Here is a 72,089-nt window from a genome sequence, read left to right on the forward strand (position 1 = left end):
GTCTCTGGGCTGGAGAGATGGCTTAGCGTTTAAGCACTTGCCTGTGAAGCCTGAGGACCCCGGTTTGAGGCTCAATTCCCCAGGACCCACGTTAGCCAGATGCACAAGGAGGCACACGCATCTGGAATTCATCTGCAGTGGCTGGAAGCCCAGGTGTGCCCATTCTCTCTCTCTGCCTCTTTCTCTGTCTGCCACTCTCAAATAATAAGTAAATAAAATAAACCAAAAAAATTAAAAAAAAACTAGTCTCTGTACATATGTATTTATATCTAGTATATAATATATATGATAGAGGCAGCTACTTATTCAAATTGTCTTCCCTTTATTCCCGGGGAAACAGCTGTTTCACTAGAATTTATTTCCCACTGTTTCTATTTTTTTTTAAATTGATGCATGTATTCATTTATTTGAGAGAGAGGAGAAGGAGGCTGTGTGAGAGAGAGAGAGAGAGAGAGAGAAAGAGAGAGAAAGCAAAGGAGAGGGTGAGAATGGGCACACCAGAGCCTGTAGCTACTGCAAACAAACTCCAGATGCATGTGCATCTGGCTTACATAGGCACTGGGGAATCAATCCTGGGTCCTTAGGCTTCTCAGGCAAGCACCTTAACTGCTAAGCTATCTCTCCAGGCCTCCCACTGTTTCTTTGAATTGGGTAAAGCACTGTGATGAAGTTTACACCTATAGAATGTGACTAGAAGTGACATGTCACTTCCAGGGCTGAACCATAGATTTTGTAGTTGCCCTCCCCGCTCCCCATGCCCTATTGCTCCTTGCTGCTGGCAGGAATTCATATGTAGAGTCTTGTTTTGACCAGGTGGGTAAGGACAGCATCCTAGAATAGGGGTACAACACAGTTAAGGGAACTTGGACCCCTGAATGTCCAAGTGTAGTGGAGCTGTCCTGGCCACTTGGGTTGCTCACCTTTGAACTGATATGCGATGGAGATAAACTCCTTTGTTTTTGAAGCCAATCATCCAGAGTTCAATCAGACAGAATATAGCTCAGCTGGTCAAGTGCTTGTCTCACATGTACAAGGTCCTTGTTTCAACTTGCAGTACAAGAAGGAAGGAAGGGAGGGAGGGAGGGAGGGAGGGAGGGAAGGAAAGATAGAAAGGAAAAGGAAAGGAAGGCAAAAGTACCAGGAAGTATTATGAGGGACTTTTTAAAAAAGATTTCCTTTTTCTTTCTTTCTTTTTTTAATTATTTATTTATTTATTTGAGAGCGACAGACAGAGAGAAAGACAGATAGAGGGAGAGAGAGAGAATGGGCGCGCCAGGGCCTCCAGCCTCTGCAAACGAACTCCAGACGCATGCGCCCCCTTATGCATCTGGCTAACGTGGGACCTGGGGAACCGAGCCTCGAACCGGGGTCCTTAGGCTTCACAGGCAAGCACTTAACCACTAAGCCATCTCTCCAGCCCTCCTTTTTCTTTTTATTTATTTATTAGAGTCAGTGAGAGAGAGAGGGAGCGAAAGAGAGAGAGAGAGAATGGGTGCGCCAGGGCTTCCAGCCACTGCAAACGAACTCCAAACGTATGCGCCCCCTTGTGCATCTGGCTAATGTGGGTCCTGGGGAATCGAGCCTGGGTCCTCTGGCTTCTCAGGCAAGAGCCTTAACTGCTAAGCCATCCCTCCAGCCCGGCTTTTTTTTTTTTTTTTAAACAGATTAAACGGTTGTGGGAGCTGATGAAGGAGTCTGTAGGTGGCTGTTGTCTGTGTCACTGCTTGGAGTTTGAAGGCTGTGGGGTGGGAAGAGAAGCTGGGGAACACAGCGGGGCAGATCAAGAGTAAGACGAAACGCTTGATGGCACTTTTAGCTGCTTCTGCTCTAAGTGGCATGAGTTCTGCCGAGGCTGGCATCCTTGGTCACCGACTTGGGCCACTCAGCTCAGGAGTCCATGAAGCAAGCAGTGGTTCCAGGAGAAGGCGGGCATGTACAGGTGTGGCTGCTGCCTCATGACCATGGGCTAAGCCCCGAAACCAGCGATGGCTACTTTCCAGATTCCACAAGACTTTCTCTTGGGACCTACCTGAAGTGGAAACAGAGAGGGAAGGAAATTCTGGGCAATAAAATTCAGTCTAGCCAAGCTGGCACATTAAAAAGCCACAGGAGTCACCACCTTCATTGTGTGCTATGTAGTTCTCCTGTAGCACACAAGATCTCCATAGGAAAACCACAGTGAGTCACGTTTGTAACTGGCACGATGCCGCCGTCACACAGACCACCAAAACCACACTACAGTCTGCAGATGAGCATAGACCCTTTGTGTGTGTGAGTGTGTGTGTGTGTGTGTGGGGGGTGATGTTAATTTCCCTAGCTGATTCACAATCCCCTTCTGATAACCTATAACTTAAATATTGGCATATAAAGTTATTTACCATATAATGTATTTTAGGCTAGGTGATGTCAGGAAAAAGATACTATTTTGTTAGTACAAAACAAACACATAAAAACAAAATGGGGGACTGGAGGGCTGGTTTAGTGGCTAAGGCATTTGCCTGCAAAGCCAAAGGACCCAGGTTCGATTCCCCAAGACCTACATTAGCCAGATGCACAAGGGGGCGCACACATCTGGAGTTGGTTAGCAGTGGCTGGAGGCCCTGGCTCACCCACTCACTTTCTCTCTCTTTCTCCCTCTTTCTGTCTGTAAAATAAATAAAAATAAAATATATTAAAAAAACAAAACAAAACAGGAGGAAATGCTCAGACTATTACAACCCTCACTATGCCATGGTTGCATGATCATTGTGGTATTTATCATTTCCTTCTTCCAGAAAATATCCCAGCGTCTCTTTGCCTTAAGTCAACATAGTAGACGATCGTGGTTCTTTTTATGGGGTGATGACCCAAGTGATCATTTCTGAAAGGTGCTGAGTTACTAACAGTCCTACCTGAATTGGGTTGCTGTGTTTTTCCATTGATTTTAAACCTAGGATATAGGAGAAGCAAGAATGTCCCTCAAAGGATCTCTTGCATTCCACGTGCGATTCCTCAGCCCCACCATGTAGTGGTTCCTTTTCGCTATGATTGTCCAGACCAATCTCCCCAGTCAGCATGTGACCCCTGCCTTTGGTTCTCAGTTCAGGGGTGTGAGGAGCACAGTGTTTGGGGGAGTCTCACTTCTAAGTCGGTGTTCATAGACTCATTGTTGTATTTCCTGGTGGAAATATTTTCCACTTTGAGTTCCTTTGGAAACCAAAACTCCTATAGCAGCAGTGCCTCCAAGTCATGGGAAAAAAATAAAATGAAGAAAATGCTGCTAGTGAATCAGTAGGGGTGACAGGCAACAGCGAGAGAGCTACTGCCATTTACCATCCTTCATTCCCTGACCTGTGCATCCTACCTGTGGGAGACAAACCACCACTGTCTATTGGACATTGACTTAGTGCATGGAAGTATCTTTTCTTTTATTTCCTTTTTTTTTTTTCTTTTGGTTTTTCGAGGTAGGGTTTCACTCTGATCCAGGCTGACCTGGAATTCACTATGGAATCTCAGGGTGGCCCTGAACTCACAGTGATCCTCCTACCTTTGCCTCCCAAGTGCTGAGATTAAAGACATGCACTGCCACGCCCAGCTCTTTTCTTCGTCTTTTTTTAATTTTTAAAAAGTATTTTATTTTTATTTATTTACTTGACAGAGGGAAAGGGAGTGGGCAGAGAGAGAGAGAGAGGGTGCATCAGAGCTTCCAACCGCTGCAAACAAACTCCAGATGCATGAGCTACCTTGCACATCTGGTTTATGTGGGTCCTGGGGGAGGAATTGAACCAAGGTCCTTTGGCTTTGTAGTCAAGTGTCTTAACCGCTAAGCCATATCTCCAGCCCACAGGTATCTTGAGAACCATTGCACCCAGCTTCACGGGGTATTGTCACCTAGCTTTCACAATAACTGAATTTTCAAAAGGTTGTTCCACGATCCTATCAAGTCAGGCATGTTATGATGACGGTAGAACATGGTCAGACCCACGAATCCCACAAGCGTGGGTCCATGGCTACAGCTGCTGTTGCTGTGAAATGAATTCTTTGGTCAGAAACAAGTCGGTGTGGAATAGCACAATAGTGGATGCTGCATTCCCACAGTACAGAGATAGTCACTTGGCAACATTATAAGAAGGAAGGGTCCAAGTGCCCATTCCAAATAATAACCAAGTGCTGCCCCTTCCATTACAGAAATAGTCCCACGTAATCAACTTGTCAACAAGTAGCTGGCTGATATTTCTGGGAACAGTGCCATATTAGGAGTTCACAGGCTGTGGTTACAGTCAGCTCAGCCTTGATGAGTGGAAGTCCAGTATGGAACCCATGCATAACCTCCATCCTGGTCTCCAGGGCCACTTTCTTCATGACCTCATTAGGTGATGATCAAGAGTGGGTATCCAAGGAGGATGACTGAATGCAGAGGGGGGGGGGGTCGTACTCACTGGAGACCACCCTCACATGAATATTCATGTGGAAGGTAACTATCTTCACCCTCTGCGCTCATTCACAGACACGTGTCCACATGCCTTTCCTCAGAGCACCTCGTCATCATCATCCATCTTTGGTCAAGTTCCTCCCAAGAACCAGATCACTGAGCCAAACTGTTGTTGACAAAGCGTGAGGCCATGTAGATCACACCTGTGGCCGTTTCTCCTTCTGTCTGAGACAGGTGAACATCTGACGTAGGAGAACGAATTCGAGCTCTTTCCCAGAAGCTTTTAGTATACTTCTGGGAATGCTTGGGAAACAACAACAACAACAAAAGTTTGCAACTTACTCTTGGTTTAGAGACACAGATCCTTGAATGCTACGCCACTTCCACATCCACTCGCACGGCCTTCTCGCTCTTCCACCTGGTAGGCAGGTACTTGGTCAATATCTTGCAGTAAACAAAAGCCTTGGCCCTTGACCACGACACTGCTGAGACGGGGAGAATAGCAAAGGCAAGCCCAGTCCACGCATCTGCTCAGCAGCTGAGGTTGCAAAACACAGGGGCACTTACTGTCACACTGCCAAGGAGGATGTACCGAGGACCTTCTACGCGTCCCCTTATTTTACTAGCCCGTGGTAACTTTTTATACTGAACGCTGGGCTAAGTTGATTTTAAAGGACATACGACATTGATTATGTGACATTAACTTTATTTCTTGTCTGAGCTGAGCACATGTGTGTATCCGGGCCTGGGGAGTCATAACCATTGCTTATGGAAGTGCTCAAAGGGGAGAAAAGGAATTTATTGTTTCCTACTAATTATATATCTAGATCGCCGAGACAATCTGTTCTTAAGCTCTGGGAGGCTAAGGCCTATTTCTGACGTTGGGCTTGTTCAACACTCTTAAGCTTTCCTCTGTGTTTGGCACATGATAGAGCTTTGCAAATCATTGTTGAGAGAACGAATGAGTTGTTCAGCAAGATCATGTCAAACACTAGTAACTTTCTGACATGCCTCAAGGAGATGACCAGACGACGTAGCACACAGTGAAAAAGCCCTGGGCCAGGGCCAAGACAGCCCCCACTGCCTGCTTGTGGGACCTTCAGCAAGGCCCACGTTTTTCTAGGCCTTGACTTCTGCTCTGAGGAGATCTGGGAGGTGAATGGCAGCCACAGGAGGTCTGCAGAGCACAGAAGTGTTTTCTTCAGACTGCCCAGTGCCCAGAAAAAAATGAAAAAAAAAAAAAAAAAGACAAAACAAAACTTTATTTGGGGCTAGGAGCATAGTTCAGTTGGTAGAGAGCTTGTTTAGCACAAATGAAGTTCTGGGTTTGACCCTCAGTGCTACATAAAGGTGAAGGATTTGGTGGCGCAAGCCTGTAGTCCCAGCACTTGGAAGGTGGAGGCAGGAGGATCAGAACTTCAGGCTATTCTTGGCTATATAGCCAGACTGAGGTCAGCCTGAGAGACATGAACATCTCTCTCAAAATGAAAAGTAAGCCAAACTAAAACAAAACAAACCCTTTGGATTTGCATGCCTTTCAGTGCGTATCATCTCGGGTTAGCACCCCTTCCTAATGCCTTTGGGAGTTTTTACTCCCTGCATGGCCCCTAGAGCCACTTGAGTTTGTAATTTCCAAACAGGACAGTGTCTAGTGCGGGCATCCCCTGTATTCACACAAGTGGAGTATACATGCCATGAAGGCAGGAGTTCGGGCCTGTTTATCAGTACTGGTACCCAGTCTCGGATGGTGCCTGGAACGCCTGATGAATGAATTAACAAATGAATGAAAAGGATGCACTACTACCAACACAGGCCCTTACGGAGAGAGGAGTGAAGGACTATGTCAGGAGATACACCTATGCTTCTAATTTGGATAAGTTTTTTTGTTTCTTTCCTTTTTTCAAGGTAGAGTCTCGCTCTAGCCCAGGCTGACCTGGAATTCACTATGTAGTCTCAGGATGGCCTCGAACTCATGGAGATCTTCCTACCTTTGCCTCCCAACTGCTGGGATTAAAGGCATGTGCATAGGAAGATCACAGGTCTTCTCTAACCCTTTAAGATTCTCCTAGGAGAAAAAAAAATGCCTAGGAGGAAAACCTCTATCATCAGCTCATACAGGTTTGCTTAAATATTAACTTGCAGGTCAGGATCCTTTCCTAAGCAAAACTGACCACCTTAGGCAGTCAGCGATAGTGTGGACACTGTTAGGTGCCCTGTTTCATAGCTTCTTCCATTTCCTGGCCAGGCCAGTGTGGCCTACTGCTGGATCCGGTTGAAGAACTTCCTGTAAGCTTCCTATGTGTTAATATTTTCTTTACTTTTCTTTTTAATATTATTTTTTTTGGTTTTTCGAGGTAGGGTCTCACTCTAGCCCAGGCTGACCTGGAATTCACTATGGAGTCTCAGGGTGGCCTTGAACTCACAGCGATCCTCCTACCTCTGCCTCCCAAGTGCTGGGATTAAAGGCGTGCGCCACCACGCCCAGCTCTCTTTTTTCCTTTCTGAGAGTACAACCCCACAGTATTGCTATTAACACCCAATAAAATTTTTTTTTTTTCCTGGTAGCTGTTAAACTTTAACATCCGATTACACTACATGTCAGCAGAATATCCCACATAGGCCTCTCTTTGCTAAGTATGAGTGAGCTCCCTCGTGTATAACTGTGGGGAGAGTGGAAGACTGTACGTTTTTACAGCCACCTTGGGAGAAATTGCTAAAACCACACTCTGAGCATGTCAGAAACATCAGAATATCTCTCAGACAAGGGAAGAGGATCAAGTGAGACCTGAGGGGGGAGTCCCTTAACATGGTAAGTTGGAAATGAATGTGGAATTAACCAACATGGATATTCTCTTCTTAGATTTTTCTTACTCCAATGATTTGTTGTGCAAATCCTCGTTTTGTGAATTAAAACTGTAACTGACTATGTGAGTTGGAGTAAAAGTCAGCAGTAGAAAGCAGGAAGCTAGAAAGGTCCCATGAGAGAGTGGGGAGGAGAGGAAAGGATATAGAAGATATGTAAGTCAAAGGTCAGAAGACTGAGAGTGAAATGGTCTAGGTGGGGTCATGGGAGGGGATGGCGAGAGGCGTGGGTGGGTGGAGGGCTAATCAAAATTCAAGATGTTACGGACATCTTTATGGAAGCCTATTCTTCACTAGATAATGTGTGTGTGTGTGTGTGTGTGTGTGTGTGTGTGACAGTCTGGGCAGAAGTACCCTGTGGAGGTGGATAAGAAGCCATAGATTATTACAAGAAAATTTCAGTGCCAAAGGTGGGATACTGTTGCCCTCAGGTTCACATTGCTGATAGAAATCACCCAACCAAGAGCAGCTTGTGGGGAAAAAAGGTTTATTTTGGCTTATAGGCTTGAGGAGAAGCTCCACAATGACAGGGGAAAACAATGGCATGAGCAGAGGGTGGACATCACCCCCTGTCCCACATAAAGTGGACAACAGGAACAGGAGAGTGTGCCAACCACTGGCATGGGGACACTGGCTATAACACCCATAAGCCCACTCCCAACAATATACTGCCTCCAGGAGGCTTCAAATTGCCATCAGCTGGGGAACCTAACATCCAGAACACCTAAGTTTATGGGGGATACCTGAATCAAACCACCATAGATACCTTCCAGAAAGTTATTGGTCAGAGAAGCCCCTGATGCCCCCAAACATTCCAAGCTATTGCTAAGGCTCTCGGTTGCCCATCAGAACTAGGCAGTAAGGCCCCATTGCTAAAGGCTCCATATGCTTGGGCATCGGGTTATTGAGAAACCAAGCTGGCGCTGAGCTGGGAGCCTTCTCTCTGTTGACTAGCTGTCAGGATGCTGGAAAGAGCTGTGCGAACTGTTGGGGCAACAAAGCCATCAATGTCTTTAACCAGCAGTGGACCCTGCAAGCTTTACAGGTATACAGCAAGGACAAATGTACCAAATGGTGCAGTGGTGGCATGTCTGCTATGGGGGAAACAAACTGGTTTCTGATCGGACTTGAGGCCCGATCTACAAGAGGCAATTCCTGCCTGGTTTGAAAACCTATTCAAAAGCTTACAGCTTGGGCTGGAGAGATGGTTTAGCGGTTAAGCGCTTGCCTGTGAAGCCTAAGGACCCCGGTTCGAGGCTCGGTTCCCCAGGTCCCACGTTAGCCAGATGCACAAGGGGGCGCACGCATCTGGAGTTCGTTTGCAGAGGCTGGAAGCCCTGGCGCACCCATTCTCTCTCCCTCTATCTGTCTTTCTCTCTGTGTCTGTCGCTCTCACTCTCAAATAAAAAAATAAAAAAATAAAAAAAAAGCTTACAGCTTAAGTCCAAGTGGGGAAACTACTATGGTTGTCTGGCTAAATAGATATGTTATGCCACCAAACTGCCCTCTAAATACTTATGTTTATGCCCATATATTAATGCTACTTTTACTTTTAGTTATAGAAACTTTTCTTTTCAGATGACAGCAACCACTGGGGAGACTGAAAACTTAACAAAAAGCTGAGACAAAAAGACAGTGGTGTGTTCAGCACTGTGAGACATCTTTATCATACCCTCCAAGGCTCAGGGGCCATTGAAGAAGAGATGGCAGAAAGAATGTTAAGAACCAAAAAGAAAGAAGTGCATTGCTCTGCAGTCTTTCAGACACAAAGAGGCTATGGTATTCATGACCTCATAGTGGCTGAAGCTAAGTACACAAGACCTGCGTAATAGGAGGGAAAAATAATGACATCAAAAATAAAAGCAAAGCCAGGTGTGGTGGTGCACGCCTTTAATCCCAGCACTTGGGAGGCAAAGGTAGGAGGATCACCATGAGTTCGAGGCCATCCTGAGACTACAGAGTGAATTCCAGGTCAGTCTGAGCTAGAGTGAAACCCTACCTCAAAAAACCAAAAAAATCTAAATAAATAAATAAATAAATAAATACAAGACTAGTTAGAAAGAGGAAGGATTTTGGTGGGGGAAAAGGGAAGGTAGTGGGAGGGGATTATGCTAATAAGGTTTCACTAGAAAGGTCCCAGCCAAGGTTTCTGTTTTTATTTATTTATTTATTTATTTATTTGAGAGTGACAGAGAAAGAGGCAGATAGAGAGAGAATGGGTGCATCAGGGCCTCCAGCCACTGCACATGAACTCCGGATGCATGTGCCCCTTGTGCATCTGGCTAACGTGGGTCCTGGGGAATTGAGCCTCGAACTGGGGTCCTTAGGCTTCATAGGCAAGTGCTTCACCGCTAAGCCATCTCTCCAGCCCCGAGGTTTCTGTTTTTGATTTTGCTTGGCACTCGTAGGCCAGCAAATCCAGGTGCTTTTACTCTGCACTGCCTGCCCATGCGGGTACAAAGTTCCAGAAGTCATAGGAAGATAAACAGGCAGGAGAATATGGATCCACAGGGTCATAGGTTTCCCCTTTGCCAGCTAGACTGAGCTGGCACAGAGCCATGCCATGCTCTCAGAGAGGGTGAGCCCCTGCACAAATGCAAGTTGGAGTTGATTTCTGCATCTCTGGCTGACATTTCATATTGATCATCTCATCACCTGATTCAAAACACATATGTGAAGATTCATCGAACAGACAGGGGTAATTAGCTAGATTTGTAATGTGAACAGACGTGATCACGTCAAAGGTCATCACATAGTGACCTTGAGAAGGACAATGAGAGAAAATAGACACTGGTTTATAATAATGATCTTGTCATGAGGGGCTTGAACAATCCAGCCTGCCACACGGGAAGAATGGAAGCCTAGAAGTATTTTCTTTTCGGTTAGTTCATGGTTTAGCTGTTAAGGCACTTGCCTGCAAAGCCAAAGGACCCAGATTTGATTCCCCAGAACCCACATAGGCCAGATGCACAAGGTGACCTATACATCTGGAGTTCATTTGCAGTGGCTAGGGTCCCTGATGTGTCCATTGTTTTTTTTTTTAATTATTTATTTATTTATTTGAGAGCAACAGACACAGAGAGAAAGACAGATAGAGGGAGGGAGAGAATGGGCGCGCCAGGGCTTCCAGCCTCTGCAAACGAACTCCAGACGCGTGCGCCCCCTTGTGCATCTGGCTAACGTGGGACCTGGGGAACCGAGCCTTGAACCGGGGTCCTTAGGCTTCACAGGCAAGCGCTTAACCAGTAAGCCATCTCTCCAGCCCACGTGTCCATTCTTTCTCTCTCTCAAATAAAGAAATAATTTTTAAAAATATTTTATTTTTATTTATTTATTTGACAGACAAAGGAGAGAGAGAGAATGGGTGCACCAGGGCCTCTAGCCACTGCAAATGAACTCCAGACGCGTGCGTCCCCTTGTGCATCTGGCTAACGTGGGTCCTGGGGAATTGAACCTGGGTCCTTTGGCTTTGCAAGCAAACACCTTAATGGCTAAGTCAACCAGCCCTAATAATTTTTTTTAATGTGAAAACATTGCTCCTCATTGGTGTAGTCATCTTCATTACCCCCCAAATCAACACAAGTCATTCATGCCTGATCACATTAGTAAGGATTTTGTGCGGGCTATCTCCTTATTACCCTCCATAGAGGCTGAGGGCTGCAGCTCCCAACTCCACTGGTCTTAATTGGCCTCACTTTATGTCAAGCAACTTTACAGTGACGAGGATAAGAATTTAAGCATGAGGTCATCAAGCCTTTTATTTTTTTTTAATTTTTTGTTTATTTTTGTTTATTTATTTGAAAGAGACACAGACAGAGAGAGAATGGGTGCGCCAGGGTCTCCAGCACTGCAAACGAACTCCAGATACGTGCGCCCCCTTGTGCATCTGGCTAACGTGGGTCCTGGGGGGAAATTGAGCCTCAAACCAGGGTCCTTAGGCTTCACAGGCAAGCACTTAACCGCTAAGCCATCTCTCCAGCCCTCATCAAGCCTTTTAGAAAGCAGTGCCTATTGAACTGTGTAACCTTTCAAGCAATCTCCCTGCATGCGCCTAGCTGGGGCTCAGGCATGAGGCAATGTCTTCCTGGTGTTTTCCCTTCTCGTCAAAACGTGTGTGTGCCCACAAGATAACAGTTGTATAAGGCTCACGTGAAAGACAGAAGTCTTTACTATCTGCCTCTTCCTCTCTCAGAAAGCAAATTCATCCAACTTTCCCAAATGATTATCTTGGTGTTTACATCCTGCTATGGTTTGGATGTGGTGTGTGTGCACATGTACCATGCCCCCGCCCCAAGGGTTTGTGTGTTGGGAGCTTGGTCCTCAGTGTGGTGGTGCTGAGAGATGATGGGGAGTCTTTATGAGGCAGAGTCTAGTGAGAAGTAATTAGCTCATCGAGGTCACTGCCTTAGGAAGGAATAGATGGAGTTTTAGTGGCGACCTTGTCAGTTCCTGAGAGGGGGTTATTGTTAAAGAGTGAGCCTAATCCCAGTCAGTCTCTGTCTCACCATGTGATCTCTCTCTGTCCTCTGAGCACCTGTCACAAAGACATCTGTCTTGATGTGCCACAACCAGGGAAGCCTTTGCCAAGGCAGCTACCATACTGTCTAGATTCCAAAATGATGAGCTATATAAATTTCTTTTCTTTATAAAGTATTCAGCATTTTGTTACAGCAATGGAAAATGGGCTAATGCAGATCCATGTCTCTAAATCTCATCTCTTATTGCTACATTTTAAAAATATATTTATTTTTTTATTTGAGAGTGACAGAGAAAGAGGGAGAGAGAGAGAGAGAATGGGTGCGCCAGGACCTCCAGCCACTGCAAATGGGCTCCAGATGCATGTGCCCTCTTGTGCATCTGGCTAACATGGGTTCTGGGGAATCCAGCCTGAAACCGGGGTCCTTAGGCTTCACAGGCAAGTGCTTAACCGCTAAGCCATCGCTCCAGCCCTCTTATCGCTACTTCTTGAATTTATATCTTTAAACATGATCTGTTGACATCTTACTATGAAGATACAAATTAATGCTTTTTCTCAGTCATTCTCACCCACATTCCCATGTCTTATCTCCATCTGACACTGCACATCCCAGCGTTGACACACTTTCAGTTAGATGGATTTACAGGTTCCAATTTAACTTACATGTTCCATTTAAAAGCCAGATGTGGTGGCACATGCTTTTAATCCCAGCACTTGAGAGGCAGAGCTAGGAGAATCACGGAGAGTTTGAGACTACATAGTGAATTTTCCAGGTCAGCCTGAGCTGGAGTAAGACACTACCTCAAAAAGCCAAAAAAAAAAAAAAAAAAAAAAAAAGCTATTAGCAACTGCATGTAGTTCATTTTGCCACTTTTCCCTCATCTCTATAATTTACTGTTTTCCCTGGCATGAACTGTCTTACTTTCTTAGCTTGGTTTTCCATACAGATTGTCCTTGACTTATCATGATACCATGATGTGACTTATTCAGTTTTGACTTTACAATGATGCAAAAGCGATATGCATTTGGTAGAAACCAGACTTTGCACTTTGAATTTTGAGCTGTTTCATATTGGTGATCTGTAGTGAGATGTTTTCTTACAATGGTCAGCAGAGGCAGCAAGCTGCCCCCCCTCCCCATGAGCCACATGATCATGAGAATAAACAGCCCATTCTCTGTGGTGTACTGTATTGCCAAGCTATGGTGTTTGATAGGTTCGATGCATTTTCAACTTATAACAGTTTTAGTTTCTTTCTAAAAATTTAATTAATTTTAATGAGGTGATTGGCATACAACTATAAGTTTAAAAACATCTGTATGTCACCAAATCAGTCTTAAATTCACTATGGAAATACATGGAAATTTCTCTGACCATGCTCAAACTCATCGGAAGTCACTCTGAGAACCTCCCGAGCCCCTCTATTCTGGGTTGTTTGATCTTCAGGCTGATTACATGTCTGCTCCTAGGATTTCTCTTCATTACCATTTGAGAGTCACTTGAGTTTCTCTTTTATGACAAATTCTCTCTCCTGAGTTCGTGGATCTCCCATTTTCCTTTCTTGACTTGGTCTCGGTGATATGCATCTTTCTCTAGCTTTCTGAGACAGGCTATATGGTTGTAAGGGTTTTGAAAATGGCATTATGAAAATGTCCTTAGTCTAGCCCTCCACTTGGTTACCATTGAAGCTGGGGATGGAATTGTTTTTGAGACTAATTTTCCCCTGGGTTTGAAAGCCATTTCTTCCTGGGTTTCATGCCTTCAGTGTTGCTGTTGAGAAGGGTCTTGGTACCTAGTCCTCTCTTTGTACCAAAGTGTTAAAACCTTACAATGATAAACCTAGATGTGGATTTATTTATTTTTATTTTTATTTATTTTTTAATTTTTAAAAAATTATTTATTTATTTGAGCGTGACAGACAGAAAGAGGCAGATAGAGACAGAGATTGGGTGTGCCAGGGCCTCCAGCCACTGCAAATGAACTCCAGATGCGTGCGCCCCCTGTGCATCTGGCTAATGTGGGTCCTGGGGACTTGAGCCTCGAACCGGGGTCCTTAGGCTTCACAGACAAGCGCTTAACCACTAAGCCATCTCTCCAGCCCTTTTGTTTATTTGTAAGAGAGAGAGGGGCAGATCTCTGTGTGTGTGTGTGTGAGAGAGAGACAGAGAGAGAGAGAATGGGCACACAAGGGTCTCCAGCCACTGCAAATGAACTCCAGATGCATGTACCACTTTCTGTATCTGGCTTATGTGGGTCCTGGGGAATCGAACCATGGTCCTTTGCCTTTGCAGGCAAATGCCTTAACCACTAAGCCATTTCTTCAGGCCCCAGATTTACTTTTTGGTCCATTGTGATCACTAGATGCTGTTCTGATGGGGCCCTTCAACTGTGTTGAGTTCAATCATCTACCCTAGGGCTGGAGAGAGAGCTTAGTAGGTAAGTACATCTCATGCCAGAAATGAGGACCTGAGGAGTTGATGCAGGTTTTTGCATAAACAGTGTATGGTATGTCTGTGCACATGCCCAGGCCCTGTGTGCAGAAGCACAGAAGGACACTGAGTGTCCCCCATTGCTCGTCTGCCTCATTTCCTTGAGACAGAATCTCACTGAACCTGGACTTGCCATTTTCCCTTTAGATTGGCTGACACGCAATCCCCAGTGGTCCTATTTCTGCTCTCTCAGCACTGGGTTACAGGCATGCACGGCCATGACTGGCTTTTACATGGGTGCTGGAGGTTGAACTCGGGTCTTGGTGCTTGTGCAGCAATTGCTTTTAGCCAGAGCCATCCTTCTAGGCCTGGTTGATATAATTTTTTTTTTTTTCCAGGTAGGGCCTCACTCTAGCCCAGGCTGGCCTGGAATTCACTATGGAGTCTCAGGGTGGCCTCAAACTCATGGTGATCCTCCTACCTCTGCCTCCTGAGTGCTGGGATTAAAGGCGTGCCATGCCCGGCTGATGTAATTTTTAAAGAAAAAAAATAGAACTAATGTACTCTTGGGTCCACCCACCACAAACTCAAGGGTCTTGGGAAGATCTTGGCCTCTCACTTCACCCTTTGCGCCTGCAGTTGATGCTGGGTAATAAGTAAGAGGCTACAGAGGGCAGGGGAGACCCTACATTGGGAGTGTAAAGCAAGGCCCTGAAGCTCTGCGACATCCACCCTCTCTCCTGCTCGCTGGCTCAGCCTTGAACTTGTCCCCTCCGAGCTGCTCCATTTGACTTCTTTCCCTGGTCTCCTTTATAACACAGGAACACTAGGGAGATACACTCCATCAGCCTAGAAACTGCCCAGCCTGCAGGGACAATGGCTAGAATTCTGCCAGGTCACTTTTCTTAGCCAAGAGGAGAATGAATACATCCCTGCAAGCAGGCAGTCTAATCTGCCTCTCATTTCCGTCACTCGTGTGGAAGGAGCAAAAGGAAAAAGAGAAGAAGAATTTACTTTTTTTGTTTGTTTGTTTGTTTTTCGAGGTGGGTCTCACTCTGGCCCTGGCTGACCTGGAACTCACTATGCAGTCTCAGGGTGGCCTCGAACTCATGATGACCCTCCGACCTCTGCCTCCTGAGTGCTGGGATTAAAGGTGTGTGCACCATGCCTGCAAATTTATATATACATATATATCACTCCCAGTAGGGCCAATTATTAGTAGCAGAATTTATATGAAAGGGATTCCAAGTCTCTACATGCTCCCTACATCCAAACACCCTTCCCTCTCCCACTTCACTGTTTTAATATTTTTTTTCAAGGGATTGTTTATATGTAAGGCAAATGGGATCTGAATAGATATAAGATAAAACACAATAACAGGCTGGAGAGATGGCTCAGTGGTTAAGATGCTTGCCTACAAAGCCTAAGGACCTGCGTTCAATTCCCCAGTACCCATGTAAACACCAGATGGACAGAGAGGCCCATGCATCTGGAGTTCCTTTGCAGCCGCTGGGGGCCCCCACAAGCCCATTCTCTCTACTGGTTTCTCTTTTCTCTCTGCTTGCAAATACATAAAATTAAAAAAAAAGAAAAAGAAAACATGAGGGCTGGAGAGATGGCTTAGCGGTTAAGTGCTTACCTGTGAAGCCTAAGGACCCCGGTTCGAGGCTCGGTTCCCCAGGTCCCACGTTAGCCAGATGCACAAGGGGGCGCACGCGTCTGGAGTTCGTTTGCAGAGGCTGGAAGCCCTGGCGCGCCCATTCTCTCTCTCTCCTTCTATCGGACTTTCTCTCTGTGTCTGTCGCTCTCAAATAAATAAAAATTTAAAAAAAAAAAAGAAAACATGATACTCTGAAGAGTATGCTTGTGGGAAAGGAGTAAGGGTAACCCTTAGTTTGGTGGGCACAGGACACATGTCCCAATTAATTGAGTATAGGTAGGTATATCTCAGGATTGTCTGTCTGCTCTCTCTCTTTCTCTCTCACAGGCTGATGACCAGAATTAATCTCAGGGTGGTCTCAAACTCATGGCAATCCTCCTGCCTCTGTCTCCCAAGTGCTTGGAGGCATGTGTTATCACACCTGGCTTACCTGTCTGCTTTTATTTTTTTTTTGGGTTTTTTGAGGTAGGGTCTCACTCTAGCTCAGGCTGACCTGGAATTCACTATGTAGTCTCAGGGTGGCCTCAAACTCACGGCGATCCTCCTATCTCTGCTCCTGGAGTGGCAGGATTAAAGGCGTGTGCCACCACCACCATGCCTGGCTTCACCTAGCTGCTTGGTTTCTTAAGCTCCTAGCCCCAGGCATTTATCAATTTGTTGTATCCCAGGAAGATCTCTGGCTACTAGGTTTGGGACTCAGAGTGAAGTTTGCTGGGCTTATTATTTAGATGATTCACACATTCCCAGTTTGGGTCATGAAGTGCTGGTGAGGGCACCCACCAAAGGGTGCTTCCCTTCTTTTAAACCTCAGGCCAGCTTTTTGCTACTTTGAATCCAGAATTCTATTATTACTCAGTCTACTGCAGAACTCCAGGAATTAAAAAGATTTCTTTGGAGGTGCTGCGGAGCTGTTCAGGTCTGAATGCCAGTAAACCTGTTCTTTAAAAAAAAAAAAAAAAAAAAAAAAAAAATATATATATATATATATATATATATATATATATATGTAATTTGTTTATGAGAGAGCGGGGGGAATGGGTGTAAAACTAAGCCCTCCAGGCACTGCAAATAAACTCCAGACACATGCGCCCCCTTGTGTTCCTGGCTTACATGCGTCCTGGGGAATCAAACCTGGGTCCTTTGGCTTTGCAGGCAAAACCATCTCTCCAGCCCTAAATCTGTTCTTATTTCAACTTCCCAGACATGTGTTCCAGCGCCCATCCCACTCTTGGGGTGAGCTTCCTTCAGAGCCAGCCCTGTTTTCTGCAAGTGTGTCTTTATACGTCATCTCTAGTAATACTTTGCAGGCAACTGCCTTTCTGTATGAGACCAGCTACCAGAAATGCAGAAAACCACACAGGCCACAAACAAAAAGACACTCGAGGTATTGTTTGGAGAACACATGTAAGATGTTAGAAACCACAACATCCCACACCTGTAGCAACATTGACTGCAGATGGGTATGTCTGTGCTCTCGAGCCCATTTTAGACTTGAATGTGAATTGCTTCTAAGAAACAAACCCAGGCTGCCTTTGAGCCAAGATTACTGCTGCAGATGGCTGACGTCTGCTCCTGCAAAGGCCCCGTTGATGACCACCTGATTGCTTCTGGAGCAGATGAGGCTTGTCTGCAAGGATTGCCCCACCTCAAGCCAAGGTCGCAGCTTGGGCCCGGGAGATTCTGTGTGCTCTCTCAAAGTAAATAGGAAACCAAAGCAAGCAATAGGGCTTATTCTAGTAGAGGCAGGCCTCAGCCCCTCACTCGTGATGGTGGTTTGCTGCCTCTATATCGGTTCTGAGAGGAATGCGTTGGCTCTGTTGGCTTTAACTCCCTCTCAATTATGGGTTCTGAAAAATCGACCTGGGGCCCAATGAAGGAGCCAGAGCTTGGCTGGGCAACAGGAAATTTTCCATTGACGAGATGCTTGAGCACCTTATCAAACAGATTTTATCTTTATTAGTTTCCTATTTAAACCAGAGCTATAAACACCATAACCATTAACAGTTTCACTGTTCAGAATATATGAATGTTCTCAAAATTGATGGCTATCTGCAATTCTGGGCCAGATCCAAGACCATTAACTCTTGTGTTATGAGAACCAGGGAAGGCAGGGAGGCCGGGAGCTGCGGGAGTGTTGTATAACACGGACTGCCCCTCAAAGGAAGTTTTTTCAGTTGGGGACTTAGCAGGTCATTTCTTTCTTTTTTTAAAAAATTTTTATTAGCATTTTCCATGATTATAAAAAAAAATCCCATGTTAATTCCTTCCCTCCCCCCCCACACTTTCTCCTTTGAAATTCCATTCTCCATCATATTACCTCCCCATCACAATCATTGTACTTACATATATACAATATCAACCTATTAAGTACCCTCCTCCCTTCCTTTCTCTTCCCTTTATGTCTCCTTTTTAACTTACTGGCCTCTGTTACTAAGTATTTTCATTCTCACGCAGAAGCCCAGTTATCTGTAGCTAGGATCCACATATGAGAGAGAACATGTGGCGCTTGGCTTTCTGGGCCTGGGTTAAGGAGGTCATTTCTTATTCACCTTTTCTTTAGGCTAATTTTTTTTTCTTTGAGTGAGGGTCTCATGTATCCCAGACTGGCTGAGAACATACTATATAGTTAAGGAAGACCTTGAACGTCTGATCCTCCTGCGTTTACCTTCCAAGTGCCGGGGTTACGGGCGTGCGTCGCCACATCTGCTTTAAGCAGTGCTGGGAGGCAACCCCAGGGCTCTATGCATGCTGGGCAAGCACTCTACCAATAAAGTTCTATCACCAGCTCCGTTTTTTATTCTATTTTATCCATTCTCTGTCTGTTTAAGCGTAGGCAGGAGGCACGAGACCCTGAATGCTGTCCAGTTAGTCTGGGCCCTAACAGTACCTTGAGCAGGTCTCTGGGACTACCGGTCTTCTGCAATGGCACTTTCCCTAATATTTTCATAGGGCTTTGGTGAGGCGCACATATGTTCTCCTTTGACATGCACAATGTGACAAATAAATCAAGGGTGTCTTTTTGCCTTGAAAGTTAAAGGGAAGCTTATTCAATTATCCAGTCTATTAAGTTATATACTGCTGTGTAACAATTCACCCTCAAACTGAGCTTAAAACAATAAACATTCATTACCACACCATTTCTGTGGGTCAGGAATTCAGGAGTGACCTAACTGGGTGGCTCGAGCTCAGGCGCTGCCGAGGCTGTGACTGGCTGGGGTTCTGACTGGGCCTGGGCGATTCTCTCCCATGCACCCTGGAAAGAGGTTTCAGTTTCTTGACCTATGGGCCTGACCCTGGTGCTTCTTTGATACAAAGGACATGAAGCCGGGCTTCCCCTAAAAGTGAGGGACTCAGAGGAAAGCAAGCAGAAATTGCTGTTGCTTATGCAGGTCTGCCATGGATAACAGGGTGGAATACCAAAGTGCAAAATCCAAAAAGAGTGACTCATTGGAGAAATCTTAATGGTTGGTTACCACAGCTACGTCTAAACTGTTTGACAAGTAACTTGATGAGGTAGAGAAGTGGCTATTAAGTGCATGTTTAACCTCAGCATGTTTCCGAATACTTTCCCATGTCCCATCCACACAGGTTGGTATTTATCACCTGTCCAAACTGTCTGACAAGAACTGGGTACAGAATTGCCATTATAGACATACATCATCTTCTGCATCAAGAAGTGAAGGGTCTAAAACTGGTTCAATCCACCTACTAATTTGAGCCTATATTTCTTTTTTTTTTTTTTTCCTTTCCTTATTTTCTTTGGGTGAGGCAAGGTAAGGTCTCACTGTAACCCAGGCTGACCTGGAATTCACTATCTAGTCTCAGGGTGGCCTCAAACTCATGGAGATCCTCCTACCTCTGCCTCCCAGAGTGCTGGGATTAAAGGCGTGCCCCACCACGGCTGGCTTGAGCCTGTATTTCTTTTTTTTTTTTTTTTTAAATTTATTTTGTTCATTTTTCAGTTATTTATTTGAGAACAACAGACACAGAGAGAAAGGCAGATAGATAGATAGATAGAGAGAGAGAGAGAGAGAGAGAGAGAGAGATTGCAAACGAACTCCAGACGCGTGCGCCCCCTTGTGCATCTGGCTAGCGTGGGACCTGGGGAACCGAGCCTCGAACTGGGGTCCTTAGGCTTCACAGGCAAGCGCTTAGCCGCTAAGCCATCTCTCCAGCCCAAGCCCGTATTTCTTGAAAGAGGGAAATGATGTAGTTACTTCACAGGCTTATTGTTGTTATTTGTCAGGAACTGCTATCATTCTCAACATATAAGAAAGTGCTTTAACCACTGACACATCCCCCAGCCCACGCTCGCCGTGTAAGTCAGCTTTCACGATACAGCTCACTTGAGAAGTGCACACAAGTGTGTGGAACCTGCATCCTGCTGCTCACATAACAAGACGCCTGAATGCCTTCAGGCCACTCTCAGGTTTGACAAACATAGCGGTTCAGTGACATCATCCGGTGCCTAGGCTCTTTTCATCTCATCTGTCACTCCTGTTACTCTCCCCTTGTGGTCATCAGACAGCTGGAACAACTTTGAGCATTATATTCTCACATTCACTAGACCACAGGCTGAAAGAGTGAGTTTCTCCTTCACTATACTCCTTTATAAAGTTAAAAAAAAAAATCTTCCCATATTCTAGTACATTTTCTCTTAGATTTAACTGAGTTAAATGTCCATCTTCTTTCCTTCCTTCCTTTCTCCTTTCTTTTTTAAATGTTTATTTTTATTTATTTATTTGAGAGAGAGAAGGAAGGAGGCAGAGAAAGAGAATGGGTACACCAGGGTATCCAGCCTCTGTAAATGAACTCCAGACCCTTGGGACACCTTCTGCATCTGGCTTACATGGGTCCCGGGGATCCTTTGACTTTGCAGGCAAGTGTCTTAATTGCTAAGTCATCTCTCCAGCCCCTCTTTCTTTCTTTCTTCCTTTTTTTTTTCAAGGTAGGGTCTCAACTCTAGCTCAGGCTGACCTGGAATTCACTCTGTAGTCTCAGGGTGGCCTTGAACTCTCAGTGATCCTCCTATCTCTGCCTCCTGAGTGCTGGGATTAAAGGCGTGCACCAGCACACCCGGCTTTTTCTTTCTTTCTTATTGGTTTTTCAAGGTAGGGTCTCACTCTAGCCCAGGCTGACCTGGAATTCACTATATAGTCCCAAGAAGAAGAAAGAAAGAGGGGCTGGAGAGATGGGGGCCTGGAATACATGGTGATCCTCCTACCTCCGCCTCCTGAGTGCCGGGGTTAAAGGCATGCGCCACCATGCCTGGCTCATTTCCTTTTTAAGAATATTCATTTATTTATTTTCAAGGAGAGAGAAAGGGGGGTGCACCAGGGCCTCTAGCCATAATCATTCACCAGATGCATACACCACTTTGTGCATCTGGCTTTATGTGGGTACTAGGGAATTAAACCTGGGTCTTTAGGCATTGCAGGCAAGCATCTGAACTGCTGAGCCATATCTCCAGCCCTACATGTCCATTTCTAAGCCAATCATTGGCAAGGAGTAGGTAATTACAAGTTATTGGCTCAGATCAATCAAAGGTATTCCTTATGGTTAGGGAAAGTCTTGACTTCTGGAAACATATGTAATGACTGGGAAATTGACTATGAAAAAAGAATGGCAATGCTGCTGGATAAACCAAGTGCATGTTACAGGGCAATGAAGGAATAATTTAGTTGGGTACGGAATTCTAAACTTACATAAATTATGACGGCATTGTTCTATCTACCAGGGCTTCCTGCCACTGAAAATCAACAGCAGATATTTGTATCACTTTTGCGTCTGTCATACATGGGTGCCTTAGGAATTGAACCCTGGGCCAGCTGACCCTTCACGAAAGTGCCTTTAACCACTGAGTCATTTCCCTAGCTCCTGCTTGCCATCTTTTTGTCTTTTTGTTATTCTCTTAAGTATTTCTTCAATTTCATCTGTCTTACTGAATTTATTTGTGCTACATTTTTTCTTCTTTCTTTATTTATTTTTTAATTTTTGTGCTATATTTTTAATTTCCAAAAATCCTTTCTTGTCCTCACAATATTTCTTGTCTTAACACAACTTTTCTTAGTTTGTGAATACCAAAGTTTTTCTCATCTCCCTAAAGATTTCATTTTGATATTTCTCTATTTCTTCCCAGATATGTTTTTTTTGTCCAGATGGATGTCATTTGTTAAAGTTTTTTTTTTCTTAAAATATCTGGTGATTCTTTTTCATTTTCTCATATTTAAGTGACAGATGCACTGCTGCCTACTTTACTACCAACGGTAAAAGTGTGCCATTGGACCAGAAACGAATGCAAAGCCCTCCTTTCGTGGCTCTGTAAGCAGGTGAAACCAAGAACAATCATTGCCAACTTTAATGAAGAACTTATTCGTTTATCGACCCCTCATAGCTCTGTGATATAAGTGTTATTATTGTCCCCATCTTGTAGGTGGGGAACTGAGGTTCACGATGTTACATAACCTAACCAGGAACAAACATATAGCCAGAGTGGAATGTGAACCATTAGCCACATGTTGCACTGCCTCTCAGTAGATGCAACTTGTCCTTGGTATTAACCCTAATTTGTTCTCTCTCTCTCTTTCTTTGCCTCTCTTTTCCTGGGCTCCCCCTTCAACATAACTTAGAAAGAAGCAGGAGGGCTGAAGAAATGGCTTAGCGGTTAAGGCACTTGCCCGCAATGCCAAAGGACCCAGGTTCGATTCCCCAGGACCCATGTAAGCCAGATGCACAAGAGGGCGCATGTGTGCATGCATCTGGAGTTCATTTGCTGCAGGTCTTGGTGTGCCCATTCTCTGTCTCTATCTGCCTCTTTCTCTCTCTCAAATAAGTAAGTTAAAAAATAAATATTAAAAAAAAATATATGGGCTGGAGAGATGTCAAGGCATTTGCCTGCAAAGCCAAAGGACCCAGGTTCAATTCCCCAGGACCCACATTAGCCAGATGCACAAGGGGGCACACGGGTCTGGAGTTCATTTTCAGTGGCTGGAGGCCCCGGCACGCCCATTCTCTCTCTCCACCCCCCATTCTCTGTCAAATAAATAAAAAATAATTAGAAAGAAGTAGGAATTAATGATAAAAGGAAGTACCTCTAAACACTCTTCTAGTTACTAGCATTTTAGAGGGGATTGTGTTGACTCAAAAGAGCTATGGAATCCACATGGGTAGCATTCTTTGATTTGCTACTATGCTGTGACAAAACAGTTTTGGTCATTGTCCCCAAGTAGTTTAAATTATAGAGATTGTTCACCTAATGCTATATACATTTTTGGATCTTGAAAGTTTCTTAAGAGTACGTGTGAACAGTGAGGTCCCTAGGCTGTAGTACTATTGGGAAATGGTAGCGATTTTAGGAGATGGAGATTAGAAGAAGGAAGTTAGATCACTGGGGGTATCCTTGAAGGGGCTAATAGGACCCTGGCCCATTCCGGTTTTTCTCCTTCCCTCCTAGGTACTCTGAAGTGAGCAATTTCCTTCACCACGTGCTCCTACCATGATGTATTTCCTTGCGACACGTCCTAAAAACATAGAGCCCACTACATCATTCCCTTTTAAAAAAATGTTTAGCTTGGTATTTTATCATAGTGACGAAACACTAACACCTAGTGAGACAGATATAATTCGCTATGGTCTACTTGTATGCATTCTTTGAGATAACCAACTGCTTAAAGGAACTGACGCCTTGAACCCATAAAGACAATTTGACCTTGCAGGTACACTGAGATTCCAGAGGAAGGGATGGGCAGAGAGGGCAGTTGTGTCTAGGAGGGTGAGAAGGGCCCATTGGTTTGAGGAAGGTTGTGTGCACGTGGAAGTTGATGAGGAAGCACAGCTTAATGAGAGGTGACTTAGTGCTGCCCTTTCTTAGGTCATACAGGGACAGCGGGCCTGGAGCCAGCCCTCTAGTTCTGAAAATTCCTCCTAGCAAGAGCAAGAGACCACGGTGCAGAGTCCTAACGCCAGCTCTTCCTCGTTCCTAACCTTCTGGGTTATCAGTGGCAAAAAGCTGCAAGGAAAACGGGGGCTTTTCAGAGCATGGTTTTTACTTTTGAGTATTTTTTGTCTAAGTGCTTTCTTTTCCTCCGGTTGAAACTCTAGAAGGGATAATATAAATCAACATATTAAGCTTATCAGCTTGAAGGTTACTCATTTTTCTTGGGCCAAATTCCCCATGTTTAAAAAAAAAAAAAAATAGGACAGCAAAGCCCTTAGCACGGGGAGCCAGTCTCCCAGACAGAAGTAGGAGCCAGGAGGTGGACTTTTTATTCAAAACACACACCAAATCCCATTTCAACTTATCTTTGGCTTTCAAACCTGGCACCGGATTGTAAATGTCTTCTCTGAGTTTTGGGCTTCCAGATCCTTGCCTCTGCTCCCCTGGTACATATATATCCATTGTGGGGCCGAGGGAGAGGAGGGGGGGGTTCCTCTGAATCGGGGGTGGGGGGAACCTATTCCCAGGAATACAAACTTGAGCCTTAAATCCGGAGAGCCCAGGGCAAGGCCTGGCGCCACGAAGACACCGAAGGTATGCCAAACGCTCTGCCCAGCAAGTTGTAGGGCAAGATCTCGCACGCCCACAGGTTTCCCAGAGCCAGGACTGTTCCCTAGGGTGACAACTCACCAGGGCCATGGGGATGGGGTCCCTGGCCTTCCGAGCAGGCCCGGGCGGGGTGGGGTGGGGGGCTCATTTTCCACTCGGCTGCTTCGACGCCCGAGCTATAAACCCAACTTGACGTGGGCTCATTAATTTGGCAGCGGCTGGAAGGCTGGGCCAGGGGCGGCGTAGCCAGGAGGCCTTTGTGAGCCCGGGGTCAGGTCAGAGGGCAACAGCAACACGGCTGAACCCTGCACGCGGCTCCCGGGCGCGGTGCAGCGTGTGGGCAGGGAGCCTCCGGAGGGGTGATGGGGGGGCACCGTCCCGGCTCCCGTCGCCTCGGCTTCAGCGCGCGCTTCCGGCGTCCGGAACGCCGGGGCCCGGGGCCACGAGCCTCGGGCGGACCCAGAGCCCGCGTGCACCGCGCCCGCCGCGTTTCCTGCCGCGCGCCCCCCCCCCTCCCCAGCCACCGCGGCCCACGTCCCCGCCGCCTTCGCCGTTCCGTCCCGCCCCAGCCTCCCCGCAGGCCCCGCGCCGTCCCGAGCCGCCGTGATCCCGGTTCCTCGTTCCCACGGGCCCGGGCCGGCGGGCGGGACGGGATCGCGCGCGGGGCGCCGGCTTGTCCCTGGCGCCTTCGCTCGGGTTTGGATCCCGAAGCCCCCGGGTTGTTGACCCTTCGGTGGGGCGGGGGGGTGCTGGTGGTGGTTCTTTTTTTTTTTTTTTTTTTTTCCGCTTTGCACCAGGGCCTCTAACCACTGCAAACGACCTGCAGACCCATGCACCACCTGGTGCAGCTGGCTCACGTGGGGCGTGGGGACTCGAACCTGGGTCTTAACCGCTGAGCCATCATCTCTCCAATTCCTGCTTGCTTTATTTTTATTTTAACAAGTGGCTTCAGCACAGATTGTTAGCAAGTTTCGCAAAAAAAAAAAAAAAAAAAAAAGCGGCCTCCTTCGGTGCCTTTAAGGTGACTTTTGTGACATTTAGCAGCAAAGAAAACCATTTCCTCCCGCCGTTCCCGAGCTAACCGCGCGTAATTGGCCCAGGAGTCTGTTGTATTTGGGGAAGCTGTTTGCGACCTCCCGTCTGTTTTGATCCCGCGGTTGCAAGGAGTCTTGTGTTTACCCTTCCTGCCTGGGGGGGGGGGGGGCGGCTGCGATCTCGGGGTGACCCCGAACTGGTCCCCTGAACTAACGCTTTAGGAGACCTTGACGTGGCTCTGCGGGGTCGGGTCCCTACCCAAGGAATTCAGATCTCGGGTTTATCCTGTTTGTAAACCAGTTGGTCTCCGGGACGAAGGCCAGAGTCGCCGAGGTGCGGGTCGGGGCTTCCCCGGGGGTCACCGAGGGCAAAGCCTCCGAGGCGGTCTTGCCATCTGCAAGGCTGGCCGCGTGACGACGGGCCCAGCCCACCCGGCATTTGCACCCCTTTGCCCCCCACGAGTGATCTGATCGCGGCCACTGTGGCCCCGGTTCCCCCACGTGTGCATGTTCCAGGGACAGGGGTGCGATCTCAGTAACCGCGTGTGGTGGACGTTGGCGTGTTTTGGGGGACCCGAACCTGGTGGCTTCCGTGTGTGTGTGTGTGGGGGGGGGGGTGTCATCCCGTGATCTCTGGGGTCCCAGGAACTTCGTCACTCCTGCAAGGGACGTGTCTTCAGTCGCGAGGCTGACAGCACCAAAGAAAGTGCCCATGGTGGTGCTGGGGTCATTTTATTTTATTTTATTTTTGTCCCCAGGCTAGGCAGACCAAGGACTGTGACAAGGTTGCAAGGGAGGCTTCTTGCGCCCTGGGCGGTCCGCGGGTTGGGTAATCGGAGAAATTGCCCTGGCTGAGAGGCCTGTAATCAGCCCCTGGCATGTGTGCAAATGCTGATTATGCGGGTGTTATTTCATCCATTGGCGGTGACGAAGCTAGGGTTGTGGCCGGCTGGCCTCTCACTGCCGCGCTTCTCGACCCTGAGCCCGAGGTGTGGCACGGTAACAGGGGACTTCCCTACCTAGCTGGCTTTATTATTTAATTTATTATTCCCATGGGTGGTGGTGGTGGGGGGGGACAGCAAACAAGGTGGATCCGAAGCTCTTGATAACCCTCGCCCGTGGCTTTTTGTTCCAGGCTTCATTGTCCCTGGGTCATAGCAGAAGTGAGCCACTTTCTCTGCGCCCCATGCTAAGGTACTCTTTCCGGTTTCAGGAATCCATAGATTATTTACACGTGGCACCAAGGGATGAAAATGCAAAGGCAGTCATGTCGCTTGTCCCTTGTTCATTTAAACCCCCGTGCTAAAACGTGGAGACATTTTTCTGCAGAAGGCTGTAACATCAGTGCCTTCAGCAGAGGAAGGGCCGCCTCTAACTCCATTAAGACCAGTGCCTGCCTCTTGGTGCCTGCAGGCAAAGATCTAGGAGAACCTGGCTTTGAGTGATTTTTAAAACCAACATATTCAGAGCATAAAAGTGAAAACTCTTAAGTTACCCCACCTTTCAATGTGTAAAAAGCAAAGTTATACATTAAATCATGCTCTCTCTCCCCTAATGGAATAGGAATTAAGTTTTTCTAAGACAATCTTACTATATGGCATCCACTTGCCTCAGCTTCCTGTCTGCTGGAATTACAAGCATGTGCCACCATGCCACGTGAGGAATTTAGATCATGAACTTCAACACAGGTCTAAATTAAAAAGGACTATCATTGGGGTGGAGAGATGGTTTAGCGGTTAAGCACTTGCCTGTGAAACCTAAGGACACCGGTTTGAGGCTCGATTCCCCAGGACCCACTTTAGCCAGATGCACAAGGGGGCCCACGCTTCTGGAGTTCGTTTGCAGTGGCTGGAAACCCTGGCACGCCCATTCTGTCTCTCTGTCGCTCTCAAATAAATAAATAAAAACTTTTTTTAAAAAGGGACTATCTTCTTTTTTTCAAATTTTTTGAGCATTTCAAGTTGTGGCATTTTTCACACGGCCTCCCTTGAGCACATCCTGATGATTCAGTTGATTACATGTTCTAGAAGCTAGTTTCAATCTGGGAGTAAGAATGAGCAGGTTAAGAGTTGACTTTCAGGCTGGAGAGATGGCTTAGTGGTTAAGACACTTGCCTGCATAGCCTAAGGACCTAGGTTCGATTCCCCAGGACACACATAAGCCAGATGCACAAAGTGGTGCATGTGTCTGGAGTTTGTTTGCCGTGGCTGGAGGCCCTGGTGCATTCTCCCCCGCCTCCTGCTTCTTTCTCTCTATCAAATAAATAAATTAAATTAAATATTTAAAAAAAAAGAGTTGACTCATTGTCAGCATAGTCACAAAGCTTGAAAAAAGACAGCAGCTTTATCTCAGAGTTCGTGCTCACGTAACTTTGCCACTCATCCAAAAATGGATTGAGTTGAGTCTGTTTCTTAGCAGAGGCTGACGTTGCCTTGCTAAAAGTCAATCTAACGTTGGCTTCCTTTGGTCCTTCCTCATGTAGTACAGATCAAAATCCGCTCCAATGAGCCCCCTTAGTGTTTGAGAAACCGCGGTTTTCCCACACCTCGCTTCCTTCCAGCGGTGGAGGTATGTCTCCCGCTCTTTAAGGACCCTCCAAGTTGCTTGGGGAGAAAAAGACGTTACTCGAGATACTGGTCAGAGCTGGCAGGACCTCCTCCTATTGCGATGGGAACAGAGTGAGGACGCTGCAGGCTTCCTAGGAGCTTAGACAACACATGGATAACGGCACTGAGCCCAGGGATCCTTTCTGATCAACCCGCTGGTTTTCAGGCCAGGCAGAGGAGAGACTAGAGGAGACTGGGAAGACAGCCTTCCTCTTGGATCCGCTCAGCTCCATGCTTCTTTTCCCACCTGCGCTCTTGCAATAAATAGGCAGCAGAGAACAACCGGCTGGTAGATCTGCAGCTCCTGGGACAAGTGTGTGCCAGATCCACTGTCTGAACTGTCCCCTACCTATGGCGAGGTTAGGGAGCCCCATTTTCTTATCTGTTGACTCAGAGCTACTTGCCTTGCAGTTTACATCAGCAGGATGCCCACGTGTAATCTCTGGAAAATAAATTAAATGGATTATGAGCTAAAACATCATGCGACTTTTTTTCCCCCTCTGCTAGGATTTGAACAGCTGCTCTAGGACAGACACAGCCCAAACGACTGTCACCACCACATGATAAATCTAAAGGGCTTAATTGTCCAGGAGCAATTTGTAGAGAGTGCTTACAGTTTTGTATGTGATTAGCAAAAATGACCCCGGGGTGGGGTGGGTTACCCACAATGCATTTCTAATAAATTCTGAGAGCATTTTTACCTGGTTGGTGTTGGAAAGCAAATCTTTTTTTTTTTTTTTTTTTTTTTTTTTGCCTGCTTGAGGAAGGAAAAAGGTTGATTCCATACTTTAAGAAGTCTGGCAGAGTGGCGAACACATTGGGACACATTTGCAGTTTTGATTTTAGTTCCCCTCCCCCCACCATGTACTTTCTGTCTGGCTTGATTTCTCAGACCACACACACAGAGAACTGAGTGTCCCATAAGTGCTCTTCATCTTATCAGTTCTATAGTTGGCAGAATGCTTGATCTTTGAACACCTCCTCAAAGCGTGTTGCTGTAGGATCTTGTAATAATGTGGATTGGACTGGCTTCCTGGCTCACCTGGCCTGGCTGCTTTTTGTCATTTAAAATATAGCTCCTTTTGGGCTGGAGAGAAGGCTTAGCAGTTAAGCGCTTGCCTGTGAAGCCTAAGGACCCTGGTTCAAGGCTCTATTCCCCAGGACCCACGTTAACCAGATGCACAAGGGGGCTCACATGTCTGGAGTTCGTTTGCAGTGGCTGGAGGCCCTGGCACGCCCATTATCTCTCTCTCTCTCTCTGCCTCTTTCTCTCTCTGTTGCTCTCAAATAAATATAAAATAAACAAAAAATATTAATAAAATACAGCTTCTTTTAAGTTCAGTTGGCCTGAAACATGCTTCTTCCTATCTTGCCCAAGATTATAGGGACTGGAAGGTTGGTTTAGCTGTTAGGGTGCTTATCTGTGAAGCCTAAGAACTCATGTTTGGATTTCAGGTCCCACGTAACCAGACGCACAGTGATGCACAGCTTGCAATGTTGTACATGCACACAAGGGGGCGCGTGACTGGAGTTTGTTTGCAGTGGCTGAAGGCCCAGCATGTCCATTCCCTCTCTCTCTCTCTCTCTCTCTCTCTCTTTCTCTCTCTCTCTCTCTCGCTTGCTCTCTCTCTCTCTCTGCCTCTTTGTCTCTCTCCAAATAAACTTTTTAAAAATTTTAAAAAAATAATAGAGAAGGATCTCAGGCTCTGTGTGCTCAGTAAGAACAGGCCAAGGCCAAAGTCCACATCCTTGTTTGGTAGCCCAGAAGCGCCCAGAGAGGCCTGACACTTCCATATTTCCCTCCCATACTCCCCTTTCCCATCTGAAGATCAAAAATCACCCGCTCCTAAAATACCTGAGACAAAATATACAATTTAAAACTTTGTCAACTTTTCAACCTGTAAACAGTAGAATTTTTACCCATGAATGAAGTTCATTTGTGGGTTTTGTTTTTGAGACATGGTCTTACTAGGTAGTCCAGGCTGGCTTTGAATTTGATTTCTTCCTGCCTCACCCTCCCAAGTGCTAGGATTACAGACTTGTGCCACCATGCCTAGCTTCCATGAATGAAATTCTTAAGCATTTAATTGGTTGGTATTTCTTCCCTGTATGTATTTATTGGTTGTGTGGAAAGCTGCCCATCGCGTACAATGGTTAGCAGTTTCTCCCTTTTAGAAAACTTCTTTTATGAGTTTTCGAGGCTAACCAGGGACCTAGGATTGAATTTATATGTGACCTGTGAAACACCCAACTCAAGAAATCATGCTCTTCATAGACTAGATGGGTTAGGGGGAGAGGGAGGAAGAGAGGCTGAGGGGGGATTCAGCGTCTGATGTATAGTGTGCCTCGGCAGAGTGTAGCCTTTATATCTAATGAATGGCCATGTTACTTTTCCTCCTGGGTGGTGGCAATTGTGATGAAATGCTCACTATCTGACACATGCTTTCAGTTTATTTATTTATTATTTTAATTTTATTTATTTATTTATTTGAGAGCGACAGACACAGAGAGAAAGACAGATAGAGGGAGAGAGAGAGAATGGGCGCGCCAGGGCTTCCAGCCTCTGCAAACGAACTCCAGACGCGTGCGCCCCCTTGTGCATCTGGCTAATGTAGGACCTGGGGAACCGAGCCTCGAACCGGGGTCCTTAGGCTTCACAGGCAAGCGCTTAACCACTAAGCCATCTCTCCAGCCCTATTTTAATTTTTTTATATATAGAGGGAGTTGGTGTGCCTGAGCCTCAGCCACTGCAACCCAACTCCAGACGCTTGTGCCACCTCGTGGGCATGTGCAACCTTGTGCTTACCTCACCTTTGTGCGTCTGGCTTACATGGGATCTAGAGAGTTGGACAAGAGTTCTCAGGCTTTGCAGGCAAGCCATCTCTCCAGCCCTATTTATTTATTTATTTATTTATTTATTTTTTTAATGAGAGAAAGAGAGAATTGGTGCACCAGGGCCTCCTGCCACTGCAATTGAACTCCAGATGCTTGCACCACCTTGTGTGCGTGTGTGACCTTGCATGCTTGTGTTACCTTGTGTGTCTGGTTTATGTGGGATCTGGAGACTCAAATGTGGGTCAGGCTTTGCAGGCAAGTGCCTTAACAGCTAATCCATTTCTCTAGCCCTGTTTTTTTTTGTTTTTGTTTTTTTTTTTGGAGGTAGGTTCTCATTCTAGTGCAGGCTGACCTGGAATTATTCACTATATAGTTTCAGGGTGTCCTTGAACTCATGGTGATCCTACTACCTCTGCCTCCCGAGTCCTGGGATTAAAGGCATGCACCACCATGCCTGACTTTTTTTTTTTTTTTTTAAATATAGGGTTTCACAATGTAGCCCAAGCTGGCCTTGAACTTGAGATCCTTCTGCCTCAGTTTTCTGAGTGCTGTGGTTATAGCCAAGGTGTCAGCATGCCTGACTACAAATTTGATGTTATTATTTTTGCTTTAAATATCTCTTTCCCTCTATCTCACTAAGTGCCCACCCTGCTGATTGCAAGGAGACAAATTCACAGATTCCTAGCTGTGCCTTCTTCAACTTTAGGATCTTTTTAAGGACTGTCTGGGAGAAAAATCGTTGATTCTCATTGGCTTCCCAGAAGCCATTGCATCCCACACTTCTGCTGTCCCTTTGGATAAAGTCTTAGCTTTCCCCTTCAGCTTTTCTTCTCTGTCCTCTTCTTGTCACTGAGTGTGGCCGTGGGTTCTGAACCCCGTGGGTCCTCAGGAGGGTTTGCCCGGAGTCCTAGATGGAGAGGTAGGAGAATGGAATCCAAGAACAAGTTTTGGTTTCCAATTTTCATAAATCAGAAGGAAATGAAAAATTGAATATACGAAGGATTAAGTTCCATTTTGGTTTGTAATCTGTTCAGTAACTCAATTCTTAAGGATCCTATTGATCCAGAATAGTTTCACCATTATTTTAAGAGGTGGGAAAGCAAGTACTTTCCCTTAACATTATAGCACAGTTTCTTGTAAAAAACTCCTTTCCTTGGAGAATATACTTGAATTCAGCAGAAACAGGAGTTACCCTTAAACAGCCCTCCTTCATTAGTGTGAGATTCAGACAAGGGCTGTGGCATTCCTTCCCAGTTGGGCAGAGCAGAGTGAGCCGGATGTACCATTACAGGCTGACTCTGAAGCTCCTAATTGTGACGCCTCTAATTCTACCTCCACGTCACTGTGCTATTGACATTTATTAGCCGAGAGTGTGGCTGCCAACGCCGGTTTAGAATAGATTGTGGTAAAAACAGATTTCCTCTTTACACATTCTAATCAGTGCAGAAGGACTGTTTTTATTGAAACCGTACCTCTCAGCTCAAGGCTCTCCATGCACGCAAACACACATGTACAGAGTTTAAATTGTATTTATGGTTGGTAAATGTTCTAATTACAGGGCTGCGTGTGTTCGGAGAGGAAAATTCAATCAGTGAGCATGGGAGGTCAGGACGCCCTTCCGCTCTGGTTTGGGCTCCTTATGGTTTTAGGTTTTGAGAAATCAATGCCGTGAAATGGTGGGTGACAAGCCGGGCAGACATTTGTCTCCTGGCTGATTTACAATGTTATCTACAGATTGTTTTTTTTTATTCCTTGATGAGGTGAATTTTAATTCTTTACTGCCTTGCTTCTCTTAACACATCACAGAGCAATTTCTAACAAGCAGCTGGATAATGTCCCGAGCCCTGTTTTCCATATTAGAATGCATGAAATGCTGAGGTAAAGTTGGATGTGATTGACCATGTGTCTCAACGCCCAGGTCCGTAGTGCGGTCATGAAGATGACAATGGGTAGATGGCCGTCACTAGATGCCCAAGCTTCTTGGGGACTCACTGAGCAGAAGTTTTTCATGTTCTTCCAGCACCACTAAAGAATGAGTCTTGGGGCTGGAGAGATGGCTTAGCAGTTAAGTCATTTGCCCGAGAAGCCTGAGGACCCAGGTTCTATTCCCCAGTACCACGTAAGCCACATGCACAAGGTGGCTCGTGCGTCTCGAGTTCGTTTGCAGTGGCTGGAGGCCCTGGCATGCCCATTCTCTTTCTCTATCTGCCTATTTCTCTCTCTCTCTCTCTCAAATAAATAAAATATTTTTAAAAAGAATGAGCGTTGAACTAGGGAAATAGCCCCATTGGTAAAGTAAGTGCTTGTCTTGCAAACATGAGGACCTGAGTTGGATCTGCAGAGCACACGTAAGAAAGTCAGACATGGTGGTGTGTTCTTGTCACACGAGCACCAGAGAGGTAAATTAGATGCATCTCTGGGGCTTGCTGGTGAGCCAATCTAGTTTGTTTGGAAAGTCCCAGGCCAGTGAGAGACCCTATCTTAGCAATGACACCTGACGTTCGCCTTTGGTCTCCACATGAATGCTCACCCAAGTGTGGGTGCACACCCACATGCGCTTCTGTGCACACACAAGCACACACGTGTACACAGGAATGTCTAAGGGGTGCTGAAGAGTTTTACAAGTGGCTGCTGCTATTACTATAAAGTTAAATTCCAGGAGGATCATAATTTGCAAACAACGGGCAAAACGTGTAGGACATAATCCACCCAGGTCATCCCCTACCGAGTAATTTTACTGCCGCCCACAAAAATTCCTTCCCCGTGCAAGCTCGAGTTGGCAGCGCACCGAGGGAAGTTTTCATGTTACCCACACTGTCAGGTGATTCGGTTTATCTTCCATGCAGATTGGGTGATGTCGACCTGGCACCCTAAACTGAATAATCTCTTTGCTGACAGCTGAAAGTAGAGGCATCTGTGCCCATCCAATGGGGTGTCTTGGGTCGGCTCCAGATGTTGAGTTGATTAATTCTGGAGTCGGCGCTGCCAGCAGCCAGGCCACGTGAGTCAGCAGATTCCCGGGAAGCTTCCCTCCGGGTTGTGGCATCAGTGGGTAGAGACATGTTTACAGATGCTGGACAGGTGCCAGTTTCTTCCTATCAGCTCGGTGGAACACCCAGCAAATCGTCCAGGATGCAAACTTCCAAGAATACAACTGGTTCACCATTTTTCATGTTCCCTAGCCCAGAGGTTGTCTCCTTAAATTAACAAGATTTCTGCACTAAGAAGTGCAAACCAGAGGGGCAGCCGATGGAAAAAGTCTCATGCAATGTTAGGGTAAAGCATCAGGAAGAAGACAAAAAAAGAGCAGGATGATAAAACAGCCTTTTTTGGTGGGGGGGTAGAGTCTCTAGGTTGACCTGGAATTCACTATGTCGTCTCAGGGTGGCCTTGAACTCACGGCGATCCTCCTATCTCTGCCTCCCGCGTGCTGGGATGAAACACGTGTGCCACCACACCCAGCTACAGTACTTAAAAGAAATATTTTGTTTTATTTTATTGTTTAATTAGGAAAGAGAGAGGCAGATAGAGAAAGAGAGAATGGGCATGCCAGGCCTCTAGCCACTGCAAATGAACTCTAGATGCTTGTGCCTCCTTGTGCATCTGACTTACATGGGTCCTGGGGAATCAAACCTGTGTCCTTAGGCTTCACAGGCAAGTGCCTTAACTGCTAAGCAATCTCTCCAGCCCTCTATGATACTTTTGATTGCCCAAAGCCCCATCATTTATTCCTCTGCTCATCATCATTCCACGTCCCTGTGAAAAAGGTTGAAAAAAAGACATGATCACATAAGAGATCCAGAGTGTGTGCACTGATTGATATAAAAAGCCATTGTTGGGTTTCTCTTTTCCATCCTCATGGGGCATTATGGGATGGATCAAAGGTCACATGGTTTAGTCAGGAGCAGAGCCAGCACAAGAGCTACAGACTCATCTAGCCCCTTGGCTCACTTTCTGGGTTGAAGTTTTTCAAGTGTGCTCCTTAGACAAGTAACACCAGTGTCACCCCAAACCCGCCAGGTCAGTATTTTGAGGATGAGGTGCTTCACTTGGTTTTAATAAGCCTTCTAGTGATTCTCAAGTTCTAGAACCACTGGCCTAGACCAATATTCCTGTTTTAAGTACCCTGGACCCCAGGGTCCAGTGGACATAATGATAAAGTCCATAACGTATCTTCAGCAGTTCATGAAACTTAGTAGGAGTGGGCTGGAGAGATGGCTTAGCGGTTAAGGCATTTGCCTGTAAACCAAAGGATCCGGGCTGGAGAGATGGCTTAGCAGTTAAGCGCTTGCCTGTGAAGCCTAAGGACCCCGGTTCGAGGCTCGGTTCCCCAGGTCCCACGTTAGCCAGATGCACAAGGGGGCGCACGTGTCTGGAGTTCGTTTGCAGAGGCTGGAAGCCCTGGCGCGCCCATTCTCTCTCTCCCTCTATCTGTCTTTCTCTCTGTGTCTGTCGCTCTCAAATAAATTTTAAAAAAAATTTAAAAAAAAAACCCAAAGGATCCGGGTTCGACTCTCCAGGACCCACATAAGCCATAAGCCAAGGGGGTACATGCATCTGGAGTTCGTGTGCAGTGGTTGGAGGCCCTGGAGTATCCATTCGCAATCTCTCAGATAAATAAGTAAATAAAATATATCTTTAAAAAAACTTAGTAGGAGTCATCATGTAAACATTATTTTTGGAAAGTTATGCTTTTACTATGTATGGCTAGTGCATGAAAAATTTTGGGGAAAAAGCAATTAATCAATGCTGTCTAGCATAATTTTGTTATCTGTTGGTTACTAATGTGCTCTATGCTACTATAGGAAAGCCGACAGTGAGGACATGCCTGCTGTCAGGATAATTACAGGCTTTTAAGTGCTCATTTCAATACCATAGCATAAGTAATGAAAGGAAGATTTAAGCAATGCTATGATAGAAAACAATCTTCTAAAATAGCTGGGGGTGGGGGGGCTGGTGGAGAAATCCCACTGTTGCTTAAAGGCTTTGTGGTTGAGTTTGGGTGAGAGGATGGGGAGGGGAGGGATGGGAGATAATACATGCTTCTCCCTCCTTCTTCTCTCACAGTCAGGTCGAGGGCCAGCAAGCAGGGGTCTGGGTTCTGGGTTTGTCTCCCTCTTGGGACCTGTGTCTTTCTCTTGGACAATGGCATTCTGATCATGAGAAGGACCTATACAGCATTCGAAACCAGCTCATTGAGGCTCTACGTTGGAGAGGAGAGCATTAAAGACCTTCATCGTACATTTTGGTAGACTTGACTCTTTTTTTTTTTTTACACAGGTCCTCCTGTGTAGTCCAGGCTGGCCTGAGACTCATGGTCCTCCTCCTTCTGCTACCTCATCTCTTTATACACCGGGCAGGTACTTTACTTATTTATTTATTTATTTATTTATTTTAATTTACTTATCTGAGAGAGAGAGAGAGAGAGATTGAGGGAGAGAAAGAGGCAGACAGAGAGAATGGGTGTGTCAGGGCCTTCCGCCAATGCAGATGAACTCCAGATGTATGCGTAACCGTGCGCATCGGGTTTACGTGGATCGTGGGGAATCAAACCTGTGTCCTTTGACTTCGTAGGCAAATGTCTTAACTGCTAAGCCATCCCTCCAGGCCGAGGGCAATTACTCTAAAAGGTACTTCCCTGCTTAACGGAGAACTTGAACTCAAGAGACACGTGCACTTGGAAAACATTTCAGTTTTTACTCCAAGACCATTTCTTTAGAAAACGCGTAAGCTTAGCTTCCAACTAATTTCACAGATCCGTGTCTTGTTCAAAACAATCGGTGATTATGCGGTTTGTATTTCAGATGAGTGAGGTAAATCTCTCTCTGTCAAATTCTTGGCTTTGTCAAGTTCAAGCCTGTGTGGATGGTGGGCCTACCTCTGTGCATTTGCAGTAACTTCATTTCCCTTCTGCCCACAGCTCTGCTTGGCAATGTGTGTGCACCAAAGATACCCTGGGTAGATGGAACGCGATGATGGGCTGGGCAGGCAGAGCTGGGAATACAAGGGAGTTGCCTATGGAGTAATCGCCTGTTACACTGAGAACGTTAGTAACCAGTTAGGTGTGTGTGTGTGGGGGGGGGGCGCTTCTGGTTCTAAATGAGGTGTTAGTGTTTGTGAGGGTGATAACCTTGTCCCATTGAATTATGATGAGAAAACAACCCGGTTGCCTGCAGAGCCAAACACAAACCTCAGAACTGCTTAACTCATCCGTCAAACAAATTGTATTTTAGGAAATGCAGGACAGAGAAAAATGCACAAAAGAAAAGGAGATTTATTTATTTGTACAAAAGTAGAATGACAGGCGTTTGAGTGGATCCAAATAGAGTGTAGGGAGTAAAAAAAAAAAAAATGTGATTCATTGCCAGCTATTAAATCTTGTTTATCCTTTTTTAAACTAACCAGAAACACATTTTGGAAAAACCCAAGTTAACAGTTTAAGCACTGGAAGTCTCTTGTGGGCACTGCCTTGGCTCCATGCCTACCGAGGGGAAGAAGGCAGGAGTGAAAGGAGCTAGCTTGGCTTTCCAAGGCCAAGAAGGGGTGAACCTCCAGTCCCGCTTCGAAGTCCAGTTCAGCGCTCTGTGGAAAGTCCTTCCGGTTCCTTGAAAAGGGGCACACACCTGAGAACTTCAGCAGTGGGGATCAAGTTCATAAGATTTTGAAGGACACAAAAGGTTTCAAGCAGGGCATGGTGGCACACGCCTTTAGAGGTGGGAGGATCGCTGTGAGTTTGGGGTGAGGAGAGGCCAGCCTGGGACTGCAGAGTGAGGTCCAGGTCAGCTAGAGTGAGGCCCAGCCTTGAAAAACAAACAAAAAATTTCTCCACAAGCTGTAAGAGATGTGTCCTTCTGGAAGTACCATTCCCTAATAGGCACCATCTCCAAGATTCAAAAAAAAATATTGTATTTATTTATTTGAGAGACAGAGAGAATGGGCACACCAGGGCCTTCAGCTGCTGCAAAGGAATTCCACACGCATGTGCCACCTTGTGCATCTGGCTTACGTGGGATCTGGGGAATTGAACGTTGGTCTTTAGGCTTCTCAGGCAAGTGCCTTAACTGCTAAGCCTTCTGTCCAGCCCCATCTCCCAGATTTTGAGCTGATTTGACTATGCTAGCTCCAGACATAGCTATGAGACACAAGTTGTTCAGAGCACTTGACAAAGTATCTGAAAATTTGGCTGAAGTCCCACTACTGTGGAAGAAATCTCTGCACACAGCAGGGTGCTAAGGTGACTCCTGCACAAGTTCCCCCTGGACAGGACCCAGGAGGGAGCACCCTTTTTAAAATATATATATATTATTTATTTATTTGTGAGAGAGAAAGAGGGAGGGAGGGAGAGAGAAAGAGAGAGAGAGAATGGGTGTGCCAGGGCCTCCAGTCACTGCAAATGAACTCCAGATGCATGTGTCCCCTTGTGCATCTGGCTTATGTGGGTCCTGGGGAATTGAACTGGGATCCTTTGGCTTTGCAGGCAAACACCTTAACTGCTAAGCCATCTGGGAACACCCTTTTCTAAGAAATTTCCACTGCGCCTCAGCACCCTCTCAGATTGAGGGCATTAGTCCAAATATTTGCATTATTAGTGCCCTGAGAATTAGAGGTGAATGGGCTCCGTTATAGACTGTAAGAATTAACCCGATTTAACAATGTTTTTTTTTTTTTTTAACAACTGTAAAACGTACTCATTTTTAAAAAATTATTTATTTATTTATTTGAGAGCGACAGACACAGAGAGAAAGACAGATAGAGGGAGAGAGAGAGAATGGGCGCGCCAGGGCTTCCAGCCTCTGCAAACGAACTCCAGACACGTGTACCCCCTTGTGCATCTGGCTAACGTGGGACCTGGGGAACCGAGCCTCGAACCGGGGTCCTTAGGCTTCACAGGCAAGCAGTTAACCGCTAAGCCATCTCTCCAGCCCAAACGTACGCATTTTTGAAAGAAGTGTGCACAGGTAACTTTTCTATAGCAGAGGCCTCTCTCAACTTTTGCTTCTCAAATAATTCCATCTTGAGGATTATCTAGGGTGTACAGTCTTAACAGAAAGGACACTTCTGAGTTTAAGGATGTAAAGAAAGTCCCCACTGGACTCAAGAGCCTGAGGACACCACTCCTGTCTTCCACTCCTGACACCTGTGCTTTGCTTAGCTGGCTTTCCAGCCTCATGTGGTGACCCCTTGCAGCCTCTGTCCCTTCTCTCAACCCTGCCCCTTTCCTTTGTCAACACTCCAGCTTCCTTCACATATGTCTATTGATACGACAAATTTCTTAAACCTTTATTTATTTATTTTTTTAATTTTTGTTTATTTTATTTGTTTATTTGAGAGAGCCAGAGAGAAAGAGGTAAAGAGAGAGAGAGAGGGAAGGGGTGCACCATGGCCTCCAGCCACTGCAAACGAACTCCAGACGCGTGCGCCCCCTTGTGCATCTGGCTAATGTGGGTCCTGGGGAATCGAGCCTCGAACCAGGGTCCTTAGGCTTCACAGGCAAGTGCTTAACTGCTAAGCCATCTCTCCAGTCCTTTTGTTTGTTTTTGAGGTAGGGTTTCACTCTAGCCCAGGCTGACCTGGACTTCACTATATCGTCTCAGGGTGGCCTCGAACTCACAGCAGTCCTCCTGCCTCTGCCTCCCAAGTGCTGGGATTAAAGATGCTCACCACCACACCTGACTAAGAAGACAAATTTCTTGAGGGCAAGTGTGTCTAAGCAGAAACACAAATACTTTTCTACTGCACAGAGCAGACATTGAACATGGTGATTAGGTTGGGCCTCCTGTGAGCAGACAAAGGACCTTCTAACCTGGCTGCAGCCTTGGGCCATTTGGGCCAGGTGGACACAGGTCCCGTGTATAGGTTAAGACATATTTTCCCAGGGGTCTGTCTTAATACTCCATAGTAGGAAAATTCCTTCCTTTAAAACTGTTTGAATCCTGGAGACAACATTTCACTCTTAACCACAATACAAACACAGGCCCCCTTCATCATCTGCAGGGCCCTGGGCAGCAGTACTTTGAGGGTGAGAAATCATTTGCACTGTTGCAAACAGTACCTGCCTTAGTTACTTTTTCTCATTGCTATGACAAAAGCAACTTCAGAAGGGAGAATTTCTCCCGGCTTCCAGTTGGAGAGGTTAAAATCCATCATGGCGGAGCTGGCACAGGAGCAGGAGCAGGAAGCCATTAGTAACATTCACTCCACAGTTGCACAGAGCAGTGAGAGATGAACGCCATTGTTCAGCTGGCTTTATATATATACATATATATAGTCCAGGACCTCCACACCACAAAAGGGTGCTGTCCACATTTAGGATGAGTCTTCCCACCTCAGCGAACCTAATCTGGGAGATCTCTCACAGGTAAGCTCAGAGATCTGCTTCCTTGCGATTCTAAATCCCATCAGGTTGACTGCTGAGGTTAAGCGTCACAGTACCTATGGGATGGACTTGGTGGATGGAACACAGAGTGGCTCAAAAGGAGAGAGGGAGAAAGAAAACAGCAACTGGAAGAAGGTATGCTTTCTGTTCCAGATGTTTGGCCAGGGTGGCAGGTTTCAGAGTGAATGGGCTAGAAGGCATACAGTATCATGTTTACCCAGAATGTCACCACACACACTCTTCCGGAAGCTGCAGGCAGCATTGCTTAATCCCTCTGACCTGATCTCCCCCACGGGCTCATGTTTAATACTTGTCTCTCAGTTGCTACTATTTTTACAGGGAGCGGGGAGGAGCGCCGTGGAACCTTTTGGAGGTGCAGTCCAACTGTAAAGATGACAGTCCTGTCCCTCGTTCTAGCTGCTCTCTGCCTCAGGGTCTACCCCAGTGTGAATAGCTGCTGGATCCTTCCCCTGCCAACACAGACAGAGCCGCTCAGCCAGGCCTTCCTGACCATGATGGACTGAAATGCAATAGTAAAGAAAAATCAGGGCTGGAGAGATGGCTTAGAGGTTAAGGCACCTGTCTGTGAAGCCTAAGGACCCAGGTTCAATTCCCCAGCACCCATGTGACCTAGATGTACAAGGTGGCACAGGTATCTGGACTCGGTTTGCAGTGGCTAGGGGCCCTGCCATGCCCATTCTCTTTCTCTCTATCTGCCTCTTTCCCCGCTTTCAATAAATAAATAATATTTTTCAAAAATAGCTGGAGAGATGGCTTAGCGGTTAAGGTGCTTGCCTGCAAAGCCAAAGGACCTCCGTTCGATTCCCCGGTACCCACGTCAGTCAGATGCACAAGGTGGCGCATGCGTCTGGAGTTCGTTTGCAGTGGCTGGAAGCCCTGGCATACCCATTCTCTCTCTCTCTCTCTCTCTGCCTCTTTCCCTCTCTCAAATAAATAAATAAAAATTAAAATATTTAAAAATTAAAATATATAAATAATACTTAAAAATAAATAGGTTGATCTTTCTCCCCTTTTCTATCAGGTATTTTGGTCACAACCCAGAAGTCACTAACCCAGTGAGAGACTGGGACAGAGCAGCTTATTTGTCGAGTCAAGTTGTACGCTGACCTCACGTAGAACATATATGGGCAAAGGAGCCAAGAATGCTAAAGACAAAACAAGCCAAGTTCCCAGGCAATACTTTAAGAATCCCATCAACTCTCTGTGCCTGTGCTCTGGACTCCCTGGTCAGGGATTGGTTGACAGTGGATGGAATATAGATAGGAGCCCCCAGCTGACAGAATAGGCAGTGGAGCCCCTGAAAGATCCTTCCACTCTGGCCTGGCACCTTTACCACATTGCTTTCTACTTCCTCTTCCCAGGTAGCCATGGTCCTGAAGGTCCCAAGGCTGCTCCAAGGCATTACCTGACTCACAGCTGCGTTCTGGGAACGCAACAGCGAGGCCAGCACCTTGGCGGGTCTGCACTGAGCTCCTGCACTCAGGACCAGAATCGCAAACACCGTTACGTCCTGGCAGTTCCCCTCCTAGGTCTGTCCCCAGAGACTGGAGAATGATCCTCACACAGATGTTCAGAGCAGGCTTTTGGTCCATACAATGGAGACTATTCAGCCATGGAAAGAAGTGAAGTGCTCATGCGAACTATACCATGGATGCATCTTGAAAATATTATGTTAGTGAAAGAAGGCAGGCAGAAAAGGCCATAAATGGTAAGCTTTCATTCATATGGAACCTCTAAGAGGGTAAAACCATGGAAAGAGAGGGGAAAAGAACAAAAGGACAGGGACTGCTGACGAGTCCGTGGGGACAGGATGGTATTGGATTCATCAGTGGGTGATAGTTGACTACACTAAAAACATTGCCTTACGCACTCGAACGTGGTGAATTGGGGGCTGGGTATATGCTCAATGGTAAAGCACATGCCTAACACACACACACACACACACACACACACACACACACACACACACACACACTCACTCACTCTCTCTCTCTCTCTCTCACTGGTTTGATCCCTAGCATTTCAAGGAGGGGGGGAAGTGAATTATGTCATGTGAATTATCTCAAAATTATAATTAGAAACAAAGTAACAAGATGAGCTCACCAGGAAGCAGCGCCCCTCGTCTGCTTTCTTACCTTCCCATCAACCCGGAACATTTATCCAAACACTTGCACATCCGCAGGCTGCAGTCTGGACTTGTCCATAGGTGATTCAGTCTGTTGTGCCTCCCAGCCACATCGTTCCACACCAGCGGCCATCCGTTCGGACCCTTCGTGGGAATGCAGCTCTGAACACTCCTTGTGATGGTTTTGCTGTGAGTAGGTGTTTGCGAGGCTTGGCTGAGACAGACCTCAAACTCCCCGGTCTTCAGCAACACTGGTCCCCCCCGTGAGCTTCTCCCAGTGGAAGCCAGATTCCGCAGATGCTGGGAAGCAGCAGGGAAGCTGGCTTAGGAGGTGGCCTGATAAACAAGGCTTGGCAAAATGTCAGCTCTGGCAGCCTGTTCATTTTTGCCACTATCATCACTGTTGTCATGAGACAAAGCCCTCAGGTGAGGAACTACATCTCCCCTATCTACCACGGGGGTCCCGAGGACACCTCGATTTGCTCTTCCCGTCCCTCCTCAGCAAGGCACCATCACAAGCACCTTCGGCAGTCACTTGTGTAGAACCCATGTATCAGTTAGTTGTAAGTGTGAGGGTCACTCAGGGGCCGAAGCCTATCAAAGTGGAGCCCAAGAACTGGCTGTGCCCCTCACAGAGGTCCCTTCCCACCCACCCACAGCTCACTCAGTCCTTCCTGCCCTGCTTTTCACATAGTGCTCCTTCTGGCTGCAGGTGCCTCCATCCAGCCCTCCTGCCCCGCACCCACACACCCTCATCTCCGACACAGACAGCAACATGTTTATTCTCGCAGGTGACTCTGCAAGACAGAGAACATGGAACTTTTTTTTTTTTTTTAATCACACCAGTTCTGGAAAAGAAAGGGAAATCATAGCCACTGGACACTTTCTGGGCGAATGCTGAAATGTGATACAGCTAGGTAGAACTGCCTCAACTGGACCACAGTCGCTTAATTTAATGCCAACAAAGGCTCAGGAGCTGGGGAGATAGCTCACTTGGTAAAGTGCTTTGCCACACAAGCATGACGACCTGAGTTCAGATCCATAGCACCCTTATAAAAGCCAGACAATGGTGGTACACACCCATAATCCCAGTGCTGGTCCTAGGGACACCGGAGGATCCCTGGGGCTTGCCTGTTAGCTAGTCTAGTGGAATCCATGAGCTGTGAATTTGATGAAAGACTGTCTCAAAAAGTAAGGTGGGGCCGGACAGATGGCTCAGTTGTTAAGGTGCTTTCCTGAAAAGCCTAAGGACCCATGTTTGACTCTCCAGATCCCACGTAAGCCAGATGCACAAGGTGCTGCAAGTGTGCAAAATTGCACATGTGCACAGGTGGTGCATGCATCTGGAGTTGGATTTCAGTGGCTGGAGTCCCTGGCACACCAATTCTCTCTTGCTTTCTCGTACAAAAAAAAGAAAGAAAAGAAAAAGAAATAAAGAAAGCAAAGTAAAGAGCAATTGAGGAGCAACATCTGACACAAATCTCTGGTCCACACACACACACACACACACACACACACACACACACACACACGCACCTCCCCAAACAAAGTGTACATGCATACACATGTATGCATATCACACACATATATACAATAAACAAACAAAAGACTGGGCTTATTGCTTAACTGATGGAAGAAACCCAGAATGGCTAAGTAAGTTGAAAACCAGTCAAATGCTTCACACCTGAACACTGGCCGTTGTTTAGGGTACAAGGCTGACACATGTTGGATCACTGATCTGCCTGCAGCCCATATACCCCAGTAAACAGTATCTTCCTGTGTTCTCCCTTGCAGGCTGAAGAGATGCTTATGGAGTTAGAAGTATGCTTTCCTTGGGGCTGAAGAGATGGGTCAGTAGGCAAGGCACTTGCCTGCAAAGCCTAATGACCAGGGTTCAATTCCTCAGTGCCCATGTGGAGCCAGATGCACAAAGTGGCACATGCATCTGGGATCTGTTTGTAGCAGCTGGAGACACAGGCACACTCATTCTGTCTGCCACTTCTCTATATCTCCCTCTTTGCTTGCAAATAAATAAATATTTTTTTAAAAAATAAAAGCAGTATGCTTTTCTTGATTTTCTTGGTGGGTCTATGTGAAGGCAGTGGCGTAAGTAACAGACAGAGATTCTCAATGGCCCAAGAGAGTTGGTTGGCATCTGCAGAATGTTCAGTGATTGACAGAGAGCCTTGGAATCCAAGTTCAGGGTAAGTCTACAGAGGAAGGAGAGCTGGAGTATAAGGATGAGGTCATGGCTGGAGCAATGTGACTGAGGCAGAGCTGAACCTTTGGCACACTTGAGCTTCAGGGTCTTGAGGGACGGATCCATCTGGTTGAGTAATATCAGAGGCATGATAATGACTATCCCACCATGACGAGGGGGAAAGGGATCTTAGCTCTCCCCTTTCTCTGATGGGGGTAGGTGTGGTTCCACAAGGGGAAGAGGAACCCCACAAAGCAATCACAGTACTGGTTGGGAAGAGAGAACCAACACCAAGAAGGCAAAGGCTAGTCATTGTTTCTTTCCCTGGAAGTGTAGAAAGTCACGGGAAACACTTCAGCTCCTCTCTGAGTGAGTGAAGTAAAATGGCTGTGCGCTTACCATGAGATCCTAATTCTTGCATAGGTGACATCTGGCTGTCAACTAAAGGAATATATAGCTCTGCCACTAACTCCCCTGCTCAGTTTGGCTCGCTGACTTTAGGGGAGATAAGATGAGCTGAAAATGGAGCAGTTATATAGTGAATCTGAATAAAATTAGGTAAGTGACATGATCCCTGTGGGGATCTACAGTCAGTTTTTTAAAAATTGTTTGTTTGTTTGTTTGAGAAAGAGAGAGAGAGAGGCAGAGAGAGAACAGTTGCACCAGGACCTCTGTCCACTGCAAAGGAACTCCAGATGCACACACCACTTGTGCACCTGGCTTACGTGGGTCCTGGGGAATCAAACGTTGGGCCTTTGGCTTTGCAGGCAAGTGTCTTAACCGCTAAGCCATCTCTTCAGCCCCAATTTTTCTGAGACAGGGTTTTATTATGTAGCCAGACTGGCTTTAAACTCAGGATCCTTTTACTTCTGCCTCCTGAGTGCTAAGGACCACAGTATATGCCACCATGCCTGGCTTCAGCCATTTCTTTTTCTGGATGAAAAAAATTCAACAGCGATTAGCACTTAGTAAAAATGACGCATAAGGCGAATCTCAACACTGAAAGACCCAATTTGCAATCATGGCACTCACAGTTAGCATACATGTGCCATATACAACAGACTGTCAGGGGCAACAGCCCCATAACGGATGGGCAGTGTGCACCATCCTGCGGATGAGGACCCTGCCAGGTTACCCTTGGTATAGTACGTTTGGCAACGACATGTCAATTTTATTCTGGCAAAGGGTTAGCCTCTAATGGCTGAAAAAGATCTGTCATAGTGCTGGACCTGTCCCCAAAGAAACATAGGCAGGGGAATCACCATGGAGCACATTGCGAGTTTTGCAACAACTCGTGGGAGATGTTTGAGCAAACACAGGCTAAGGTTGAGCAGGCAGTGAACTTGGAGAGAACTCTGTATCATGGTGGGAGAGCTCACCAATACCAGAGCAGAAACCATCATAGGGACAGGGATGGAGGAACCACATGTTGGCGCGGGCGCATTGGGAAGAAGCGAAGCGTGACTGCCCGGCCCAGCAGTGGGCTCATCATGTCTCCAGGGGACGGGATCAGATAGTGCTCCCTCTCCTGGGAATGCCTCCCCCCGACCCACCCTGTGGAAGATGCCAGTGAATGAGATCCAGCCTGCCTCAAGGAGCTGCTCTTTCTCCACTGGTTTTTCAGACTCGACTCATCTTTTTTGCTTCTCGGAGCAATTCCTCAAGGCTGTGGGAGAAGAGAAGCCTGTGCGTCTCCAAGGTATCCAGCATACTTCTGTGGTTGTAGTCAGGGTGTCATTAGGGTTCTTGGTGGGTGAACCACAAATAATACTCTCTATGCCTCTTTGCATGTAATCTTCGTAATAAAGTCCGTGGCCAACATTTTATTGATTATCAAGAATCATGAATAATAATGGCTGTGTTTACTGGAAAGTTTCTAGGGGAAGATAAGTAGAAACACATTTTGTCATGGCAATGAAATAACTGCTGTGTTACTTTTTTAAGGAATCATTCCGAAAGTATTAAGACTTCTTTTTAAAGAAAAACTTCGAAAATAAAGACCATAATGTGTGCTAAGGATGTAACTCAGTTGGTAGAGTGCCTTCCTCACATGCTGGGAGTTCTTGGTTTGTTCCACAGTGCTGCTAAAACTGGGTGTGTGTATGGGGGGGCTGGAGAGATGGCTTAGTGGTTAGGCACTTGCCTGTGAAGCCTAAGGATCCGGGTTGGAGGCTGGATTCCCCAGGTCCCACGTTAGCCAGATGCACAAGGGGACGCACGTGTCTGGAGTTCCTTTGCAGTGGCTGGAGGCCCTGGCCCGCCCATTCTCTCTCTCTCTTATCTGCCTCTTTCTCTTTTTGTCTGTTGCTCTCAAATAAATAAATAAAAATAAACTAAAAAAAAAACTGGGTGTGGGTGTGTGTGTCTGTCTCCCATCACCTGGAAGGTTGGGACAAGAAAGTCCGAAATTTTAGGTTATTCTCTGCTACATAAAAAGCTTGAGGCCATAGCAATACATTCACAAGATTGTCATAATAGGAGAAAAAGACGATGACATCAAAATAAAAGAGAGACTAATGGAGAGGAGGAGATATGATGGAGAGCAGAGCTGTGACGGGGAAAGCGTGAGAGGGAAGGAAAATATCATGGCTTGTTGTCTGTAAGTACAGAAGATGTCAATAAAATTGTTTTTAAGTTTGAGGCCAACCTGGACTACAAGAGACTCTGTTTTAAAAAAGAGCCATAAACGATTTGCTTGGAAAGTATGATAATCAGCACTATTAGCAATAAAAAAAAAACTCAAATAAAAGCAGGTGAGAAGGCTTAGTGGTCAAGGTGCTTTCTTGTGAACCCTTAAGGAACTAGGTTCTATTTTCCACTTCCCACGTTAGCCAGATGCACAAGAGGGCACATGTGTCTGGAGTTTGTTTGCAGTGGCTGGAGGCCCTGGCATACCCTCTCTCTCTCTCTCTCTCTCTCTCTCTCTCTCTCTATCTGCCCCTTCCTCTATCTCTTATAAATAAGTAAATAAATGAAATATTTTTTCAAAACTAAAATATAAAGTGATTGTGATGTGAATATTTACCCCTAAAACATTTGGCGTCAAGAAACGAGTACATTGAATTGAGTCCAGCTAAGCACTGTTTCCTTTATAGTCATGAGATTCTTCATAAAAATAGTCATGCATCTTGATAAAACTTTACAAAATTCTCCAAAATATTTATAATCTTGTCACTATAAATGGGATGGAAATGGCAGTGATTAACAATCTGTTCCATTTATAATTCAGCTTCTTTTTTTTCAAAAATGCTGGAGAAATGATGAGGAAGAGGTGTGTGTGTGGGGGGGCACTAACCAAAACTAAAGATGTGTGGAAAAGCCATATGGAGACCTGTGTCTTTGTTAGTTAATTAAAAAGTATAATTTAAAAAAGAGTTTGAGGGCTGGAGAGATGGCTTAGCAGTTAAGGCACTTGCCTAGAAAGCTAAAGGACCTTGGTTTGATTCCCCAGGACTCACATAAGCCAGATGCACAAGGTGGCGCATGCGTCTGGAGTTTGTTTGCAGTGGCTGAAAGCCCTGGCACACCCATTCTCTCTCTCTCTCTTTCTCTCTCTGCTCTGCTTCTTTCTCTCTCAAATAAATAAATAAAAAGAAAATATTTTTTAAAATTAATTAATTAATTAATTAATTTGAGAGCGACAGACACAGAGAGAAAGGCAGATAGAGGGAGAGAGAAAGAATGGGCGCGCCAGGGCTTCCAGCCTCTGCAAACGAACTCCAGACGCGTGCGCCCCCTTGTGCATCTGGCTAACGTGGGACCTGGGGAACCGAGCCTCGAACTGGGGTCCTTAGGCTTCACAGGCAAGCACTTAACCGCTAAGCCATCTCTCCAGCCCGGAAAATATTTTTTTAAAAAAGAGTTTGAACAGAAATACTCTGCATGTGTGGATAATATTGCTCCCAGAATTCATAGGTTATTGTAGAAAAATTCCAGGGCCAGCAGTGAGATGCCTCCTACTGAGATAGGGAGACTCCTGAGGCCCCTAAAACAATACAGGTTATTGTTCATGCACTTGGTTCTCCTCTGAAACTAGGTGGTAAGAGCCTATTTCTCACAATACCACATACTTCAGTGGCAGGACACTGAAAAAATCAAGTTAGAACTGAGCTGGAAGCCTCCTCCCTGTGGGCTTGCTGCCGTAGACCTTTCATTGGTCTCCTTAACCTACCAAATCAATGATCTTTTTCCAACATAATAAACTTGTGGTTGTTACATTTTTATGTTAAATCACGAGAGACAAATGGCAAAATAATGTATTAACAGCATTATAAAGTACTTCCATAATCTCAGAAGATTTCTTAGGTCACAGGCATATCAATTGTATTTTAATGTCTAATTCTTACAAATAATACATCCTAGTTTGTGTCTAGAGATCTACAGTTAAAAGAGAGAGTTGTCATGCTGGTTGTGGTGGCGCACGCCTTTAAGCCCAGCACTCGGGAGGCAGAGGTAGGAGGACCGCTGTGAGTTCAAAGCCATCCTGAGAATTCAGAGTGAATTCCAGGGCAGCCTAGACTAGAGTAAAACCCTACCTCGAAAATCCAAAAAAAAAAAAGAGTTGTCTAGGGCTATGAAATTCTACTCCAACATTTTCTCTGTTTTATAAACACATTTATTGACAATTTTCATACATGTACATAATATATTTTGATCATATCTCCCCTCATTACTATCTTTTGTTTTTCCTCCACTGAACCCCTTTTTCTTTCCAACTAGTCTGTCTTCTACTTTAATGTCTGGTTTTTTTTTAAATTTATTATTTTTTTTTTTTTAAATTTATTTGAGAGCAACAGAGAGAGAGAGGGAGAGAGAGAGACAGAGAGCGAGAGAGAGAATGGGCGCGCCAGGGCTTCCAGCCTCTGCAAACGAACTCCAGACGCGTGCGCCCCCTTGTGCATCTGGCTAACGTGGGACCTGGGGAACCGAGCCTCGAACCGAGGTCCTTAGGCTTCACAGGCAAGTGCTTAACCGCTAAGCCATCTCTCCAGCCCTAATGTCCGTTTTTTATTTTGCCCACCTCCACTATCCATGACAGAATATTGACGGGCCCAGTATTCAGCAGATCTTATATAAGTGATGACAGCCGCTGTGAAGCCAAGAACGTAACAGCCATGTCATATCTGGAAGGCGGTATTCCAGAGCACTCCTCTCTGTCACCTGCTCTTACGTTCTTTCTGCCCGCCTCTTCCACAATGTCCCCCTGAGCCTTGAAGGAGTACTGTAGTTACCTTACTTAGTGGTAAGCAAGCATCCAACAGTCATTTATTCTCTGCACTTTGACGAGTTCCGAGTCACCACCGTTTGCAAAAAGAAGCTTCTCTAACCAAAATCAGAGCAATACTAATATGAGCATAAACATAAACATTTAGAGAGCAGTTTGATGGGCACAGAATATCCATAAAACCAAGCCATAGCAGTGGCTTCCCTACTAGGACTTAGCAGCTCCCCAACCACAGGCTTTTGACTAGGTTTTCAGTATCAGATATGAATTCCCTCCCATGGGCCTCAAATCCAACCAGAAAGCAGTTTTTACCACCATAACAGTCAGGCCAGGGCTGCACCAGTGGGCACATCTTGCCTGGTTGGGTAATCTGATTACTGATGACTTTTCTCCCCCAACAGCCTATGGTATCACCATGGCAGCTAGCCAGCAGGGAGGAAGCTTCCAGCTCAGTTCAAGCCTGACTTCTCAATAACCTGTGACCAAAGCACACGTGCCTTCAGCAATAGGGTCTTACCATCTAGTTCTAGTGGGAAACAAAGTGTGGTGGACAGGCTGGAGAGATGGATTAATGGTTAAGGAGCTTGTCTGCAAAGCCCAAGGACCCAGGTTCAACTCTCCAGATCCCACATAAGCCAGATGCACAAAAGGTGAGGCAGGTGCAAGGCTGCACATGCCCAGTGGGTGGCGCAAGCGTCTGAAGTTCAATTGTGGTGTCTGAGGCTCTGGCACACCAATTCTCTCTCTCTGTAAAATAAAAAAATTAAAAATTTTAAAAGTTAAAGAAAAGGAGTGGTGGGCAATAACCTGTATTGTTTTGGGGCTTCAGGGGCCTCCCTAACCCTAAGAGGGTCAGTGGGAGGTATCCAATCCTTGCACTGGGATATTCCTATAACAACCTATAGCTTCTAGACAGTGGTATCCCCCATGCCTACTGCCCAAACTTTCTCTTTTTGCTGTTTTTTGGGGGGGGGAGGGGGGCTTTTTCTCCCCTAGACTGCTTTGGCGTGGTTCCTATGCTGCCATCTTAACAGGAAGTCCCCAGCACATTTAAAATTTTTTTTAATTTTTATTAACATTTTCCATGATTATAGAATATATCCCATGGTAATTCCCTCCCTCCCCACCCCCACACTTTCCCGTTTGAAATTCCATTCTCCATCATATTACCTCCCCATTACAATCATTGTAATTACATATATACAATATCAACCTATTAAGTACCCTCCTCCCTTCCTTTCTCTTCCCTTTATGTCTCCTTTTTAACTTACTGGCCTCTGCTACTAAGTATTTTCCTTCTCACGCAGAAGCCCAATCATCTGTAGCTAGGATCCACATATGAGAGAGAACATGTGGCGCTTGGCTTTCTGGGCCTGGGTATATATTTTTATTTTATTTATTTATTTGAGAGCGACAGACACAGAGAGAAAGACAGATAGAGGGAGAGAGAGAGAATGGGCGCGCCAGGGCTTCCAGCCTCTGCAAACGAACTCCAGACGCGTGCGCCCCCTTGTGCATCTGGCTAACGTGGGACCTGGGGAACCGAGCCTCGAACCGGGGTCCTTAGGCTTCACAGGCAAGTGCTTAACCGCTAAGCCATCTCTCCAGCCCTAAAATTATATATTTAATTAGACTGATAGAGGAGATTAGTTCAACAGTTTTAACAGCAGTGGACCCCATGAGCTACACACTGGTCAGTCAGGAAGGATGTGCTCACTGGTGCAATGGCGGCATGAGTGTGATAGAAGAACCAGCTGTTTGCTCATGGCCGGATTTGAGGTCCACTCTAGGATAGGGAATTCATGCCCGGTACTGAAAATCTAGACGCCAGCCTATGCCTGGGAAAGCTACAAGCCTAAGTTGGGGCCAAGGTACTACTGTTGTTTTGCTAAATGGACATATTGTGTCCATCAAATCACTGTCTAAATAGTTATACTTATGCCCATAGACTACTGCCACTTTTTTTTTGTCAGGGAAGCTTCTTTTTGCAGATAGTCGGTGACTAACGGAGAGACTCAAAGCTCATCAAAGCACTGAGAAGAGGCGTCAGCTGAGGGCTCTAGATGGGTGAGGATTAAATTTATACCACACCTCCATACCTCAGAGATTACAGAAGAGGTGGCCAAAAGAATGCAAGAGCCAAAGAATGAGGAGTTCTTTGGGATGTTGTTTTCCAGACATTTCATTCTGGTCATTTCATTGACGACCTCACAGCGACTGGCATTACCTGTACAAGGCCTGCACAACACTGGGTCCATCAACATAACATCATAAATGATGAAGAAGGGGCTGGAGAGACGGCTTAGCGGTTAAGCGCTTGCCTGTGAAGCCTAAGGACCCCAGTTCGAGGCTCGATTCCCCAGGACCCACGTTAGCCAGATGCACAAGGGGGCGCACGCGTCTGGAGTTTGTTTGCAGTGGCTGGAAGCCCCCTGGCACGCCCATTCCCTTTCTATCTGTCTCTTTCTCTCCCTCTCTCTCTGTCACTCTCAAAGAAATAAAAATGACAAAAAATATTTAAAAAAAATAAATAAATGATGAAGAAGGGTAAAAAATGGCATACAAATTGAAGATGGGAGCCTGGCATGATGGTGCGCACCTTTAACCTCAGCCCATGGGAGGTTAAGGCAGGAGGATTGCTATGAGTTTGAGACCATTCTGAGACTACATAGTGAATTCCAGGTCAGCCTAGGCTAGAGCGGGATCCTTATCTCAAAAAACAAACAAACAAAAAAAAGAAAATAGAAGATGGACTAACAAGAAAGAAGGGCTTCTTTGGAAGAGGGATATAGGGGGAATAAAAATAAATGATAGGAAGGGATTATAAGCAAAATAAATTATTTACATAGAAAAATTCATAGCTAGGCTTTGTGATAAAATATTATCAATAATGAATTATTGTCATAAAAAATATGGAGCCAGCAGAAACAGTAAGAAATAGATGGAGTGGGAGTAATTTTTCAGTTTTTATTTATTTATTTGAGAGAGAGATACAGACATAGGCAGGTAGAGAGAGAGAGAGAGTGGGCATGCCAGGGCCTCCAGCCACTGCAAATGAACTCGAGATGCATGTGCCCAGTTGTGCATCTGGCTTAAATAGGTCCTGGGGAATCAACCCTGGGTCCTTTGGCTTTGCAGACAAGTGCCTCAACTGCTAAGCCATCCCTCCACCCAAGTGTGAGTGAGTTTTGAAGGGAGATTTAGCAGAATTTGCTGATGGGCTGCATATGAAGTGCACAAGAAGGGTCCAATGACAGCAATGCTTTTGCTCTGAGAAGATAAAAAACTGGAATGGTCAAGTACTGTCCCAGAGAGAATTGTAAGAAGAGCAGGTTTTCAGGGAGGAATCTGAGTTTGGTTTGAGATGCCTTTAAAACTTCCAAGTGAAGGTGCCACCAAGTGGACTAGAGTAAATGGCATCCAAGCGACAGGTCTCGGCTATGACAGGAACCTGTAATTTACTGGTGCCCACGTGCTTCTTAAAGATGAGCATGAGGGGCTGGAGAGATGGCTTAGTGGGCGCTTGCCTACAAAGCCAAAGGACCCCTGTTCGACTCCCCAGGAGCCATAGAAGCCACATGCAGAAGGGGGCGCATGCGTCTGGAGTTTGTTTGCAGTAGCTAGAGGCCCTGACATGCCCATTTCCACTCTCTTTCAAATAAATATTTAAAAAAATGAAAAAGATGAGCATGGGCACAGGCGAGAAGAGGATGAGGACAGAGCCCTGGTGTGTGCCAACCTCAGAGGTCAGGCAGTACACCGAACCAGCAGGCAGACAGTGATGGAGTCGCTAGAGGGCAAGGGCATCCCAGGGAGAATGGTGTCCTTGACAAAAAAGAAGGATGTTCTTCAAGGTAAAGGAATAACCACTTCCATCAGTCATTCCTGAAAGGAGATAAAGATGAGACCTGAGAAACAGGACAATTGTCTGAACGTTTATCTTCCCTCAAAATTCCTATGCTGAACCTAATCCCCACAGTGATATTAGAAGTTGGGAAGTGTGGGAGCTTGAATATATGTCCCCCATAGGCTCAGGTGTTTTTTGTTTGTTTTTTTTTTTCAGGTAAGCTCTCACTCTATCCCAGGCTGACCTGGAATTCACTATGTAGTCTCAGGGTGGCCTTGAACTCACAGTACTCCACCCACCTCTGCCTCCTGAGTGCTGGGATTAAAGAGGTTTTTTTTTTTTTTTTTAAGGTTAAACTTCCTGCTTACATTTCCAGCAGCCTGTTGGAGGGATCATGTCACTGGGGGCGGCTGGGATTCCAGTCCAAAGGTGGGGAGAAAGCTGTGTGAGCTCAGGCCAGCGCATGCTTGCCTCTTTTATTTATTTATTTTTTTTTTTGGTGTTTGCTGGTTGGTGGTAATTTCTCTCTCTCTCTCTCTCTCTCTCTCTCTCTCTCTCTGCTTTATGTTTTTAAATTTATTTATTTGACAGAGAAAGAGGGAGAGAGAGAGAGAGAGAAAATGGGCACGCCAGGGCCTGTAGCCATTGCAAATGAACTCCAGATGCATACGCTCCCTTGTGCATCTGGCTAACGTGGGTCCTGGGAAATTGAACCTGGGTCCTTTGGCTTTTCAGGCAAATGCCTTAACTGCTAAGTCATTCCTCCAGCCTTCTGTCTCTCTGCTTTTCTATGAAATTAAGCCAGCTTCTCCCACCATTGGTAAGACTTCCCTTGGCTTTGTAAACTTAAATAAATCCCTTCCTCCCATAAACTGTGTCTGTTTGGAAGTTCATCCCAGCATCCTGGAACTGACTACAACAGGGGGTGACTCGATCCTGAGGGCAGAGCACTCATATATAAATGAGACACTAGAGAGCTTCCTGGCTTTTCGTCATGTGAGGGCACAGTGAGAGAGTTCAATCCTACAGGGCAGAAAGTAAGGGCTGACCAAACACTGAATTTTCTGGTGCCTTTATCTTAAACTTTTTCAGTCCCTAGAACCATAAAGCAATCCATTTCTTTTGGTCATAAGCCACCCTTTATTGGTATTTTTGTTATAGGGGCTGAACAGACCAAGACAAACTCCCTTGTGCTGAAAACTCCCTCAAGTTCTAAGCAAATTGGGACTGTTTTCACCTTGCCAGTGAAAACCAGACATTGAGCTTAGCAACAGACTGACCATAAATGATTTGAGCAAAAGAAGTTTCATGTGGAATAGTGAAGACAAAAATCTTGAGCCAAGTGAGTTGGATTATTATTCTACAATACATAGGAAACTATGGCTACATCATTATTCTTACATAATATTGAATTTATTTAAGAAAATTCCTAACTTAATAGATATAACCTGAAGTATGTATGAGTAAAATGCTATCATCTGGGATTTGATTTTAAATACATCAGCAAGGATGAATGCAAATAAAGTAATATGCATCCTATTCATAGTTATTAATTCTGGACAATGTGATTGTGAGATTTCTTCTTCTTCTCTTTTTATGTATTTTTAAGATAGGAAGTTAAAAATTTTCAAGTAAATGTGAGAAAAGGAGTTCAAGGAAGAACAAAAACACAAATTCTTTGAGGTGTTTTGTTATAGAGGAAGGCGAAGACATAGGCAGTACCTGGCTTGGGCTTGGTCTGGTGACATTTTTGTTTAGTTTGTTTGCTTCTTGAGATGGGAGAAGTTCCAGTGTGTTTGAAGCTGACTAGGCACCTAGGTACAGCAGGCAGGGTGGGTGGTTGCAGCATGTTGTCCTTAAGTAGCAAGAGAGAAGGGAAATCCGGGTGTGGTGGTGCACGCCTTTAATCCCAGCACTTGGGAGGGAGAGGTAGGAGGATCACCGTGAGTTCGAGGCCACCCTGAAACTCCACAGTGAATTCCAGGTCAGCCTGGGCTAGAGTGAGTCACTACTGCAAAAACAACACAAAACAAAAAAAGCTGAATGAAGTTACAAACAGGAACGCTACACAGCCAGAGTGGCCAACACAGGGAGAGTTCAACAGTCATGGGCAACACTGCCTTGAGCCAGAAGGGTGCGATCCCCACAGGAGTATCCCTGAAACACGCTGGGCTGATTTAAGGAAACGGCAGAAGGAGTAGTTCTTACATCCAAAGACAAGGAGAAATAAACAAAGATAGCTGGGTGTAGTGGCGCACGCATCTAATCCCAGCACTTGGGAGGCAGAGGTAGGAGGATCGCTGTGAGTTCGAGGCCAGCCTGAGACTACATAGTGAATTCTAGGTCAGCCTGGGCTAGAGTGAGACCCTACCTCAAAAAACCAAAAAAAAAAAAAAAAAAAAAAAGTTTGTAAGAGAGGATGGAACATGTTGGATGTTAAGAGAAGGGTTTGGCCTTAGAAAGGGAGGTATTGAAGGAACTTGGTGGTCTGAGGCAGGCTGCTACAGCTTATGGTGCGAGCTACTAAGGCTTACAGTGTGGGCTATTAAGGCTTATGGTGCAGGCTATTTACAGAAACCAAATAAGTGGTTCACTTCATTACTCACTTCCCATCCTTGAAGGCTATCTCATGCCCTTTTTACCTAGTTTTATATTAGGAGGGGGCTCTGATATAATGAGAAGAGGGATTCTTTACTTGCTTCCAACAGAGAGTAAAGCCTGGAGTTTGAGGTATGCAGGGGCCCGCTTAAGCTCCCTTTGGAGCGTGATAGTATTTCTGGGCTTCTGAATTCTTGGGCCTTTCAGTATGTGCCATTTTCATCCATAGTCAGCCAGAGGTGGGAAGCAGATGGGAAGAAATGCAGGCGGGAGCCATGTTGGTAGAGGGCCGCAGTTTGTCTTCTGATGGTGTCATATGTTCTCTTCTTGTTGCTGGGATAAAGCATGTGACCAAAACCAGTTGATGGGAGGAAAGGTTTTATTTTGACTTACAGTCTTGAGGGGCAGCTTCATGCCGGGTAGGGGACAGCATGGTATGAGCAAAGGCTGGACATCATTTCTGCCACAGCCGATGGAAAACAGCAGCAAGAGAGTGAGCCAAGTTATGGAAAGGGGGAGTCGGCTATAGCACAAATTCTGCCCCCAGAAACACACCTCTCCAGAAAGACCCCGTCTTTCAAATTGCCACCAGCTGAGAAGGACCAAGCATTCAGGACACATGAGTTTGTGGTGAATATCTGATTCAAACCACCACAGATGGCTTCCATTGCTGTAGTAAGCTGCAAGTGAAAACAAAGGCTGAGGGTGAAGCATGAGGAAGACATGTTGGAGAGTTAAAGAGAGAGAAAGAGATATAAGAGAGAGACAGATGAAAGACCCGGAAACCAGACTGGCGCCATGACAGGCTTCAGTAGGGCGCTGCCCCGGCTAGGCCTAAGTTTCAAATTCCCGCTTAGGCACAGGACCTGAGTCAGCCCTAGACACGTCCAGGCATGCCCAAGACTTGCCCAAGACTGGTCCCTTTCGCCTCTCTGCCCCAGCCAATCAAAAAGGATACAAGTACAGTTACTGTTTAAACCAACCAGTCATGTAACCACCCCCTATTTCTTTGTTCAAATCCCTATAAAAACCCTGCCCTCCCACTACTTGTTACTCTGGGGTCTTGCACGGATCCCCTGCATTGGTGAAGTCAAGAGTCTGAGCTTAAGCCCCAAATAAAGCTCTTTGCCTTTGCACACGTTTGGTTCTCCTTGGTGGTCACTGGGGGCTCCGAGAACTGTGCATAACACAGAGATGCCTAGAAAAATAAAGCAGAGGGCTGGAGAGAGATGTCGTAGTGGTTAAGGCATTTGTCTGCAAAGCCAAAGGACCTTGGTTTGATTTCCCAGGGCCCATGTAAGCCAGATGCACAAGGGGGTGCATACGTCTGGAGTTCTTTGCAGTGGCTGGAGGCTCTGGCTGCCCATTCTCTCTCTCTCAAATAAATATTAAAAAAAAAAAAAAGAAAGAAAAATGAAGCAGGATTCCCAGAGAGTACCACAGGCCTCTCTGAGGCTGAGATTCGCCAGTAAATGGAGAAGCTGTTGGTAGTTGTGTCTCATGATTCCCTGTCTGCATGGTCACCCAGCTTGAGGCAATGACTGCAAACAGATCTCTGCCCAAGGGCTTTTGTTTTGGCTGTGGGTGTGCCTTCTACTGGAAGGCAGGATAGTCACAAGTGCTGAAGCAACTCTGGCCAATGATGGCCAGAACTTCAGTGGATGCAATAGACTGAATCTTTCCACCTCTCTGAAGTTCATATGCAAAGCTCTGACCTTCAGTACATGGTGTCTGGGGGTGGGACTTTTGGGAGGTGATTAGATAGCAAGGGTGAGGCCCTCACAGTGGGATTAGTAGCCTTAGAAGAAGAAACACTACAGAGCTTCTGTCTGTCCACCATGTAGGGACACATTGAGAAGGTGGTCATCTACAAGTCAGAAAGAGAACTCTTTGATCTTGAACTTCCAATTCTGAGTACTGTGAGAAAACAAATGTCTAGTGTTTAAGTCATCAAGTCTATGGTTTTTGTCATAGCAACCCAAGGAGACTAATACAATCAGTGGACAAACCCTAGACTATTCATGTAGTGTTAATCGTGCTTGCCAAATTCATTGGATTGAGAAATAACTAGGAAACTCGTAGGGCATACCTCTTGGTGTATCTGTGGAGGCATTTTCCAAGAGGATTAAACTAAGTGGAGAAGGCCAACCCTGGAAGTAGGAGGATCGCCACAGGTTGCAGGAGTGGATAGAATAAAAAGGAATGAAGGGGGCTGGAGAGATGGCTTAGCGGTTAAGCGCTTGCCTGTGAAACCTAAGGACCCCAGTTCGAGGCTCGGTTCCCCAGGTTCCACGTTAGCCAGATGCAAAAGGGGGCGCACGCATCTGGAGTTCGTTTGCAGAGGCTGGAAGCCCTGGCGCGCCCATTCTCTCTCTCTTCCTCTATCTGTCTTTCTTTCTGTGTCTGTCGCTCTCAAACAAATTAATTAATTAATTAATTAAAAAAAAAAGGAATGAAGGGCCTGGAGAGATGGCTCAGTGGTTAAAGGCTCTTGCTTGCAAAGTCTGACATCCTGGTTCAATTCTCCAGTACCCACATGAAGCCAGATGCACAAGGTGGCACATGTATCTGGGGTTTGTTTACAGTTACAGAGGTTCAGTGACAGGAGGCCCCGGCACACCCATATTCGCTTTTTCTGTGTCTTCCTCTCTGTCTCTATTTTCTTTCCAGTAAATAAATAAAATAAAATAATGGAAGGCATGACAAAAGAAGCCTAATAATACAGCTCCCTCTTCCTCCCTCTTTCTTCTTTCTCTTTTTTCTTTTTTCCCTCCCTCCCTCTGCTCCCTTCCCCCTCATTTCGTACCACGTTGCTTCCCAGCTGTCACGTTGAGATCCACTCTGCTGCATCACACCTCCTCCACATGATGGATGGAGACACCCCGAGCTGTGAGTCACAATAAGTCTTTCCTCCTTTACACTGGTCCTCCCAGAGAATTATCACAGTGTCAAAAGTCTGACTCGCCCACCTTGCAGCACTCATCTTCGGGGGGGGGGTGTTCCTGAGTTTTCACAAAAAGTGACTTTATCAGTGTACTCTTTATTTCCTTTCTTTCCTCCCCTGCTTCACTTCCCAACTCCTCACTGATATTTTCTTGGATTACCACCCAAATATTCACAGGTTCAGCAGTGCTGTCTCAAGAGTTTCTTCTTGCAAGGCGTGGTGGCGCACGCCTTTAAACCCAGCACTCGGGAGGCAGAGGTAGGAGGATCGTCATGAGTTCAAGGCCACCTTGAGACTACACAGTGAATTCTAGGTCACCCTGGGCCAGAGCAAGACCCGAAATCAAAAAAGCAAAACAAAGCAAACAAACAAACAAACAAACAAAACCCAAAAGTTTCTTCTTGGAAAATGACATATGTGGGCTGGAGAGATGGCTTAGCAGTTAAGCGCTTGCCTGTGAAGCCTAAGGACCCCGGTTCGAGGCTCGGTTCCCCAGGTCCCACGTTAGCCAGATGCACAAGGGGGCGCACGCGTCTGGAGTTCGTTTGCAGAGGCTGGAAGCCCTGGCGCGCCCATTCTCTCTCTCTCTCCCTCTATCTGTCTTTCTCTCTGTGTCTGTCGCGCTCAAATAAATAAATAAAAATTTGAAGAAAAAATGACATATGTGCATTGTTTGAGAACAGTTATTCACTGAGTAGAAAATTGGAGTTAACAAGTCAACAAGGCTGGACACCTGCCCATCTAAGCAAGGTGAGGGTATGTACGAGGGAGCCGTGACAATAGTGGAGCATGGAAAGGAGAGATGTGAGGCTATGAGGTAGGAAAGAGATGATGAAAATGCATAGAGAGATTTCAGTGGAGGAAAGAGTTGTTGCAGTCTAGGAGGTGGGATGGGATGCGGACATTGAGAATACCAGGTTGAGCGAATTTGAAATGATGCTAGGTGTGGGGCAATATCACTGGATGGGAAATGAAGGACCTGGGAGGCCAGGGCACTGAGTTATGGCACAAGTGGTTCTGGAGTCAGCCATTATGAACCTAAAGTAATGTCTTCAAGGAACTACCTGGGGAGCCCAGGTGTCAACCTGATGCTTGAGGGAGCAGACATAAATGAAGAGCAGATCAAGGAAGGGATTCACTTACTGAGCGCCTCACCAGTGGCAAACTTTGTCCTAGGGATTAAGAAAATAGCTAAATAAAGAAAATAAACATCTCCTCGAGAATCTCCATCCTGGAAGAAAGAGCAGTATGTTTTATTGTGTGTGGTCATAGTTCCTGGGTAGGTGGCAAAAACTGAACCGATAAAATGAAGCCGGCCTTAGTGACTAATCAGTGAGGACCTGTCATGTGCCAGTTGTATTAAGAATGCTAACTTCCAGGCTGGAGAGATGGCTTACAGGTTAAGGCGCTTGCCTGCAAAGCCAAAGGACCTTGGTTCGATTCCCCAGGACCCACATAAGCCAGATGTGCAAGGGGGCGCATGCATCTGGAGTCATTTGCAGTGGCTGGAGGCCCTGGAACACCCATTCTCTCTCCCTCTTTCCCTCTCTCAAATAAATAAGTAAAAATAAATTTTTTTTTTAATAAAAGAATGTTAAGCCAGTCGTGGTGGCACATGCCATTAGTCCCAGCACTCAGGAGGCAGAAGTAGGAGGATTGCTCTGAGTTCGAGGGCACCCTGAGAATACAAACTTACTTCCAGGTCAGCCTGGGCTAGAGTGAGACCCTACCTGGAAAAACCAGAATAAATAAATAAAATAAAATAAAAAAGAATGCTAACTTCTGGGGCTGGAGGGATGGCCTAGTGGTTGAGGCACTTGCCCGCAAGGCCAAAGGACCCTGGTTTGATTCCCCAGGACCCATGTAAGCCAGATGCACAAGGTGGTGCATGCATCTGGAGTGACTTTGCAGCAGCTGAAGGCCCTGATATGTACATTCTCTCTCTCTCTCTCTCTCTCTCTCTCTCTCTCTCTCTCTCTCTCTCTCTGTCAAATAAATAAATAAAAATAAAATATTTAAAAAAGAATGCTAGCTTCCCTCATGAATACATAGTAGATAGTATTCCCATCTCCAAGATGGGAAAATAGACTCAAAATGGTAAGTCTCCTAAGACAACTGTATTAAATTGGCAGAGCAGAGACTTGAGTCCAGGTTTCTATTATTTTAGGGCCCATGTTCCTAATCACTACAATGTACTCTCATTTTCAATCAAGTGCATTTCCATTGAGAAAATAGAGCCATCAATAACACATGGAATCCTCTGCTCTCTTCCTTTAATTTGGTTGTGGCCTAACATGACAGCAAATGACTCACTTACAACCAGGCTTTTACTTGGTAGCTATTTCATAGCCTTTAGCTATCCTAAACCAGTTTTTTTTTAAAAAAATTTTACTTATTTATTTGTTGGAGAGAAAGAGCCAGATAGACAGAGAGAGAATGGGCTCACCAAGGCCTCTAGCCACAGCAAACGAACTCTAGATGCATGCACCACCTTGTGCATCTGGCTTACGCAGGTACTGGGGAATTGAACCTGGGTCCTTAGGCCTGCCAAGCCATCTCTCCAGGCCCCCAAATTGTTTTTATTTTATTTTATTTTTTTTATTGACAACTTTCATAATTGTAAACAATATCCCATGGTAATTCCCTCTTATTTTATTTTGAGAGAGAGAGAGAGAGAGAGAGAGAGAGAGAGAGGGAGAGATTGTTTAGTCGGTATGGAATCTCAGTTTTACAAAATGAAAGCATTCTGGAGATGGACTTCACACGAATGTGCGTCAGCACTGAGTTTTTCACTACAAGATGGTTAGGATGGTGTTGTGGTTTGAATGTGAAATGTCCCCCCATAGGCTCATGTGTTTGAACACTTGGTGTCTCTAGCTGCTGGCACTGTTACGGAGGTCAGAAAAACTTTAGGCAGTGGAGACTTGCTGGAAGAAATGGGTCGCTAGGGGCAGGCTTTGAGATGTTCTCCCCTGGCTCCGCTTCCTGTCCATGCTCTGCTTCCTGACTGCAGAAGCAAGGTGACCTCCTGCCTCTTGCTCTGTCCCTCAAGCCTTTCTTTCCACAGTGGACTGCATCCTTTCTTAGCCTACCTCCCGTCAATTGCTTCCTGTCAGGCATTTGGTCACAGCAATGAAAAAAAGTAATGAATACAGACGGTAGTTATTTTAAAAGACTTAAACATATCTTGAGAGTTGACTTAGGTTCTTGGAAAAATTGAAAGGAATTTGAGATTTTTTTTTTTCCCCTTCCATCCAACATGCCGAGCCTCACCCACTGTCAATATTCCCCAGGAAGGTAGGACATTTGTGGTAAATGATGACCCAAGGTCAGCTCTTACATTAGAGTTCATGGCAGGTATTGAAAGTGGCATATATCTGTCATTATTGGATCCTATAAAATAGTTTCTCTTTGATTATTAGTTTTTAGTTATCATACAAAATGAAGGGTTTAGTTACGACACTTTCATGCATGTATATCAAAGTACTTTGTTCATATTCACTCCTCATTACTTTTCCTTGTCTTCTCCCCCCCCCCCTTTGGATCCCTTCCCCCATCCCCCACTAACCTTCCCTTTGCTGCTTTTGTATCATATATATTCATATGACGATTTCACATGTCAGAAAAAACACATGTTTTTTCTTCTACCCATTACCTTCTCTTATTACCTCTTTTACTCTCAAAAAATTTTATTTACAAGAAGAGAGGGCACAGAGCGGCAGGGATGGGACTGGGTGCATGAGGGCCTCTAGCCACTGCAAAGGGACTCCAGATGCATGCTCCATTTAGTGCATCTGGCTTACGTGGGTACTGGAGAACCAAACCCGGGTCGTTAGGATTTGCAGGCAAGTGACTTAACCACTGAGCCATCTCTCCAGCCCCCTCTTTCCCTTTTTCAAAACTCTTTCCTCCCCTCACACAATCTCTGTTCTATTTTTTGTGTGTGTGCGTGGTGTGTGTGTGTGTGCATGTGTGTGAGCATGTGTACACATATGGATTGTATTGCAGTGCTTAGGATTGAACTTGGGGCCTCCTGACTGCTAGGCAAGGACTCTAACAGTGAACAATATTTCAAGCCCTTTTGTTGCTTTGTAATTTTGTTGGTTTGTGTGTGGTGCAACATCGTGCTATGTATGTGGTGTCTGCATGTGTGTGCATAGGTGTGCCTGGCCCGTGCACACACCTGTGGAGGCCAGAGGAGGACGCCAGCTGTCCTTTAACACTCTTCTGTCTTACTTCCTTGAGACAGGGTTCTCACTGAAACTGAAGCTTGCCTTCGCCTCCGCCCCCGCCCCCCCCCCCCACCACCACAAGGTAGGGTCTCACTCTAGCCCAGGCTAATCTGGAGTTCAAGATGTAGTCTCAGGCTGGCCTCAAACTCCTGAGTGCTGGGGTTACAAGCATGTGCCATCACACCTGGCTGGAGCTTGCCATTTTTCCCAGCAATGGCCCTTTCTCCACTCCCTCGCTAGCATCAGGGTTATAGGCGCATACAGCCTGCCCTGGCTTTTTGTATGGATGCAGAGGTTCAAACTCGGGTCCCCATGCATGCACAATATGCCCTCATGTCTACTGAGCACCGTCTCATCCCTTGTTTATTTTCTTTTTTTCTTTTTATTGTTATTTATTTGAGAGAGAGAGAGAGAGAGAGAGAGAGAGAGAGGGAGAGAATGGGTGTGCCAGAGCCTCTAGTCACTGCAAATGAAATCCAGACGCATGCGCCCTCTTCTGCATCTGGCTTACATGGGTCCCAGGGAATCGAACCAGGGTCCTTTGGCTTTGCAGGCAAATGCCTTAACCACTAAGCAATCTCTCCAGCCCCCTTTGTTTGTTTTCTTAATGAATAGCCATTTTGACTGAGGTGAGATGGAATTGATATACTTTTTTTCTTTTGATGTAGGGTCTCACTCTAGCCCAGGCTGACCTGGAATTCACTATGGAGTCTCAGGGTGGCCTTGAACTCATACAGTCCTCCTACCTCTGCCTCCTGAGTGCTGGGATTAGAGGCATGCGTCACCACGCCTGGCCTCGATGCACTTTTAATTTACCCGTCCCTAATGGCTAAAAATGATGGAAAATTTTTTCATATAGTCATTGGCCACTTGTATTTCATCTTTTAAAGTGAATAGCCTGTTCAACTTGTTTGCCCATTTATTTATTGGGTACGGGGGGGGGGCTTAAGTTTTAGGGTTCTTCATAGCTTTTAGGTGTTAATCCTGTCAGAAATAGAGAGTTGCAAGTATTTTCTCCATCCTGAAGACTATCTTGTTTGTCTGCTCATTATTTCATTATTTCCTTTGCTGTGTAGAAGCATTTTGCTTTCATGCAATTCTATTTCTCAATCTTGCTGTTATTTCTTGAATGATTGGAGTCCCTTTCAAAAAGCCCTGGCCTTGCTGGGCGTGGTGGCACACGCCTTTAATCCCAGCACTTGGGAGGCAGAGGTAGGTGGATCACCATGAGTTCGAGGCCACCCTGAGACTACATAGTGAATTCCAGGTCAGCCTGAGCCAGAGTGAGACCCTACCTTGGAAAAAAAAAAAAAAGTGTATTGTCAAATCTCTTAGTATTTATATGCATTTAATAGTCTCTTGCTGTTGATTTGTACTTTTAAAAATATTTTTATTTATCTATTTGCAAGGAGAGAGAGAGGGAAGGAGGGAAAGAAAGAGAATGGTCACACAAGGGCCACTGCAAACAAGCCCCAGATGCATGTACCACTTTGTGCATCTGGCTCTGTATAGGTACTGGGAAATTGAACCTAGGCTTTGCAAGCAATTGCCTTTAACCTCTGAGCCATCTGTCCAGCCCCAGAGAAATATTTCTTAGAGATAACAACCAGTTTCATCTTTTTTTATAATCTAATCATCTATTTTGTAGCTTCTAATTGATGAGTTTATTAATTAGGGCTGGTTTTTGTTTGGTTTTTTAAGGTAGGATCTCTAGCCCAGGCTGAATTCGCTATGTAGTCCCAAGCTGGCCTCTAATTCATGACAATCCTCCTAACACTGCCCCAAGATTAAAGGCGTTGTCACTACACTCTAGCTTAGGACTGTTTATTGTTTGTTCATTTGTTTTGGGGGTAGGTTGAGGTAGAGTCTCACTCTAGCCCAGGCTGACCTCGAATTCACTATGCTGTCTCAGGCTGGCCTTGAACTCACAGCGATCCTCCCAACTCTGCCTCCCAAATGTTGGGATTCTATTTCTTATAATTCTGTTGGTTGTTCTCCTGGTTGGCTTGATTGCTCTTTCCCCCCCGCCAGTTTGCGTTAGGGTATTGCTGGACAAGGCTGATTGTTGCCTATATCTCCTTTGCTGTCCATTCCTCATTTGAAATTTATTTTTCCTTGTGTTCTCATGATTGAGACAACTATCTTCTACAATGCTACCTTGATGGCAGTGGATTTCTTTAACTTTCACTTGTTTTAAAATGTCTTTGTTTCTCCATAAGTTTTAAAAGAAAACTGTTGGATACAGTCCCCTTGGTTGCTGGCTTTGGGGTTCACGTTGATAAGAGGAATGTCATTCTGGTGACTTTGCCTTTGTGGATGGGTTGGTGTTTTTTCTCTTAGAGCTTCTAATGTTGCTTTTAGCACTCTGGGTATTTTGATTATAATGTGTTGTGGGAGAGATTCTCTTCTGGCCGTGTCTATTTGAGGCTTTAAACGTCTCTTGTGCTTGAATATCCGTTTATCTCACTAGATTTGGAAATTTTCCTGCTGTAATTTCACTGAACACAATTTTCTTTTATCAACTTCAGCTGAGGCTATATTTTCATGGTAGACAGAAAAGGACTGGGTTCACACTACTCCCTTCAAAAGCACATCCACAGTGTGCTAAGACCCCCCCCCCCATTAGGCTGTACTTCTTACAAATGTCACAACTCCTAAGAGCTCTAAGCTAGGGGCCAAACCTTTAACTACATAGGCCTTTAGGGCACATTCCATATCCAAACAGTGACGGTACTTAACTTAGTAACATTGAGCACAGTAGATGCACTCTCAATTAATTGAGCAATAGAGTGCCAATGTGGGTCTGGGGCCATACGTATAGATGACATTTTACCCTCAGAGAGGTCAGCTGAGTGAGGTAGAGTACCTGGGGGTGGGAGAGATGGCTTAGTGGTTAAGGCGCTTGCCTGCAAAGCCAAAGGACCTCGGTTCGATTCCCCAGGACCCATGTAAGCCAGATGCACAAGGTAGTGCATCCATCTGGAGTTCGTTTGCAGTGGCTGGAGGTCCTGGTGTGCCCATTCTCTCTTTCTCTCTTTCAAATAAATAAATAATAAAATAATAAAAAAGAAAACAAATACCTAAATTGATAAATATGCCTACATATGGTTTGTATAGTTACATGCATGTGATTACAATAAGATGAGCATGTGATCATACGTGCATATCTGACCTTTCCCACCTGTGCTCCCTGGAGATGTAAGGTGAAGACGTACCTGAGGAGGCACGTGCGTCTTCCATCATTGGATTCTGCCACGCTTTCCACAGAAAGGGAGGACCCGAGGGAAGAGGGAGTGCTTGCCCAGCATGCACAGGGCTCTAAATTCAATCCCTAATATGAGAGAAAGCAAGGAAGGAAGGACAGAAAGAAGGGAGGGAGGGAGGGGTGAGAAAGGAAGATTGGAACACAGTTTAAAAGGATTTTTAAAGATTTATTATGTTGGGGCTGGAGAGATGGCTTAGCAGTTAAGCGCTTGCCTGTGAAGCCTAAGGACCCTGGTTCGAGGCTCGGTTCCCCAGGTCCCACATTAGCCAGATGCACCAGGGGGCGCACGCGTCTGGAGTTCGTTTGCAGAGGCTGGAAGCCCTGGCGCGCCCATTCTCTCTCTCTCCCTCTATCTGTCTTTCTCTCTGTGTCTGTCGCTCTCAAATAAATGAATAAAAAAAATTTAAAAAAAAAAGATTTATTATGCTGGATATTTTAGGAGATAAAACCATCACTAACCCATGATTGCTAATAGAAAGGGTCCTTGGAAAACATTTCACCAGCAAGGGGCCATTCTTAGCTCACTCCCTTTCCTGGTAACCTCTTGATTATTTCGTCTTAAAAACCCTAATAAAAACACCATGTAATTTGCTCCAACACTGCGTTCAAAGACAGGTTCAAGAGGGTAGATCAGCCCATGCATTTTGCACATTATTTATGGGGCTAATGTGTCACAAGGGAGGCATTAGAAGACTAGCTTCTCTTAGGTCATATGTTGTTCAGAATGGTTCCTGGAAACTTGGTTGTCTTTTCCTAGGACCCCAGGATGTTGTGACCAAAAGCATACATTTTAAAACCTCTCCACCTCCCCAGCCCTGTACAAAGGAATTTTGTTGATGTTTTTCATTCTGAATATTGAAATATTTCCATTGATGATTCTCTGGCCTAGTAAATTGCAAAACCAGGGTATTTGGGATTGCTTGCTAATGTTTTCTTAAATTATATCCTCTTGTGGGTCCATAAAATCCCGAAGTAACTGCAAATAAATAAATGGGGTTTCTCTTCATGATGTAAACCAGCTTTCAATGAAGTCATTGAGAGGAAGTTTGGTTTGGATGGAAGCAATGCCTGTTGGGCAAAAGCAGCTCTCCACCCAAGGGGCCAGAAATGCTGGGCAGCATTGCTCTAAGTCAACCGAGCAAAGCAAATCCCGCTGCTGCATGGCTCGCTGTAACTGCCAAATATGGGGAAAACCCAATATTTAAAATGTCCACTTTTCCTAAAAGCCTTTGCAAATGGTTAGCAGGGTCCTGTCTCCTTGGAGCTGGGTCGCAAGAGGGGATATGTGGACCCCTATCCATATCATCAAAGTGGATCAAACACTCACTCTCAGGAGAGAGGTTTGTGTGTGCCTTGTGGCTACTTGGGAAGTATATCCTGGGAGGGAGCAGTTCTGGGAATCTCCTTCTTTGGGAATTGTAACTTCAGTCTCCTTGGTAACTGCAGGCTGCCATGCTCCTCATGGAGACATAAGATCAGACAAGCAGAGTTTGAGGCAACATATAACTCAGTATTTATGGGAGGATGATAATTACCACGTGCATTCATTCAGAGTTTGGGTCAAGAGAACTGATGGTTCACAGCACATTCTCCCTGGATGGACAAATTCCATTTCTTATCCTTTGCACACAAAGCAGACTGTCCACTTTTTAGGGCTTCCCTTCCCAGTTGTCACCCACAAAAGTCATTCTCATTCCCCTGCACATTCCTACAGAGGTACGCTTTTCAAAGAATAGAACTGAAGTGCTATCTAGGGTTTAATGCATTTCAAGCTAGATAAATGAAGTGAGGAAATCAACTCAAGACAGGGATAAGAAAACAGTATGGAAGAGAAAATTAGCAACATGGAAGAGAAATTCAGCAAGAAAATTGGTATTTGGGAGGAGTGGATATCTGAAAAGAAAAAAGAAAATTCACAAAGGAAAATGTTTCCAACCCATTAGAGCAAGCAGAAGGAAGAATATGAGGGATGAAAGGCAGGGCTGAAGAAATGCTTTCAGACACAAATAAAGAAAATAAACAAGCGCGATCGCAACTCCCAAGAACTCTGGGATAGATCAAGAGAACAAACAAAAGAGTGCATGAGGCCGAGGGAGGAGCTGAGACTGGAAAAGGAAAATATATTCAATGAAATTATAGCAGAAAAATTTCCAAATCTAGTGAAATAAACGGATGTCCAAGCACAAGAGACATTTAGAACCCCAAATAGAAACGGCCAGAAAAGAATCTCTCCACAACACGTTATAATCAAAATACCCAGAGTACTAAAAGCAGCATTAGAAGCTCTAAGAGAAAAAACAGCAACCCACTCACAAAGGCAAAGTCACCAGAATGACATTCCTCCTATCAACGTGAACCCCAAAGCCAGGAAAGACAGCGTGGAAGGATGGATTTCAAGCCCTGGAACTAACTACCAACCAAGGCGACTGTATCCAACAGTTTTCTTTTAAAATTTGTGGAGAAATAAAGACATTTTGTTTGGTTTGGTTTGGTTTTTCGAGGTAGGGTCTCTCTCTGATCCAGGCTAACCTGGAATTAACTCTGTAGTCTCAGGGTGGCCTTGAACTCACGGCAATCCTCCTACCTCTGCCTCCCGAGTGCTGGGATTAAAGGCGTGTGCCACCACACCGGCAAATAAAGACATTTTAAACAATTTATTTTTTAATGTTTTATTTATTTGCAAGGAGAGAGAAGGAGAATGAATGGATGTGTCAGAGCCTTTAGCCACTGCACACAAACTCCAGATGCATGCATCACCTTGTGCATCTGGCTTTCCATGGGTACTGGGGAATTGAACACTGGTCATTCGCTATTGCAGACAAATGCTTTAACTGTTGAGCCATCTCTCCAGTGTTCACCTCTTTTTAAAAAAAGAAGTTAAGGAGACAGAAAGAGAAGGGGAGAGAGAAGACATTTTAAAACAAGTGCAAGTTAAAGAAATCCACTACTGGGCTGGAGAGATGACTTAGTGGTTAGGGCACATGTCTGTGATACCTAAGGGCCCAGGTTCAATTCTCCAGGTCTCACGTAAGCCAGATGCACATGGTGGCACATGTATCTGGAGTTCATTTGCAGTGGCTAGAGCCTTGGCATGCCCATTCTTGTTCTCTTTCTTTCTCTGTCTTTCTTCCTCCCTGTCTGTCTCTAATAAATAAATAAAAATGAAAATAAAATCTTAAATAAAAAAAGAAATCCACTACCATCAAGCTAGCATTGTAGAAGATAGTTGAAGGACTCCTGTGTACACAGAGGGAAGAAAGATGTCTCAATCATGAGAACACAAGAAAGAATAAATTTCAAGTGAGGAATGAATGACCAAAGGAGATGTGGGCAAGAATCCATCATGTCCAATTTGGTAATCCAGCATGAAAATTTCAGGTTTGATAAAATGTAATTTACTGTTTTGTTCTTTTAGACTTTTTTATGTCATATTTAAGAGCTATTACCTAACTCAAGGTCATAAACTTTACTTTCATCTTTTTCTCAAAACCTTAGAGTTTTAGATCCTATGCTTTAAGCTGCGTTGAGTTAATGTTGTGTGTGGTATGAAGTTGGAGGCTGGGAATATTCAGTTAAGCCAGTACCATGTGTTGAAGCTGTTTATTCCCCTGTTGAATGGCATCAGCACACTCGCCAAAAGTCAATTGACCACAATCTCTCACCATATCCAAAAAGCAACTTAAAATGGATTAAAGACTTAACTGTAAGACCTTAAACTACAAAACTGCTAAAGAAAAACATAGGGGCAAAGCTCATTGACATGGGTATAAACAAGGATTTTTAAAAAAATAAAACCCCAAAGCAGGCGAAATAAAAGCAAATCCATGCAATGGAATTGCACAGTATTAAAAGGCTCCCACACTGCAAAGGGAACCACAAGCAGAAAATAAAGAGACAACCTCCAGAAAGGAAGAATTTTTTTTTTTTAATTTTTTTTTTAAATGTATTTATTTATTTATTTGAGAGCGACAGACACAGAGAGAAAGACAGATAGAGGGAGAGAGAGAATGGGTGCTCCAGGGCCTCCAGCCTCTGCAAACGAACTCCAGACGCGTGCGCCCCCTTGTGCATCTGACTAACGTGGGACCTGGGGAACCGAGCCTCGAACCAGGGTCCTTAGGCTTCACAGGCAAGCGCTTAACCGCTAAGCCATTTCTCCAGCCCAGGAAGAATATATTTTATTATAGATATTTTATTTATTTATTTGAGAGAGAAAGAGGGGGACAGACAGAGAAAGAGAGAATGCGCATGCCAGCGCCTCTTGCCACTGCAAATGAACTCCAGACATGTGCACCATGTTGTGCATCAGGCTTTACATGGGTACTGGAGAATTGAACCTGGGCGGTCAGGCTTTGCAGGCGAGCACATTTACTGCTGAGCCATCCCTCCAGCTCAAGAGTATATGTTAGGCCAGGTGTGGTGGCACATGCCTTTAATCCCAGCACTCAGGAAGCAGAGGTAGGAGGATTGCCATGAGTTCGAGGCCACCCTGAGACTCCATGGTGAATTCCAGGTCAGCCTGGGCTAGAGTGAGACCCTACCTCGAAAAACTAAAAAAAAAAAAAAAAAAAAAAAAAAAAAAAAAAAGGATATATTTTAGACTATACATTTGATAAATCATTAACATATATAATATGTAACATATAGAATATATAATGAACTCAAACAACTCAGTAACAGACTACTCTGATTTAAAAATGACTAAAAACCCTAAATAGACACTTCTCAAAAGAATATGAACAAAAGCTCACCACCGCTAATCACTAGGGAAATGCAAATCAAAACCACAGTGAGATGTCTTCACACTCTAGTCAGAATGGCTGGTTTCAAAAAATCAGAAGATAACAAATGTTGATGGGATGTGGGGAAAGGAAACTAAAAAAAACTTTAAAAAATATTTGTATTTATTTGCTTCCGTGTGTGTGTGTGTGTGTGTGTGTGTGTGTGTGTGTGTGTGTGCACTGCAGACGAATGCCAGATGCATGTACTAACTTCAAGCAGAGAAATACCACCAAACAGCCAACACCAACACCAGCGAGCAGTCACTGCTGGAGCTCTAAGACTGCTCTCCACATACCCTGAGGGCCAGACTCAGACCTGCCCCCAAACACACCTTAGGGCTGGACTCCAAGGTCCAACCCCAGTGACATGTCTCCTGTACCAGGGATCTGCCTGCCAGGGGCTCTTGTACACTCAGTTTTAATAAAATACCTTAGTCTATGGGGCCATACATTCAAGCTACCATGCTATGTCTCAGTAAATAAAAGTGGGGAGTGGCCTTGACATCAACCTCTGGCCTCCATAAACACATAAAGGTGCATATACTCTACACACAATACTCTACACACATATACCCATGCAAAAAAATTATATATATACACACACATACACACACACACA

At 45.5% G+C, this 72,089-nt stretch overlaps 1 long non-coding RNA gene across 3 annotated transcripts; it reads left to right on the plus strand.

Annotated features, from left to right (window-relative positions):
* Positions 1-7,109: 7,109 nt before the first annotated feature.
* Positions 7,110-44,323, plus strand: LOC123454856. 3 transcript variants are annotated; one of them, XR_006633524.1, is made up of 3 exons: positions 7,110-7,220; positions 41,616-41,962; positions 44,174-44,323. It is a non-coding gene; the product is annotated as an uncharacterized LOC123454856 (long non-coding RNA). The 3 variants fall into 3 exon arrangements; XR_006633523.1 differs by lacking the exon at positions 44,174-44,323 and adding an exon at positions 42,273-42,620; XR_006633525.1 differs by lacking the exon at positions 44,174-44,323 and adding an exon at positions 42,437-42,620.
* The last annotated feature ends 27,766 nt before the right edge of the window (positions 44,324-72,089 follow it).

Source organism: Jaculus jaculus, chromosome 14 (assembly GCF_020740685.1).
Source record: "Jaculus jaculus isolate mJacJac1 chromosome 14, mJacJac1.mat.Y.cur, whole genome shotgun sequence".
Lineage (NCBI taxonomy): Eukaryota > Metazoa > Chordata > Mammalia > Rodentia > Dipodidae > Jaculus > Jaculus jaculus.